This window comes from Semicossyphus pulcher, unplaced genomic scaffold (assembly GCF_022749685.1).
Source record: "Semicossyphus pulcher isolate SPU_LCO1_2020_fin unplaced genomic scaffold, fSemPul1.0.p SCAF_4, whole genome shotgun sequence".
Lineage (NCBI taxonomy): Eukaryota > Metazoa > Chordata > Actinopteri > Labriformes > Labridae > Semicossyphus > Semicossyphus pulcher.
Window position 1 is genome coordinate 3,078,084 of NW_027211715.1, and position 62,610 is coordinate 3,140,693.

At 42.9% G+C, this 62,610-nt stretch overlaps 2 protein-coding genes across 2 annotated transcripts; both read left to right on the plus strand.

The window, feature by feature from the left end:
• The first annotated feature begins 27,296 nt into the window (after window positions 1-27,296).
• Window positions 27,297-29,056, plus strand: LOC138607129 (proproteinase E-like). Its single transcript, XM_069679693.1, has 8 exons — window positions 27,297-27,339; window positions 27,409-27,497; window positions 27,571-27,668; window positions 27,785-27,913; window positions 28,176-28,312; window positions 28,538-28,680; window positions 28,769-28,921; window positions 29,039-29,056. The coding sequence occupies exons 1-8, from the start codon at window positions 27,297-27,299 to the stop codon at window positions 29,054-29,056; spliced, it is 810 nt and encodes a 269-aa protein (XP_069535794.1).
• Window positions 29,057-45,233: 16,177 nt separating this feature from the next.
• Window positions 45,234-50,481, plus strand: LOC138607311 (sodium-dependent phosphate transport protein 2B-like). Its single transcript, XM_069679895.1, has 12 exons — window positions 45,234-45,279; window positions 45,367-45,501; window positions 45,588-45,716; window positions 45,825-45,968; window positions 46,682-46,793; window positions 46,897-47,092; window positions 48,043-48,138; window positions 48,402-48,513; window positions 48,984-49,151; window positions 49,403-49,519; window positions 49,606-49,730; window positions 49,936-50,481. Exons 1-12 carry the CDS (start codon window positions 45,234-45,236, stop codon window positions 50,479-50,481), a joined length of 1,926 nt encoding a protein of 641 aa, XP_069535996.1.
• Window positions 50,482-62,610: the final 12,129 nt, after the last annotated feature.

Below are 62,610 nucleotides of genomic sequence, written 5' to 3' on the forward strand. Positions count from 1 at the left end.
TCATCGATGTGCGGCCATCAAATCTGCAGCGTGATGCTGTCATGTCGATATGATGGGAGAGGAGAGACTCACGTCCCACAGCAAACCTGCCAGACTCTTTCACATGCATACATTACCCAGAAGGCTTTAAGGAGAAGACTCAGCAGGTAAGACAAATAGATCTATGACTACCTGACCAATGAAAACTGTCCCGACTCAGACTGTTTTACGTGCTTGAGGCTTGGTTGACTGCTGGAGGCCGCCCTATCTGGGCTGCTGTTAAAAAGGCGCCGTTAATGTGTTTGTGTGTTGCTTTGTGGATGCTTTATGTATCTGGGCAGAGCCGCTCTGTTAGTGTCAGTTTATGAGCAGCTTTACGAGCTGGTCGCAGCTCTGCTCACACAGAATGATGGAGAGGCCTTGAACAGTGCCATTGAGCGGCCTCGTCTACAGGCGGCTAAAATCAACAGCAGTATTATACGCTTTAGTGAAAGACGGGCCAGTAAAACACTCCCCCGTGTGACTTCCTTCCCCCTGCATCAGCATGACTGTCAGCATCTCCTCTGGAACAATGTGTGTTGAACTGAAAGAATATACCAACAATAATAGGAGAGTTTAGCCAACTCCCCGTTTTAATGACAAATACATCCGACAACCTTCCAACACACGCCAGTTTCTGGTTTGGGAGGAAAATACGGCCTCCTGAACGCGCCTTAAATTCTGACCCACCACAGCGAGGGTGTAAAAAGGCCTCGGCAGAGACAGACGGGGAAGTGTGGTAATATGAGGTGTTTTATGGCGCCGCCAGGGATCGCCTGATAATCGTGAAATATTGTAGCAGCGCCGGGGCCAGAAATGCAGCCTTCAAGATCCCGGGCAGCGTTTCTCTTAACAGGATCATAAATTAGTTTGGCAGGTGGGTTTTAAAGAGCGGGCCACACAGGACAAGGACCGGAGCCGAGACTGACACTTCAAACTTTTAACCATCGTGCAGGACTCACTTTCCATGATGAGTTAGACTCTTAGCTAATATGCCGTAAACACTCAAGTAAGAGTAAAATAAACATGTCCAATGAGAACATTATGTCTTCTTTACAACCAGAGACGTCTAAAATCTCAGAGTAAGGCCGAGGTGTTTGACCTTCCCTGTAGACAGCTAACTAGGCTGTGTGTGTGCGTGTGTGTGTGCGTGTGTGTGTGAGAGTGTGTGTTAGAGGAGGGGACAGCTTCAGTAAACCCGGGGCTCATAAAACGAGCAGGATTTATATGGAGTGAACAGTACACGTCCAAGAACCGCTTGTGAGTTATGTGTCCAACAGAGACTTGTCCTCAGACACAGAGCGGGGAGGGGCAGCAGCGACCTCCAATCATCTGCTCCGTGTTCAGTTTACTCAGTTCACAGTGTGAGCCTCTTATTGTGGCCGTCTGCACGCATCCGCAAAACATTTAAATCATCCATCGCCCATTTTAACTGACAAAAAGATTATACACCAAAAAATCTGTGATGAGTTAATGCAGGAGACACGCACGTAATTAAGCACAGCCCCACTGAGTGACATTTGACCTTCAAGCATGCATGTTGTTGTGCAAATAAGTAATAATAATAATATAATAACTTCATTTATATAGCACCTTTAAAAACAAGAGTTTACAAAGTGCTTTGACAACGAAGCAAAGCAAAACAGGAAAACAAGCAAATCATAAAACCAGCACATCACAAGAACAGGCAAAGCACAGAACCTAACAATAGGAGAACCCATACGACATGGCCAGGCCTGAGACCGAGGGGACCAAGCGAGACGAAGTAGAAACAATAAATATAAATAAAATAGCTAAACGAGATAAAAGAGAGGAAATGAAGCAAAAAGAGACAGAAGAGCTGTAAAAGCAACAAAATAATGATAAAAGAATAAAAGGACATAAAAGAACTAAAAGCAAATAAAAAGATGATAAAGAAAGAATAAAGTGAAATAAACATTTTGAAAAGATAAAAGCCAATAAGAAGACGATACTGATAGTACTGAAGTACTGATATCAGACCAGGTAGCTTCAAATAAACGGGTAATTTCAGCGTTCTTAAACCTTGGACATCTGTATTTATTACATATTTGGGGGTCTGAATGACTGAAAAGTACAAAAAGTTTGGAACTGCTCCATTACAGCTTCAACCAGCAGCCATAAAACAAGCTGCAATGTAATCCTTTGGGGCAATTGCGCCCAATACAAGTAGATCCACGAAAAGTTGCCACCGACAGGCTCAGATTGATATTCTAAGTGTCTGACTACATCACAGAGAGGATCCCAAAAGAGACAGAGCTTCTTGTTAAAGAGTGAGCTGCCTCTTTGAAACCAGAGACAGTCTTTACATTGTTTCCTTAAGCCACCAAACCTCGTTATTTTACCTTGTAGATCATGATCGTCTCTGGTGTGTTATGTTCTTTATTTGAGCAGGGACATGTGCAAAGAACATCAACCTTATATAAGACAAGGAGCAGAAGTAATGCACCAGGTTTTCCGCCCGTCGTCCCCGATCAGGTAAGTAAAAGAACACAATGATAAGAAGACATGGACATTATAAGTTAGGCTAGATATTAAAAGAGTACAAAATACATCCTCCACCCCAAACACACATGAGATGACACACATAACTAGACATTAATAAACACATCAAGCCGCACCACCCCCACCCTGTTTTGACGGACCACTGCAGTGATCAGATGTGTGTTATAACTGTTTCAGATAAAACTGATGGAGGCAGGGACGGGCCTACAGGTGAGACCCAAACTACATTTTAATTATGATTACATGCACACCAGAGTGTGGATATTCTTGTGTATTGATCCATTGACGGATGACATGTTATTGATGTAATGCTACATGAAACATGACACTGCATGCGTATCTTGGCACTCGAGCTTGCAGGCTCACCAGCCGGCTTATTTGGAAGAGTTAAGGTCACAGTGTTAAGCGCTGGTGCAGGACCGTGTCAGCAGGCCCGTGCAGCTGTCAGCTGAACTTTGACTTGAGGTAAAGAAGGAGAGATCATCTCTGTGAACATGAATGGAAACTCTATTAACATGAATGTTTCAGGCTGTGTCCAGTTCACCACATTTAGCTCATCTAAACGGCTTTATTGTTGGAAATGAGATTTACTGGTGCATGTACGTTCAATCAGGTTAAGTGGAGGAATAGTTTAAAAAAAAGTGAATATTAGGATCACTTTTAAACAGGAAGTGAACTTGGCCACCTTGAACCATTTTGATGCCTCAAATTCTGCATTGCTGCTGTCGCCATCTTTGTTTTTTAGGAGGCAGAAGTGATCAGAATTCCCTTCATGGTGGAATAGATTGTTACACCTCTACAACCAGGTACATAATCCTGCTTTATGATCTTTTTGCTCTTAATGGAACCATAGGTGGGTGTTCTCGCCTGTCCAAACGAACCGGAGAGTCTGGTTCAACCAAAGCTGTCAGGTGTGAAAGCACCCAAAGTAGTCTGCTCGTTTTTTCATAGACTTCTATCTGACCTTCTCTGTGCAACCAGTGGAGTCTCCCCCTGCTGGCCATTAAAAATAATGCAGGTTTAAGACACTCCTACATCCCCGGTAATATTGTGCATCTATTAAACAATATAGGCTAAAAAAAATACAGAAAATCCATTTCTTCGTATTCTTATATCAAAATCATTTTTTCTTCCGGTAAAACTAAATTTCACGCGTGCTTACGTAAGTTAGCACCAAACAATTTCAACCAATCAATCTGCAACATTTAGCCGCAGAGCTCCAAGAACGCTCGGTCAGTTAGCTAGCTACTGCGCTGTGGAGAACGTCTGTCTACGCCCACTTCTCAACGATCAAATCAAATCCCTCTAATGATATGTCCCGCCTGCACGTCCTGTTTCACTCGGAAATACGTCACGATACGGAAGCTAGATACTCTCGAAATGCCGTTTCAGCACGACTTTAAGCCGGGGGCTACATCCGCTTTTATATACAGTCGCCTGTGGCGTTTAATTAGTGTCAAAACTCAGGTGTGAAAGTTTCTATTAGATTTATATAACTGTAAACAGACTGTATAAAAAGCTGTGAAGCCACTTCTTCGTTTTTCGATTGCCAACCATTTCTCTGCTTTGAAGCTAAGGTTAGCTTACGTAGCATCCACTGGGAAAAGCAGGACAGTGTTCCACCTCGTAGTTTATCTATTTCACTATCTGTGATAACTAACACGTCAGAGACACTTTACAAAGACATGGAGATCAATACAAAGACAACTGAAGGTGTCTGTCAGGCTCAGAACATTTAAAACAGCACTGCAGCATATTGTAAATAGGAGATGTTGTGGCTTTGACCCGGAAACAGTTTAAAGTGGAGGTGTGACGTCATGCTTTAACAAATAGGTCAAACTTAACAGCCAATCAAGGGTCATAGTCCAATCAAATGAGCGGAGCCATCGGCCTCTGTCTACTCGATCCCCGCCATCAAAGTGTCAAAAGTTTTGTCGAGCGAGTGTAGACTCTGCAGCCAAGCGCACGTGTCGAGCAGTCGCGAGCGCGTAGAGATGGTCGAGCGTGCGTTGAGCTGAAATGCTCCCTCGCGGTGACATTTTCCGCTCATGGCTGCTGTCCTGATACTGTTTTGTGCGCTCGTATCTTGAGCGTGCATGAGCTTTGACACTAATTAAACGCCATAGTAGCCACACACACTTTTCCTATTAACAAGAAAATGAAAATTAGATTATAAGTTACAATATTGTTTTGTGTATTCCTCTAAATACGAACCTAAAACTAGAGACTTTTAGCAACGCTTCGACGCATTTTATCAAAACACACCCCTGAAAGTCCTTCGTAGTCGCATGCTGTGCACGTTTATTTACCATTCAATGTAAGTTTGCACGGTTACATATAACTTATATTGTATTTGTTAATTAAAGGATGTGACATGTTTGCACACTTTTAAACCAGCAGTAAAAACCTACTGAACATGGACAGAGCTCAGTTCGAACATGAAACTCATAGCGTGTATAACGGTCTGCACTGGACAGAGAGGTGGGTGTGTGGTGAGCAGAGTTCATGACAGTGAGGTGGAGCAGGTCACAGGGAGGTCAGCGGCACTCGCTTGGTGGTCTGCAGATGCCGAGAGTGACAGTTAAGAGCTCTGAGGCCGAGCCACGGCGAGGGGTTATCACAGTCACCATCGCACACTTCCCAGGTTGTGGTGACTTGTTATGGCTATCACTGACAGCCGCTTAGAAGCCAGTTACATCAAATAAAGAGCTGCAGCCATGCATGTAAGAGCCCTTTGCTGCAACATATGAGCCGCATTAAATCCCTGCTCGCTTTATTTTCTGCCTGAGAGGCTCCGAGTTGTTTTTGTTCGCATTAGCAAAGGTTAGCAAAAATTATATGGTTTGCAAGAGTTAGCTGATATCTGATCGTGGATTATGTGCCGGCTAAATGAAGGGCATGGTTCTGGGGCTGCATTCTCATTTAAAACCAGCGTACACACATGCAAATGCGCACACACACATACACACACACACACACACACACACACACACACACACACACACACACACATCAGCTGAAGCAAGTCCAAGAGGTTTGTCCCCACTTTGTGAAATCCCTGGGACTTTTTAAAGGCAGTAAGAATGAGTCATTGGCCTCACAATGGGCCACAGTGACAGCCCGTCCTCTGTGCAGCTCTGATAGCAGGAGAATGCCACTCTGGGAGGGTTTTAGTCGCTTTATATTCTCTCCACGCCGAGGTCCTAACCCCCTGTGTCGGCCCCCTCACCCCTCACCTCCTGTCTCCTCTAATGTGGCTTTATTGACTGTGACACAGTGAGCATGGAGACGATGACCAAACAATTAAAAGTGCCCCCAAAGGAAGGGCCATTAGAGTCACAAACCATCCCGCCGCCTTTGTGTGCTTCAGCGTGTGTGTCTGTGTGTGTGCACCGGGTTTGTGCGCGGTCCAAAGTGTGACAATACACGAGCAATAGTGGACAAGTGAGGCGGGTGAAATTCCTCTCACCCACCATCCCCCAGCAGCCCATGAATATGAAACAGATCCTGCTTTCACGAGGTGTCGGAACAATCGGAAAAATTAGTCACGTGTAGGTGACCTAAAGTCAGACAACAAACCGGCACAAATAATATGACTCAATAAAAAATGATCAATTCATCCAGGGTCATTAATTATGAACGTTTAAATGCAAACAAAAAGTTTACAATCAGCAACTTAAATCCAAATCAAGTTAAGACGATCTTCTTCTTCTTCTTCGTCCTCCTTCTCAACCTCATTATCCTCCACGTTTCCATCACGATGTCCTCCATTATGTTAGCAATTAGCATTCTCATTGCTAGAATTAGTCGTCTGTGAATTGATCCAACTGAAAACTTCCACTTTACCTGATTTTTTCCAAGTTAAACTAGATAGCTCCTTCCATTAGACACACAAACTTTCATGTATCAAAACTTGTTGCTTCTGCTTGACTGAAGACGTTTAGATTAACCCTGGGAATCCGGATAATTAGTTTCCGACGGATAATTCACATCAGTGTTCATTTTCGTTAACGAAAATTATGACAAGAAATGTTCATCAACAACCATTTTTCCACGCACGGGCGAAACATCAAGGAGTTAAAAATAGATTGTTGCAAATATTCTCTCGACAATGCACTTTTGTTTTCGTTAACGAGACGAACGAGCTCACAGAAAAAAGGGCGTTTTAAGCGTAATTTGACATTACTTCCACTCAAAAAGGGAAAAAAACTATTCATGTAAGGACGGATAAAAGGACTTTACAGCAGGTTGAACCTGTATCAGGGTAACTGAATTAGTTTAAAAAGAGAAAATGTTATAACTAAAATGTTTTGACTTGTCGTCGACTAAAACTAGACTAAAACTATAAAGGGTAAAAATGTGACTTAAACTAATCAGCATTCTCATCTTAAGACTAAATCTTAAATAGCTGCCAAAATTAACCCTGATTCACATGAACAAACAGAACTCAGAGAGCCGGCTGCTCAGAGTTTATAGATTTAATGTCATATTTCGCAGAAACACGGAGGACCAGGGTAAAAGTTTGCTCGACAGCCAAAGACTTTATATCACTTCACTTTTTGCACATCAACTTTTGGCCCATTTCCCTCAGGATCAATAAGGTGTCCGTCTGTCCGTCCGTCTGTCCAATAAAAGAAACAATAAATTAATAAATAAAACAAGTATTAAAAATAACAAGAAGGCCTTTCGACGTCGTTAAAGAGGTTCCTGCCTGAGGATCTCAAGCTGGCACAACTTCCCAATTTGGAAACTAGGACCCTCCTGGAGCACGTGAACGAGTGAATCCTGATCTTAACACCACGAGCACCGCTAACAGCTCTCTCGTTATGGTTACATTATCAGGATAGATCAAGAGGATCATGTGATCACATGCTGCTATTGTTGGCTGATAACTGTAACTCAACCCCGGACTCTTTAAACAAACCGCCTCAGCGTGTTTTCACTTTCAGATTTCTTCCCGACACATTCAAAGCTCCACAAACTGGGTTATCAGGGAAATCTAGCTCGCTGAAGCTGGAGCAAACATCTCCCAGATCAACTGGATTATGATGAATCGTGTGTATTCAGCTGCCACGGAAAGCTCGCTCTCTGCAGAGATAGATCTCTAATGAAGTGGGGGGAAGAGATAGCGAGTGGCTAATGCTCTTAAAGAGACACACACACATGCATGAATACGAATAGATCCGTGTGTGTAGCTTCGGAGGGGTCCCGACAGCTCTGAGGGGTAATCCTCTGGTTCTGTGTGCAGCATGAAAACGTGAAGAGAAAACCCCATAATGACGCTGCTAATGGTCTGCGTGACCTCTGACCCCGTGTCTCTGTTAGGGTCTTCACAGGGCCACAGGCCAGCCACATAATCGCTTCCATGAACTGCTCACAGCCCTTTCAAACGTGACTTTTAGCCCTGCCAGAGAGCTAAACGTTAATTTGGTGAAACGCAGCTAATGCTCGCCTGTCACTTGTCGTCAGGTTTGATTACGTCGGCGAGCTGTTGTTTGTCCTCCTTTATTAGTTTACGCTGCGATGAAATGATCTGCGTTTCATTACGACCTCCTGGAAACAATCCTGGCCACCATGCACGGGTTAGGGACAAACACACGCACACACACGCGCGCAGTGCAAACAATATTTAAACATCTGAAAGTTAAAAGAGAGAAAAGAATAATATTGAATATTTAAAGGAAACATAATCAGGACATTTGTGTGCATCTTTCTCTGATTTATCCTGCGGTTGGCATTTAGAAAACTTCATCAAAGGCTGTAAAACATTCAGCTGGCAAGAAAATGTACGAATATCGTACCTATTAAAGGCCTTTTCATCAGAGGCCATCTGTTCCATAAACTCTGCGTATGCAGATACTGTCAGTGAATTTCATCTGTGTTAAACTTTTACCATATGCCCCCCACTGAGACAATCTCATTACAGTATGAGATGACATCAGGCCAAAACAACTGGCTCTTTTATCCCACGTTAGCAACAGTATCAATTGGATTTGCTGCCTTTAGAGTAAATTGGAAGAACATGAGGCCGAGCGGAGCGGAGCGTTGAGAGGCTCGGGCACGCTAACAGGTATGAAGAATCCAGCTTTCCTGTGCCAGTGTTTTCGTTCACAGAGGAAATCGTTAACGTCTGAAAGCACTCAGCAGTTCATCTGAACGCTCACAGGTGAGACACGGTGATACAGTCTGAGCCCAGCGAGGAGCAGCTTTCTTTTGTTAAAGGGACAGTTCGGATTTCTGGACCCCAAGTTGTATGAAATAGTTGCTAGCAGTGTCGTGGATGCAAACCTGTTAGCTCACTCACAGAGTCCTGTGGTCGGAGTTCTGGCGAGATGCCAGCTACAGGCTCGACCAATGACGTTGTCTCTACCACGTTGTCAGTGCTCAGCTTTACTTTTAAACCGCTGAGGGTTCGGTGTGCGATGTGGCGACTGTGTGGCTATTTTACTAAAGATGTACCAAACTGGTGAAATGACCGTTTGTTCTGAAAGTCGTAGAAGGCAAGTTATACATTTATGGTAAAGAGTAACCGCCCATACGGGACGCTCTAAAAGTAAAGCTGACACGCTGACAACGTGGTAGAGACAACGTCATTGGTCGAGCCTGTACCTGGTTTCCTATTGGCTGGTGCTTAGAAAATCCAAGAGCAGAAAAACAATCCGAGCGCAAGGGAAGAAAATCCGTGAGCAGAGAACAAATCCGAGAGCGGATGTTTCAGAAGCGAACAGAAGTGGCCTGAGTGAGAGGGGAACGGTTGAATGGTTGAAATTTGTGCAAACACAGTTTATCTGAGCGCGAACATTTTGAGCAGAAGAAGAGCAGAGAACCAAGAACAAAGAGGCCGACTTGAGTGCAAAAGCAGGTTTTGGAAGGAAAGTATAACAAAATCTGAACACAAAGAGAACGGGTCATAAATGAAAGAGATGAAGCCGTTAGGAATGTCAACATTTTCCTCAGACGTGTTACAGAATATTATATAACTCATATGACTGTTAGGTGCCGAAGTGGTGTGTTGTTTGTGTTGTGTCTCTCTCTCCTGTGTGCTCTCTAGGTGCTGCTCTGCCACTCCTTCAGCTAGTGACTGAGCTCACCTGTGCCGACTTTCAATCAAAGAAGAGCAGCAGAGAGGAGGCAGCCAGCGCGAGTGGGCGATTCGGCTGCGTACATCTAGAATCACTGCACTCGTGATTATTACTCTTAACTAATTATTATCACTTGAAATGTCTTTGTTGTTAGTTCTAATGTTGTCTGGATGTTACTCTGTTGTTACTCCCCTCGTCCCCAATGTGGGAGTTTGAACCTCTCGCAAACAATACATGAACTTACAAACCACCAAAAAAACAACTTCCACGGCCTCTGCCTCGTCTGAAAACGAAGACATGTCACAACTCATGAAGCGCTTGTTGTGTGCTCGCGTGTGAAACACAGCAATCCAGGGGAAATGATGTCATCACTGGACTTAAATGTAACTCATGCCACCTTACTGAGAGTTACAGTTATCAGTACGTTTTACAGACATCACCTTCATGTAGAAATAATCTACACTTAATAGGGAAGTTGATTTTTGTTATTTAATTGAGATGCCTGTTTGAGAGAACAGATTTCACAGTGTGCTCCTGTTGTGTATCTGAACCACAGATTAGCCTGATTAATGATTAAACTAATCAAACATCCTCTGCAACACTGCAACCTCACCTAGAGTTACCCACTACTACCATCTACTGGTGCTGTTGTGTTATCTCTGCAGCCCTGCACACACACACACTCGCAGCCACCTGCACTGATGGAGCTCGTATAAAAGCAGGGTGACCTTCTCGGGTTTCAGGCTTCGGAGCCACAATCTGCTCCGAACAAGAAATAGAAACCTTAAAAAACAGAGCAGAAAGTGCTGATGCGAAAGCAAACTCCCAGTGACATCGTCCACACGCTGCTCGGGAGGATTGTTACCCCGGCATCCAAATATGATCTCAGAACACCGAGTGTGAGTTTGAGCAGGTTGAGCCAGAAAAAGGAGAGCAGACGGACAATAAAACAGCAAATATGAGCCACACGGACACAGGAGCTGCTGGCTGCGGTGAGGTCAGGCCGCTTTGGACCTTTTACTTCTGCCAACCATTAAAAACTAAACAAGAAGTGAGCCTTTTCTCAAGCCTCATAAATAAGGAATATATGATTCAGAGCTCGAATGTCGTCTTTATAGGCGCCAAGGATTAGGAGCTGAAAGGTCAGCGTTTGTTTGGGTGCAGAAAGCGGCAAGTTTATCCTGACAGAGACGTTTTTGACTGCAAGTAAGCTGCAAAATATTACAGGAACACACTACTTTACACCCGCAGTAAGTTTCAGTTGTCGTTTAATTGTAGTCTTTTCTCTTAAGTAGACTTTAGAAACCACTTTTGTTGCATGAGATTCATTAAGAGATATATTCTGCACAAGACAGAGCAGTAAAAGTTGCTGCTGTTGTAAATTTGAATGCCCTTTGAGACAGCGCCCCCCTCTGGATGAGCTTAGAGAAATCACCCAAGACCTCCAACTCCTCACAGGTCACACACTCTGCATGTCCTCGTGCACATGTACGTGACGCCCCCCACACATCAGTGCATTAAAACAGGTGCGCATCAGTGACCGCTCTGAACATGAGCAGCTATTAGAGAATGAATGTGTTGCTATCATAATAAATCCAGTGTTTCAGTGGAAGTGGCTGTTCGCACCTCTCCCTCTCTGGTTGTGCAGAAGATTAATACGGCTCGCAGGATAATTTGGAACATCTGCTTAGCGCTAAGGAGGATGTGGATACTGTCATAACATTCCTGCGACCCGACAGCGTGTCATTCACTAATCAGATGACTCCGTGCACATCCACTGGGATTTGGAGAAATTTCCAGACTCCCTTCCTCACACCCAAAGACTTACATAACGGCAGAAGAATCCGCCTGAAAGGGATCTGTGTGGAGACAAATGGGCCGTAGCAGGTCTGATGTGAACGAGCCAGACAAACACCAGAGACAGACAGCAACATCCCCGACTCCAGAGGTCCAACAGGGAGTCTGCACCTGCTCCCAGTTCATGTTTAGGAAAACGAGGAGGACTTATCTCATCGTGCGACGCTCCCAGAGTTATATGAAATACAAGGCGGGATTTACTGAAGCATAAACATGAAGACAAGTGCTCGGTTCATTCAGGGCTGTTGGCATTTTATATTACAATGCATATCAAATGTTCAGCCTGTTACACTGAATATGTGCTACAGTCAGCAGCTGGTAGCTTAGCTCCGAGGCGGCTTAGCTGAGCAGTAATGCAGTCTGAAGGTTTAAAGTCCAACATCAGGACTCTGCAGCTCATTAACAGCAACAAGAGGATGATTTGATTTATGATACAAACATCAAAAGTGTACAAACAATAATCAGCTTTTTTATGGGGTTTATGTGAAGCTATCTGACGCAGTGACTTCCTTGAGTTCAATTTACGTTACCGAGGAAACAACACAGTTGCTTGCCGGTCATTTCTCTGGCTCGTCAGTAGCTATGTAGCGTTTCAAGTTAGCTAACCTGAATGAGTAGAATCACCACAGAGACATGAAACAAAAGCAAACTTAGACAACTTTCTTTCAGTGTTTTCATAAACCCGTTGGTCCTGAAGCTACTGCTGCTGTGGGTGAAAGTGCGAATGTTACGGAAAGTACAGAAGGGGAGCCTGATAGCTGTTGTGAGGCAGATGTTACCGTCGTACCTGGTGAGTGGAAGTCACATATAAGTTATATTAACGTTACTGTAACAGGGGATTGTTTTGTAACAAAAGAACGATACGTAACAAAAAAATTGTCAACCTCTGAAAATGAAGTAAACATTTACTATTAGTTTCACAAGCGTCAAAGAGAAAGTGCTGTTTGTCTGTATAAAAAGATGGACGACTTAAGTGAAGCCAAACCCTCTCTGTCGCCCCCTGCTGACTGGCTGCAGTATAGCTCATAAAGCCCGCCTCCTTCATGTTAACAGATGGGACATGAGTCAAATTATAAAATCAAAATGCACGTCAAATACATTTTTGTCAAACATGGTTTCTGTCATTATAGTTAGTTCTTATCATGCTGATTTATGTCCAAGTGTTCATTTGTCTGACAAGTTTATTTTTAATTAGTTATTTGATGCTGTAAAAAGGGGGTGTTGCCTGATGATTGACAGCTCTGTTGACAAATGGGGCTCCTGCAGCGTTCTGTTCCCGAGTAGCAGAGTAGAGGAGGAACGGCGAGAGGAGCCGTAACTAACACTAACACTACAGTCATTGAACTTTCCATCAGCGTGAATATCTGCTTCAGACCGACACGAGAAGCTGTTCTGCTGCAGACTGAGCCCACCTGAGGGCTCCAACACGGCAAGGACACAAGGGAAAGGTGTGTTTTGAGTAGAAGAAGGGGCGAGAAGATGGCAGCGCCCGCTCCAGGGAGTATTTTAGCTTTACTTTGTACAGAGTGGAGGTGGAAAAGCGTCGTCCAGTCTTTAGTTTGACCCCTCCATCGGCCCTAACTTCCAACCTCAGCTGAGATTCACGCTCTTCATAGTTCGTCACCTGACTTCAATGGAGCACTAAAAAAGCTTGTGAAAGAGATGACGCTAAAGGGGTGCTTGTTATTGCCATACTTTGCTGCGTGGGCCACTGACCAGGCTGCCTTTTTTGGCGGGTTAAGAGTGGGAACGAGCTGGCCGGTCGTAGCCTGATATGTGAGGATACGAGAGTGGGGTCGGCCTTTTCTCTCACAAAGACATTGCAGGATTGTCCTCGGCATAACCTTTTCTGAGTCTGGGGAGAGCATAACACAGTGTTTAGTGTAGTATCAACGCTGCAACGACAACAGCCAATCACCATCCAGCACACTTTATGTTTTTTATAACTGTTTGGGGTCCCTGTTGACAGCGGTGGTGCCTGCACCGGGCCGCCAAGACCTCAGCCCCTGTCAGCCCGGCGTACACAGAGGAGAGCGGTGAAATCACTAGCACATGGGTCCTAACACACACACACACACACACACACACACACACACACACACACACACACACACTCAGAGCGTGTTTGGAAAAATGGCATGCTCAGCGTAACACTGCTGACCCCTGACGCACCCAGACTGTTCTTTAGAAATAATAAAAATAAATCCACCTGAGAAACACGAGATGAGTCTGGAGGCATTTAAACATTCAGAGGAATCAAAGTCTCATATTTACATTATAGAAACAACGATGTCTGCTGTAAAAATTGTTAACGTGGCTACAAATGTTAATAGCAGCAAGATTTCAACACAATCTATGTGTGTGTGTGTGTGTGTGTGTGTGTGTGTGTGTGTGTTGGAGAGCATGTGTGAATGCTTACATGTAACACAGAGAGCTCTTTGTGTGTCGCTCTAAACTTCTGGAGGCACCAGCAGTCAGCGAGCTCCAACTTTATGTCAACGACTCTGTGACAATATTTATATAATGTTTGCATAAAACTCTAAACATACAGGTGTATTTACCTGTAAGAGCGTCTCCTTCCCAGGTCGAGAGCGGGCCCTGTGGAGGCGTGTTGGACACACCGGGGCAGTGATTTGTTTGTTTAAGCCTCGGGTTTCAGGCCGAGCTGAGTACGTGTCACTTTCATTAACACGTTGGAGCTGTGGGCCATGTGACTGCAAGGTCATCTAGAGTTACACACCTTCACTTTGTGGTCACCAACAGGCTTTAATTTAGCAGGCACAGAAACATATACCTGAATGCACGTGTGGAACCACTTGACATTTTCTAAATTGCTCCATATATCATGTCAGGTTTTAGATTTTTCCATCCAAAACATCTGTTTGAATGCACTTCTTTTTTCTGTCATAATAATGTGAATACGTTTAATGTGCTTTTATTTTGAAATCCAGGACTTGTTCTACATAAATAAATTGTTTTTGTGAGTAAAAACTGACCGTGTATCAGTAGAGGCCTTGTCTCCTCAGCCGGCTTAAAGCTGCTATTAGCCAGGTTGCAGGAGATTTATGAAGTCTTCACAGCTCACTATATTAAAACACCACCGCCTGCCAATTTGCAGGGGTGTTGCAGGTGTCAGTGGGGGTGTGAGGTGAGCTCAAGCTGGTCAATGGCCCCATTATGAACCCAACACCTTCAGGAAAGTAAAGAACATATACACATCCTGAGAATTAGCCTCTAGCTGCGTTAAAACGACACACGTTCAAGTGTACAAATATACTGATTAAGCACTCAACATACTGGGGAATGAATGTTGAACATTTACCCTGAAATGCGTCTTTTCAACAGCAGTAATTACATACTTGCACATGCAGCTCACAGTGACAAACATGCTTGTAAAGCAGCAGAGTAAAGGTAAATGCTAAAGTAAGCATGCTAACATGCTCATAATTTACCATGTCCATACTTGTTTTAGCGTGTGAGAACCCTAACATCTTTAAATTAGCACGAAAATAAAGGTAGACTACAACAAAGGCTTAACAGACTGTTGTTGATTACTAACTCTGGTCTCCTCTTCTCTTCTTGGACACAGAAAGTGATACCATTGGGAAGGCAGCAGCAACACTCACCTGGATCACCAAACAAGTGTAGGGAAGTACCAGGCTAACCATGCACTAACCTAACATTTAAGACCAACATGGCAAGACTTGGACACGCTGTGCCAGGCAGGGGAGACGACACACCATGTGAGAAGTCTCTGCTGCATTTTGTGGAAGCCTTCACAGCGAGCAGGGGTTTTGAATGGGGAGAAAAAGAGGACTGAACACATCGGGCCCTCATTTAAAAGAGAGAAGAATACAAGGATAAACAGCCATGGATGCTGCAGGGAGGCCATTGACAAGGCCCATGTACAGGGATAAGAATTAGCCAGCAAGGACACAATGACTCTGCCATCAAACACGATAAATAGACTGGTAAGGGTGCGCTGGCTGCGCCACGGATGCCAGGAGGAGGATGTTAGCAAGCCAAAAGAAATGGGGAACTGGCAACTGGAAGGACAACAGCGTCAGGGCAGCTGTGGCTCAGTGATCAAGTGGGTCGTCACTCAGTTGGAAGGTTGGCGGTTCGATCGCTGACTGCTACAGTCTACATGTCTAAGTGTCCTTGGGCAAGACACTGAACCCCGGATATGAATGTGTGTATAGATCCTGATTGCGTTTACCATTTAACAACTGATGTCTGAGAAACATGAAGGCCCACGTCATCGACACAGAGTCCTCAGATGCTCCTGCAGCTGACTGAACCAAACTGAGGGACACTTCAGGAACAGGATGACCCACACTGATGCAATAGAGACAGGACTTCTTGGGCCCTGTGCGTAGGCACGATCTATGGACGCGTACCAGCCTCTTTCATTCTTCTATCTTCGTGGGCTCTTCTCACCTGAGGCCCTGTGTACTCAGTCCATTTCCCCCCATGTCCGACACCCCTGGTCACTAGAGACACTGTCCCTGAAGGGCAGAGCGCTTGGATGTGACAACCATGGCTGACAGAGGCCTTATGGTTATCAATGTTCCTCTCTTGATCCTAAATGCTTCTGTTGAGATATTTCAGTCTGGCAGACATCCTCGAGCTCCAGCAGCATAACTAAAGGAACCATTTCTCAAAGAAGCTAATATGCATGTTGGGAATCAAGGACTCTGTCTGACACATAACTGCATGTGTTTTTTCCATTTCATCTGAAGTCTAGTAAGAGCATTTCAGATCTGACGAGCACAGAGAGAGCTCCACGATGACAACACATAACTCTGAAATATGGAGGGCTTGTGCGTCCGGAGGCCGTCGTTATTGTCCATCAGTCAGAGACGGGAAACTTTAGCCTCTGCAGGAGAGGAGGCTAAAGAGAAGGGCCGCCCCTCCCAGTCTGGTGTTTCTCCGTATCTATGCTTTGTTGGATTTCTCTCCGGCCTCCCTTTGAACGTTAAACTCAGTAGCATATTTCAGCTCTGGTAGGTTAGTGTTAAGCATCGAGTCGTCTAATCCAACCCGACAGTCAATTTTGGGGTCATTAGCGATCAGAAAGTTAGCGATTACGCCTTATTATGTCGATTTCCTTTTGAAGTCGTAGAGCCTGATTACGGATCTGTTGGGTTCAATTTAATCTCACAATAACCAGGTGGCACTTTGAGAAACCACTGAGAGGTTAGTGCCACAAAGGGTTACTCCTGAACCTCACACATGAAGGGAGCTCATTTTCATCTGTCACTACGGGTTTGGTTGTCGCAGCGTCAGATTGTTTCGTCTGTAACAGAATCAAACCCCTCACAGCGACCCAGATCTGCTCCCCATGTGCCGAGATGTTCTTTCATTAAGAGGAATGGGGCGGGTTTTCACAATAAGCTTCTCGTTTTCACCCTCCCTAATAAAATGCTTCATCATATCCGGGCCTGCAGCTGAACCCGTGTTTGATTTGCGAGTTAAAGGAGCAGAGATAATCACAGGGCCTCTGTCTTACGTGACCAAAGCACTTTGTGTTTATGGGCCTGTGATGCAAACCAGTGCAGCGGGCTAAACTGTTTTTAATTTGACCAACAAGGTTTCAGTTTGGCAGCAGGGGAGTGAGGGGAGGAAGAGGAGGTAAAAACAGGGCGGCAATAAATCAAGCTGCAAAGTATCGCCACAGGAGCCAAGAGGAGCCCGAATGGAGTCGATTAGCAGTAAAAACTCGGTGTGTCTGAAGCGGGCGGCGGGGGGCCGAGGTGTTTAGGCTGGATCATCAGACGGAGAGTGGAATAAAAGATGAGGATGGTAAAAGAGCAACTCACAGGTTGGAGACCCCAGAGAATCAACGTGTAGGACAATGATTTAGAAATATATGAATGAAAACACTGCAGCCGCTTCTGGAGTTTTTTACGTTTTCTTTTCTGCATCAAAACAGACGACGATGTGACGTAACAGAAGGGAGTCCTGCCGATCAATGACGGGTTTAACATTAATACATATGGATCTAAATGCCAGTCTTGTCACTGAAGATGAAGAATTTGTTAATTCATATGAATAAAACGAACCACAGGGTTATAACTATGAGCCTGTTAGGCATCAAAGAGAGCGGGAACAGGCCAGGATGAGGAGGAATAACGGCCACAGGAGAGACAGTGAGCTGCAGCGCGTCGAGAACCAGAGGAGACCTGGGCAGGTGTCGTGATGAGTGACCGGCGTTAGCTAACGCTGCGCTCACATCACAACACTGTAAAGTTTACCACATACCAAAGGCTGTAACAAATCATGAGTAGTAACACATGGGAACATTAATACTTACACATCATAGCTACTAATGGCCGAGTGTCAGCTTCTATCAGTTGTATTTCGTATTGCCTTCTAGAACGGTAAATCTGTACTGCGTTTTACGGTGCCTCAGTGGTGTGAGAGAGAGAGAGGGAGAGAGAGAGCGATGTCAGTTTCTTCTTCTACCCTAATGTGGAGTTAGCAATCTTTAAAAATCAGGACTTACAGTACACAGCTCAGGTTTCTGTGAAGCTGAATCTCTGACGGTGACGATGATTGTTTGTCCCGCCGGGAGCAGATCCAGAGGCTGCAGCTGACGGTGAACCTGATGCTGTGTGTATCGAAGGTACCGCACCAGCCGTCAGTCTCACACAGCCCTGATTCGACGTCCCATCCTGAACTCCATGACATCGCTTGCAACATAATCCTCCTGTCGACAATGAGCGCTGCAGACGACGGCATTTTTCGTGCAGAAACGAAGTCCCGTCTCTTCACCGGCACAAAGCATACCCGAGCACGAAAGCCCGCTCCGTTCCTCTTCCTGTCAGGACAACGGTGGGCTCGATGTCACGTCAAGCAAGAATTTGTGGAATCGGCATAAATGCAAAAATTAAGCATCATAAAAACTGATGAAACGCAATGTCAGACTACTAAATAATATCTACGCAGTATGAGTTGGACACCGTGAGTCGCTCCTGTGATGTAATGTGACGCCATGTTGAAAACGGGCACTTTTTCCTCTAACTTTGTGCCCTCATGTCTGTAAATAATATGAAGCCAAGGATGAACCTTTTTCACCGCCATTTTCAGACAAGATTAATGCAGTAAAAAATGTAACCTCAGATCAGTGACGCTCCAGCTGCTCGGCCCAGAGCTGTTTGAGTTATTTGGGTTTGGGTTTCCTTCATCTATCAAAGCCATCCGTCAGATTTCTTTGTTATGTTTGAATCTCTTCTGTTCTGTTATTTTTTTGTCCGGTTGGCTCCAGGGTCCGAGGCGGACAACAAAGACGTTTACTTTGTAGTGGTTCGTCCGTCTGACAGTGATTTCTGCAATCAGAACAAGACACAAAGGGCAAAACAAGTTTGGCTTCACTTTCAGCCCCGACTTGAACTCACAATGGCTTGTTTAAATATCACTTTACGTTTGCTAACTTCTCCCGCAGAGCCCCGAATGACCTCAACCTGAGAGCTGTGCCCAAATGGGAAGTGACGTCTCAATATATAACAAAAAGGTACCTGCAGTAATGTTTAACATTCTTCCAATTCTCCATGTGTAGTGTAAGAAATGAATTTGAAATGGGACTCTCCTTAGCGTTTAAAGTCTCATTGAGAGGAGCACTTAACCTCCAATGAAGCGGCGTCCGGCAGAGAAAGACGGTGCAGCAAAGTGTGAAATAGGACATTACTGAAAAAAAATGACTCACTCAACTTTCCACGGCTGAATAAATGTTTTACAAAGTAGTCAGAAGTAACATCTGCTGTAATAATTAGATTAAAGCCGTCCCATCTATCCTGACGGAGAGGAGGGGCAGCACAGTCTCAGCACTCGGAGGATTGCATGTTAAAAATCCGGCTGAAGGCTACATTTTTGTGCAAAGCAGCTAGCAGACATAATCGTCTCTGACTGGAGCCTTAAGGCCGACTTCACTCTGCTTCTTCATCACCAGCAACCATCATCTGAAAACACTGGACAAGCAGGGGGACCGGATGGTACCAGAACAGCCAGGAGGAGACAAAGAAAGAACTGGACTGATGGTGTAATCGAAGCAAAGCATGCAGCACTGCTGTGATTTATCATGACACCTATGGAAGTTCATGACATGTGCATGAAAGGAATGGTGTGAGATTTTGGGAAAATCGCGGTCTTGCTTGCACGCCAAGAACTTGATGAGAAGATTGATTCCACACTCATATCTGCAATGTTAATAAAAGTTAAAGCTAGCTGACTTAGCTTAGCTCAAAATGTGTCATTTTATGTACGAGCAGACACAAATAAACAAACTTACTAAATCAGTTTAAAAGTGCTGCTGGATGTTATGTTTTACCTTCAGACCATACATTTAATATCTGAGATGTGGACGTAATCAAATGGCTTCAAGCGTGACTCTGATGCAGAAGTGTTCAGTAAACCTGAATCCTTCTACTGGCCAGCAGGGGGCGACTCCACAGGTTGCTAAAAGCAGTTTGATTACATCAAAGAGCAGGATGAGAAAATGAGCCTATTTTAACTTGAATTATTACCTCAGTCAACATTTTCATGAGTTTGGGGTCTTAATTACGAGTTTCTAGACTTCTTCAACAAAGGGTACAGGGTATGATATATGGCGTCACTACTTTGGCCCATAGCAACTTGTAAACCACAAAGAGCCAAACTCAAGGTCGAAACTGTTGACCTCAAACAATAACTGTATATAAAGATGGACGAGGCGTCTCCATCTGCTCTCACTGTACGAAAGTGATGCCAAAATAGCCCCCGTGACGGGCGCTGCCATCTTGCGATGGTGACGTCATTTGGAGCCGGAGCCTGCGAAGTAGAGATCCGCTGTACTGAAAAAAACAAAAGATCCCGCACGTCGGCGTGTTTAACAGCAGAACAGCGTCTTGTGTTGGTCTGAGGTTAAAGTTCACAGGTATGTGAACCTCAATAAATGTAGTGATTGATTTAGATACGTTTCCTCTCGCCGATCGTCCTCTACTTTGCTAATCCGAAACAGATCGGCTGCAGGAGCCGAATTTGTCAAAAGAGCTGTCAATCATCATTTTTATAGCATCAAATAACTAATTAAAAGTAAACTTGGACATAAATCAGCATGATAAGAACTAACTATAATGACAGAAACCATGTTTGAGAAAAATGTATTTGACGTGTATTTTGATTTTATAGTTTGACTCATGTCCCATCTGTTAACATGGAGGAGGCGGGCTTTATGAGCTATACTGCAGCCAGTCAGCAGGGGGCGATAGAGAGGGTTTGGCTTCACTTTTCGGGAGCTGTCATGTCGGCCATCTTTTTATGCTTCAAACCAATGGGTGACGTCAAACTTCATTTAAACAGCCTCTGCTGAAGAGGCTAAGATAAATGAACTGTTTAAGCTAACAGACGAACATGATATTGGTTTTACTCTATTGATCTTTTGATTATAAACTATTCTTTTGTGGAAATAAGTGCATCTATTCTGTCTCTCTTTCAACTTATTTTGTTCCCAACCGGTTTGTCCTTCTTCTTCGTTATTGTCAGATGATGGTCAGTTTGGTAAATATGAAGCTACGGCTAGCAGCCGGCTTGCTAGCCTAGCTTGGCACAAACTCATTAAACAAACAGCCTGTCTGTCTTTGTCCTAAAAGGTTACAAAAACATCTTTCATCACTTGTAAAACTATTTAACACATTAAATCGAATCTGATTTCTCTGCACAAATATGAGACATTTTAAGATGCTAAGCTAATCAGTTGCTTAGCTACATATTTACCCTGCAGATATGAGTGACCCCTCTAATGTCACTGTCAGCAGACTTTTATTCTGTCCTGGTGAAACTTTGGTCAATCACCGGAAAATTCACTACTGTGTTCACGCATCACATTCTTCCTCTCTTGTGGTGAAAGGTGATCTCATGGACTAACTCGAGAAACTGCATGTGGTATACATTTATTCAACCTACTTTCTGCCTTCTTTTAATGACTGATATTCTTCCTCTCAGTGAGTGGAAACTGAAGATTGGCCACATGATGTGACAGAGCCGTAAAGTGTGATTTATGTTTCAAAGGTCTAATTGGCAGCATTTCCTCTGTCTCCAGGCTGCACTAGTCAGATTTCTGACATATCTGAAAACCTTGGGAGATATATACTTGGCCTTAAACGGCGCTGGCTGGTCTCGGATAATTTATCTCTGTCTTGAGCTCCCGCTGAATAAAGAGCAGGCCTGCTTCTGTGGCTAACTGTATTTCTCTTTGGAAATATCGATTTACGTAGTTCAGCAGAACAATGTCTCGATGGAGAGAAAAAGAAAACAATAAAAGGGTTATAGATGCAGGCGGTTTAGGAACAGCTCATATAATTTTACTCCAAACTGTATTTTTTCCAGCCATTTCATCATAAAATCAAAATATATTATGCTATAAAATGTGAGGCTGTGTAACATGATACAGGCAGCGATCATTTCCTCAGGACACTTTTAATAGTGGAAGTCGACACTAACTGGAGTGGTTTTTATCTTCGCTGTAGCTCTGTGGGTTTTATTCTGGTGGTTCTCAAATATCTCTGTAATGTGGTCCAGATATTCCTCTTTTGTGATCTCTCTTTTTATGCAGCTCCATCAAATTCAAGTTTTTCAAATACCTTGGTTGGAGACTGAATACCTGCAAAAATAAAAAATCTGCTGCACTTTAAGTTTAGTGCTAATATGTTAGCATGCTAACACGCCTATCATTTTAGCATGGCCTACATAAAACTTGCTACATTTTAGCATGCCAGGATTGTTGTTGTTAGCATGTAAGCACATTGACCACAGACTGTATAAAAAGATGGCCGACATGACAGCTCCCTGAAAGGGAAGCCAAACCCTCTCTATCGCCCCCTGCTGACTGGCTGCAGTATAGCTCATAAAGCCCGCCTCCTCCATGTTAACAGATGGGACATGAGTCAAACTATAAAATCAAAATACACGTCAAATACATTTTTCTCAAACATGGTTTCTGTCATTATAGTTAGTTCTTATCATGCTGATTTATGTCCAAGTGTTCATTTTACTGACAAGTTTACTTTTAATTAGTTATTTGATGCTGTAAAAAAGGGGGTGTGGCCTCATGATTGACAGCTCTGTTGACAAATGGGGCTCCTGCAGCGTTCTGTTCCCGAGTAGCAGAGTAGAGGAGGAACGGCGAGAGGAGACGTAACTCACACTAACACTACAGTCATTGAACTTTCCATAAGAGTGAATATCTGCTGCAGACCGACACAAGAAGCTGTTCTGCTGTTAAACACGCCGACTTGCTGGATCTTTGATGTTTTTTTCAGTAAGTTAAATGTGTGTTTTGGTTAGCAGAAGGGGCAGGGCATTGTTACGGCGACTCCACTCGCCAATCTCTGCGCAGTCTCTGGCTCCAAAAAACGTCACCAGCGCAAAATGGCAGCGCCCGTCACGAGGGGTATTTTGGCTTCAATTTTGTACAATGAGAGCAGATGGAGGCGCGTCGTCCTTTATATCCAGTCACTGATTCACACCTGAACTTAGCTGTCTACTCCTGACCTGATCACCCGGGACACTTCGAGGTGTAAACAGGGTCTCTGTTTTCTTCTTCCATTCACTGATGTGTCTTTGTGATTGAAGGTTCTGCCATTAAGATGCTGCACTATAAAATCCACTATTTGCATTTCAGATCCTTCCCTAACAATAAATGATATAAACATTAAAATGATTTAAAGTTGCCATTGACTCTCAGTCATTATAAATGACAGTCCCCTCCTGAGTGACCTCCTGTAAACAGCCTAATTCACTGTGAGCTGTAACTTTTGCGGCCCTAATCCAAATTATTCACAGTTCTGTCACTGCTCTGTTATGCAAACATACAGCACATGTCAGCTCCGTAAATCTTAAAGCGATGTCTGGAGCAGGGAATTATCTGAACACGGCGGGAAAACAAGCAAAGCCTTTTAGCTGCTGAGGCAATATTGATTTGATTTGCTGCCTATTCGGGGAAATTTATAGATGCACGCCGTCCTCTCCAGAGAGCGATATTAGTTTCCCTCAGGAGGAAAGGATCCTGTCTGAGCGAGGCGTGAAGAATTGGCTCCAGATCCAGCAGCAGCGAGGGCCCCTTCGTGAATGTATAACATGTTATTAAGGGAGAGAAAGTTGTTACAGGACTGTTTCTCTTGAAGGTAACCCAAAGCTATCCAGTTCTGTGGTCGCAAGACGAACATTTATTCCTCACATTTCTCCGAGCGCCGAGGCAGCTGACGACACTAAACCCGTCTCAGTTTCTGCTCGCTCGCTGCTTTTCTGCCTGAAAACTCCAAACTGCCTCCTCAGCTTCTCTCATTTAAACAAACCCTTCAGCTTCACTCGAGGAACAGTTTGTTCTGTGTGTTCAAGCTGGAGGGCTTTTCAGTTTTCAAAGATGTAACTTACTGATTAATCTGGGAAGATGTACTTTGTTTGTTTTGGTTATATATTTGTTAATAAACTGGGATCGCTGTGTTTGCACTACACTTCCCAGAGATCACGGAGTAATGTCAGCAGAAATGTGGCATCTCTGCTTTGCTTTAAGTTTGAGTTGTGGATCTAATAAGTGTGTTCTAATAAATGAAGCCAGCAAAAATGAAAAAAAAAGAGATGTAGCATTTTTAAAATAAGAGTTAGTAAGACAGTGAAACCGTCCATCAAGTTTCCTAAGATCATGTTTTTGTTGCTTTTCATTCATGTTGTTATTTCCTGATTTACTTTGAAACTCACCCTTGTCTCTCTCTGGCCCAATCCCAATCTCCACACTCACAGACTCACCGACTTTGAGGCGCGTTCCCGGTAAGTGTGTGAGTGTTTAGTGCTGTCCCACTGTCAGATCACAGAGTGTGTGAGGACTCTGATGCGGACTTTTTAACGCCAAATTACGGACTTCCCATGAGTCTGCACATCTGCAGACTTCACACAGACTTTCCTGTAGTGCTTACCCAGGGTTCATAGCGAACTTGGTGACGTATACAAACGTGATTGTCCAGCCCCGACTAAATATAAACGAATGTTTGTACATTGAAGTAGTATTCAATAAAGTTTGAACAAAAAAAATGTAATTGTTTAATTGTAAACAATGCGAGCGTGGACGGTGACGGGAACCACCAACATGTTTATCTGTAAGTGACAACAATTAAATATTTGCAAATGATGAACATTGATGCCTTTCTGCCTTCTGATCTTAAAATATGTAAACACTGTCAGACACACAGATACATGCTGCAGGTCGGCTTTTTTACTTATTAGATTTAAAGCTGCAGTAGGTAAGATAGAGAAGGCAGAGAGACTTTGCTTCAAAATGTGAAAGATCAGAACCTCCAGGTCCCCCTCTCTCCCCGCAGTGCTCAGTCCTGCCTCCAAAGTCTTCCCCACGGAGGAGGCTATCATGCGCGCGCAGGCTAGTAACCAAGGCAACTGAAGGAGCCAGATGTACAATATCTAAAAACGCGAAATGACAACAACCGCAGCCTTTGTATGTACACCAACACTATTGAAGCAGATACACATCAAACCAGCGGAAATCAGTGTTTTTGCTGTGAACGGTAATCTACAGCTAATTCTATTTGGCAAAACCAGCAGCACTTAGTTTGCTAACAGACACTGTGGTAAAAAAAAACAGTGCCGACTGAGCAGTAACACACTGATGTTGTGAACATTTAGCCGTGAGAGCACAGGCACACAGAACTACCAAGAGAAAGTCCGAAACTGTAACACTGTCTGGGCACTTCACAGAGATATTTTCAGCCACTCAACCATGAAACAACGCTGAACAGCAGCCACATTGAGAACAAGCTAACGTTAGCCCGACTGCAACATCAACGTAACACAGCCTCACAGTAACGGCAGACATTTTAGCAATGTGAAATAAATACAGCAGAAATTAAGCTGGGGTAATTACCTGTCGAGCAGAACAGCATCCTTGTTAATCCATTCAGGTCCCGTAGCTCTCTCCACCTCGGAAATGCAGCTCCAATGTTTACTCTCCTTTTGTTTCTGTCTCGTTACAACTCCTTCTTTTCAGCTTGCTTTTCTTCATTTGTCTTCTTAGTTTTAACGGTCTTGTAGTGTAAAACTAGCTGGCAATAGAGGGACGGGCAGTTCTTTCATTTCCTGTGGTTGTTTTTAAGCCTTTGTGGACACAAACCTGCTGACGCTGCCACACTGAATAAATTGAGCTCGACCGTGTGAGCATGCGCGGAGGAGTGGTGCTGCGCAGCTTGTGATTGACAGCAGCCTGAGAGACTGCTCGGCTCTGATTGGTTGTTGTGTTTCGGGAGCATTGGATTCTTACAAATGCCATAAGGAGCAGTAGGAGGAGCCAGAGGAACATGATTTTTTTTCTCTCTCTCATGTACTACTGCATGTTTAAAGTGACAGTTTGAGGAAATATGACAAAAAGTTTTAATAATGTTACCTGCTATAGCTTTAATGGCCCATCTGGTTTCCATGCAACATGTGATGCTATGATAGGGCATCCCATTCCTCATTTTTATTTATTTTTATGACTGTGGAACTTGCACTCTGCACGCCTGACGCCATTAAAGTCTGTGAGTGTTCAGTGCTCAGGCTTTAGGGTGGAGATTGGGACTGGGCCTTTCTGGTCCCTGCTCCCTTTGTCTCCTGCCTCATGTGTTAACCCCGCCCTGATTGGACTTACCTGTGTCTTGTTTCCCCTTGATTGTGTGTATATACCCTGTGTGTCTTCCCTCTTGTTGCACATTCCATGTGTGTTCCTTCATGTCGCCTCGTTCTCTGGGATAACTTCAAGACACCCGCTCCCATCATCCTGACACAAAACATAATTTTCTGCAGCTTTCCAAGAATTTAGACACAAATGCCCTAATGTCTACTGTTGGCTTACTTTTACTTTTATTGTCTGTATTCAATCTAAATGCAATTGTAATGTTTTCATAATGTTTTGATTTTATGTATTTCTAAGCCCCTGAAAAGCACTTGTGTAAGCACTGTCTGAAAGGTGCTTTATAAATTAACTTGCCTTGTATATTTTATATGTTTTTCTTTAATGTATTCCATTGCAAATTGTTGTTTTGTGAAATGATTCTAACAGACACCCAGCACATACAGCATACATGACCAGTCCAATCCAGATCTGAACCCCATTCAAACAACCTGAATGTGATGGAGAGGAAGACGGACGGTCACAAGCCATCGAACAAAGCCGAGCGGCCTAACGTCACCCAGCAGCTCTGTGACAGACTGGATCAGAGCATGCAGAGATGCACGACAGCTGAGATTAAAAAACCAGGTTATTCCACCAGATATTGATATTGATCTGTGAACTCTTCCTGAGTTAAAACATGAGTATTCTGTTGTTTCGATATGAACATGAACTTGTTTTCTTTGCCTTATTCCAGCTCTGATTTTTTGGTTTCTGAACCAGTCTTCATTTTCTGCAAAAAAAAAACCCCACCTGAATGAGAAAACTTTATTAGGTTGAGATGTTGTTTACAATAAAACTAGAAACACAAACCTATAAATAGAAGAACCAGAGAAAAACACATTTTTGCAGCGGCCTCCTAACTGCTGCATATTAGCACGTTCACTCGTAAGAGGCTCAGTCTGTCTCACTCACAGGTGATATAACCTCTCAGTTTTTACAGACGTGCACAGATCAGCTCTGCGTGCTGGCAGAGTCACTGATGCATCTGTGGAACAGGAAGTTCTTCCCAGCCGCAATCAGACGCTGATAACAAAGTTCAGCGTGTTCAATCAGACAGACCGAGGAGGTATAAGAGCGCCGACCGGAGCTGCGACAGCGTTTCTGTGCGACTACAGACTGACACCATGATGCAGACTCTGCTGCTCCTGCTGCTGCAGCTGGTATACGGTGAGTTCATGGCTTAAAAAAAGACACTTAGATTAAACACTAGTTGTTGAATATATTATGTGTCTGTAGTTTTCGGCTGTGGCAAGCCTGCTGTCCAACCCGATATCAGCAGGGTGGTGAACGGAGAGGATGCTCGCCCTCATAGCTGGCCCTGGCAGGTACTTTAACCCTCACACAGCGACTCGTCTCTTATTTTGAAACATATTCTAAGTATGCACATGTGCCTCTCAGATCTCCATGCAGGTGAAGCACGGCAGCCGTTGGCATCACACCTGTGGGGGGACTCTGATCGGACCTCGCTGGGTGCTGACTGCTGGACACTGCATCTGGTTACTCATAATAAGATACTGTGTGATTTATTGAAGCAAGCACAGAAAGTTAACATGCAATGTGAGACAAAAGAAAAATGTAAATGAAATATAAAATGATACTGTGTGTTTTCCAGGCCAGGTGACGTGTACCGTGTGGTCCTGGGGGAGCACAGCATGAGTCTGCAGGAGGGCACCGAGCAGATCCGAGATGTTCTGCGTATCATCGTGCACCCTCTGTGGGACATCGACTTCGTGGCCGACGGGTGAGTGTGAAGCAAAACACATCTTGCAATCAATAAATAACTTTGTTTTTGTATCACCAATAATTCTTTAATTCAGCCTAAATTATGCTGCTTGTTCGTTCACACCTGTAAACACAGAAGGAAGGAAGAATAAAATGTGATGTTACCTCTTTACAAAGGCCGTAAAAACAGTCTGAATTATTCACCATGGATTATAAAAAGTACATTCACTGACTGCATCAATAATAATCTAACTATAACACTCCCGCTGACCTCCTCTCAGTAACGATATGGCCCTGCTGAAGCTGGATAAGAGCCCCATCATGACCGACAGCGTCAGCGTGGCTTGTCTTCCTCAGGCCGGAGAGATCCCTGCACACGGAGAAGCGTGTTACATCTCCGGCTGGGGAAACCTTTACAGTAAGTCCTCACCTGTCACCTGCTTCTGCACTGACCACTGAGGGCCACTGCAGGGGTCGTTCTGTGTAGAATATGAATTTAGGCTCAGACAGATGGTGTATCGCACAGAATGGGTGACATCACAGTGGCTAAGATCACTTCCGATGAACAGTCTATGGTAACTACTTGTTAAATGAGTAACATGTAAGTTTGTGTGATTGATCACCTCTCTCCGCTCTGACTCAGCTCACGGCCCCATGCCTGATAAGCTGCAGCAGGCCCTGCTGCCCGTGGTCGAGTACAGCGTGTGCAGCCGCAGCGACTGGTGGGGCATCAACGTCAAGAGCACCATGATCTGTGCGGGAGGAGACGACGTGTCTGGATGCAACGTGAGTGAAAAAGAAACGTATGCCTGTCTGATCTGATCCCCCTGCTGTGAGGAAGGTCAGCTGCTTTATACCTGCATGTTTCCTTTAGGGAGACTCCGGCGGCCCTCTGAACTGTCTGGGTAAAGATGGCAGGTGGTACGTTCAGGGTGTGACCAGCTTCGTCTCCTCTCGTGTCTGCAATGAGGTGAAGAAGCCCACCGTCTTCACCCGCATCTCCGCCTTCACAGACTGGCTCAGCCAGGTGAGTTCTCGCTCAATTCGATCTGTACCACCTGCAGAGACACAGAGATGTTCTGCACCGAAACATCTCTGATGAATAAAACATCTCATGTATCAATAAGTCATGTTTTCTCTTCAGGTCATGCTGAAATACTGAGGATCGACAGTCTACAGAGCCAACTGATCAACTCTGGAAAGTAATGAGCTCCCAAGTTTCATTGTTAATTTTGAGTTTCACATCAGAGTCAAACACAGATCAACTTATCTGCCATCACTGCTAAACATCCGCGTATGAAAGGATGCAACATATTTTAATAATTGTCAAACAATAAACCTGCGTGTGTCTTTTATCAGCCTGCTTCTGGTTTTCAATCTTTTAACCAACGTCTGCAGAGGTGGAAGTACGAAGTACAGATACTTCTTTACTGTGTCTGAGAAATGTGTCCAGGTCTCTACTCAAGTATTTGTTATCCTGACAACTATTGTACTTCTTACTTCTTAACTATTGTAACCCTCCTTCATTTTAACACATATCAGTACTTGTTCAAAAAAGACTTGTTTACTTGCTGCCTTCCAACATCAAGACCGATTTCAACCTTACTGGACCGTCCAAAAAGACATAGAAAGCGTTGTTATGTTGCGTATCTATCAGTAGATATCCCCTGGACAAAACAACATTAAATTGATGTGAACTTTTAAATTGAACTTTTAAAGTGATGACATTGTTTACAGTCCAGTCAGCAGCTCGAGAAGCGACCGTGTGTTCAGATCAAAGGTAAATTCTCCCTCCAGATGTGTCTGCTAAATAAACGCTGTCATCTCTCGGTTCGTCCCATCCCCCGGAGGAGCGCCCGTTCATCTGTCTGTGCTGAGTCTCAGTCTCACTGTAAACAGGAAGTTACACAGAGGCTGCACTCTGGCTTACTGCAGCGGGATGAAGCCCAAACAGAAACAGATTTTCTTGTGATCGACTTTAATAAACGGCTCTTCAGTTTGCTGAAAGAACAACATCATGATGCAGATTAGGAACAACACGAAGCTTTGTCAGGTCTGTCCTCAGGAGGAGAAGGAAACTACTTTAACATGAGACGTTTGTTGAGCGGAGGGCGGAGCCATCGTTTATGATGCATTCAAGGAAGTCGGGAAATCTAACCGCTGAACAGCTTTCGTGACACAGCGTCAAGTGAATTTGTCTTGAGTTGAATTTTTGATCTAGAACAGATTGTTAGCTGTTAGCATGCAGACGTCTGTTTACAGAGATGAATAAGAAGCTAAATCGTTGTCACATGACCGCTGATGGAGCTGGGGGGGGGTTGTTACGGTGGAGTACGTTCCGCCTGCTTTTTCTCTCTACACGGCCTGTTTTTCCTGCATGCGCTGCAGCCTGCTGATACATGATTGGTCAATACTACTCGGATGACAAACGTGCCACAAACCAGAACACTTCCTGTACTAAATCCACTGTGAGTAGAGATAAGCTTTGCACACAAACAGCTGGTAGAAATGTCCTTGAGAGGGAAACTTTCTGCTTTTATACTGCGAGGACATTTCAGAGGCTGAACTTTTACTTCAGTTAAGGAGTTGAATCAGCACTTCTACATTTACAAGATCTCTACTTCTACATGAGCTTTAATGCCACCTCTGCTCATCTGCATCACATTTACGTCGCAACAAAACGACTCAATAAATATTAATGACAAAGCAGCAAGCATCAAACTAAATCTGCATTATGTGTTAATAAGACGAGAGAAAGGTGTTCCAGCTCTGTGAAGGAGCACGGTACCTCTTCATATTTCCCCCCCTGGTTGTGCGATAAGAAGAGTGAGGAATGGCTGCCCATCAGCGTGTGCAGACGACTTATGAGTCAGTATTTCCCATCAATCATCACCAAGGTCGGCCAAGTGTCGACACTTGTGTCTGATGGAGGCGGGAGGAGCCGAGCCGGAGGGCAGCAGCTCCTCACATCAGATAAACTGCAGCCGTAGGTTAGCTTGATGCACGACCTCGGCAGACTGCATCAGATTACAGCAGCACTTTGAGTCACTTTAGACAAATACACGTCCAGTTAGTGACAAAGGACTTCACTATTTTTAGCAATATGATTATTCACAGCAGCAGGACTACAACTTTGTTTGAATCAGTCTGAGAGGAGCTAACTTTGTGTTCAGAGTGAGGAAGGCAACAAATACGAACATCACAATGTACTCGTCCGCTTTCTCGCCATATACGAAAGTGGTGGGAATCGCAGGATATCTCACGATACGATACACGATGCACGATACGTGGCCGACATTATGGATAATATCACCATTCTGCGATAATTGACATATTGCAAGACAATCAAAAAATGATACATCACAATAACTGAAGAATACAAAAAGGTTTTAATGTATTTATTCTCTGCAATTTGGCGTCACTTTCACAGAATTTGACACAAACTGAGATGAAACATGTCCGATGAGTTTTCAGTCTGAAAGAAGAACAACTGTAAAAACAAAGTAGGCTCTGGATTTAAAAGCGGCGGGCGCATCGCAGAAGCTCCACCGCGAGCAGTCATGAAGTAGTGACACGGTGAATCAAAATTGCAGGGAAATCTGTTTAGAGTGCCAAACATTTGTAAATTAAAATATGGACATTTGGCGCCGGCCTGGTGATAATTGTATTGCACGAGTCAGGACGGCGATGTATTGCTGTATCGATATTTTGTCCCGCCCCTAACATACAAAGTACTCATGTAGGTGCCTGAAATTTGGGTTTATGTTCAGGGTATATATATATATATGTAGACTCCCAACATTGGCTTTATATTGCTTTTTCTTTTTACATTTTTAACAGATATTCGAGGTCCAAGACGTTTGATGCGCCCACTGTCAAACCTAAATTATTTCACCTTAAAAAGCAAACCAATTGCCTTAAATGAACAATGTCCCCTGTGGGGAATCAATAAAGCCAATCTTCAACCTCATAAAAGTATAAATAATGATAATACATGTACTTTTGGCAGTGAAGGGCAGCCTACCTTAGACACACACAGAAACAAGAGTTTTTAACCCTTTATTTATGACTTCATTTGAAATCTGCATGAGACAAAACTTTGATGCTGTTTGATGGATTAAGTGACATTAGATTAAATGTCTTCAGTCTCCTCTCCACTGAAACTGCAGCAGCTCCAAAACAACAAGTAAGTGAGCTTTTTATTCGTTATGATAAAAGTATTGAGTGAATCCACCAGCATGAAACAAACACAAACCTGTGACTTTTATCTGTCCCCATCTGCTGGCTCATGTGTGAACGTGCTCCATGCTGACATGCTCCATGCAGCATCGCAGCAGCTCCATCCAGTGGACGGAGGGGAAGGGAGAGGGACCAGCCTGCAGCTGTGACCTCTAATACAGGCATGAGACACGTTCTCACCACATATATTGATTAAATAGCTCTTAGTCGGTTCTATTTTCCCGGCCCTATTTTGTTCCTCTCACTTTGTCACTTTCAGTTTGACTTAAAGTCTTCATAAATGTTGTCTCTTGTTTTACCACTCAGGCTGCATCGACTACCCTCTGCCTTTATGTCTGTCTGTCTATCTGTGTTTAATATTCTCCTTAAAAGACGCTGACACAGAACATCAATTAAAGTTACGGTGGTAAAACCAATGACTGTATAAAAAGATGGACGACACGTCTCCTCCTCCTCTCGTTGGATAAAAATGAAACAAAAATAGCCCCGGAGCAGGCGCTGCCATCTTAGTCATTTGTATCCGGAGTGTGTGCAGTAGAGATCGGCTGGTGGAGCCGCAGTATTGACGTCCCGCTTCTTCCTCTACCCAAACACACCTTTACCTTGGGTCCTTGGCGTGTTGGAGCCCTCAGGTGTCCTTGGCGTGTTGGAGCCCTCAGGTGGGCTCAGTCTGCAGCAGAACAGCTTCCTGTGTCGGTCTGAAGCAGATATTCACGCTGATGGAAAGTTCAATGACTGTAGTGTTTGTTGTTAGTTACATCTCCTCTCGCCGTTCCTCCTCTACTCTGCTACTCGGGAACAGAACGCTGCAGGAGCCCCATTTGTCAACAGAGCTGTCAATCATCAGGCCACACCCCCTTTTTACAGCCTCAAATAACTAATTAAAAGTTAACTTTTGAACACTTGGACATAAATCAGCGTGATAAGAAATAACTAAAATGACAGAAACCATGTCTGTGTGGAAAACACTTTGTAAACTGTTTTAAGTGTTGTATGAATAAAGTCATTATGATTTTGTCTTTTGAGCTGCACACAGAGGTGACTCTAGACAAGAGACCCTCCAACGTGTAAAGCCGAAAAGATCAAGACGTGCCAGAAAGCAGAAGCAAACAGATTTATTGGTTCCTGCTTTACCAACTGTTCCATCCATACGTCCTACAAACCTGATCTGATTAGACCCCCTCCCCTTGTAATAATAATAATAACTATCATTATTATTATTATTATTATTATTATTATTGCTTTCTTTCTATTTTTTTATTTTTTTATTTTTTTATTTATTTCTCAAATATATTGTTTTTTATTGTTGTTTTTGCCCATCCAGTCGAGGCAGATGGCTGTTCATCATGCTGGTTCTGCTCGAGGTAAAAGGTCATGGTGGATTCATGTTGGGTCTCTTTCTTAATAACAAAAAAAAATTATTTGATTTGATTTGCTTTGCTTTGTTGGAAAACCAACACAGTGTATACATGTACATGCATGAACTGTACAGGCACATGAAATAAACAGAGATGGTCCAGGTGCAGTTCACAGTTCTAAATAAATAAACATACTGTTTCTATTTAAATGTTATACACGTGCTGTCAGTATTGATCCTCTTATGTTTTGCATATGAATCTGTTCATTAGACTTCACCTCAAGAGAACCACTCAGAACACACACAGCGATGCCAATGCTTGTTTTATGTGTGTTTGTGTTTATAAATAAAACGGAACTAAGTGCATTTTTCTTTGTGCTACTGAATCATTTTAATGATGAAATGTAAATGATTTACCGGTGTTGGTGTAAAAAGGTAGAATTGTAAACATGTTTTAAAACTAAAAATAAAAGATCTCGAACAGATAAGTTGAGGACAGGTTGAACCGTTATTGGTGCGGTCGAGGAACAAGGTGATTCTCATCATGGAGGTGAGTTCACTCTGTTGTTGTCATTTAAAGAAGCGACAAAGTTTAACCTTGCAATAGGCTTAGCATCATTTCTGGTCCTCACTCAACACAGGGCATTCTGCTAGAACATGTGCAGGCTTCTCTCTCAGTGGAAAATCAAGACGCAGAGCTGTTAACCTTTGGAGAGCAGAGATGGGTTTTTGAGTTCAAGCTGATCGTTGCCTGCAGAAGTAGACGTATAGGTCAGCACAAATGTGTCAGATTAAAACTGCAGCCTCCACTTTTGGTCAATTAAATAGGTATCAACGACTTTTCAAGGAGAATAAAAAGTTAAAGCTGTTCAAGATTCAAAAACCAATATGTTGTTCTCCTCTTCTCCAGCAAATCAAAGTGTGGTGTCAGTTTTTATAATCCTTCTCAACAAGTCAGTGTAATGTCGACATTTACCTCTACTCGATACCTCGATTCAGGTACAGGTTTTGGTTACTTTCCACACCTCTGGTAAGCAAAGTAGCTTTTAACCACACTCCAGCTACCAAAGATACGAAACACAGTTACTAAAGAAAGATTTCCTCTAAACAACTCAGCGGTTTACTCGCCAACAAATCATCCAAACCAATTTACAAGAACAAAAATCTCATTCTCAATTACGATTACCTCAGCCTTTATCATTACTCTGCTTCTCTCGCTAATTTATTTATTTATTTATTTTGCTAATCTTCACCCTAGTCTACCACTATTATTGGCATTGTAACCATAAGTATGTGTCTGTTGTTGTTCATGTAACAACAACGTTGTTGCTGCTCTCTTTGCCTGTCTCTATCCTGCATCTCCTTCTATCCCATGTTCGGCCCATCCAGTCGAGGCAGATGGCTGTTCAACATGAGTCTGGTTCTGCTCGAGGTTTCTGCCTGTTAAAAGGAAGTTTTTCTGCCAATGTGCCGAATGTTGCTAAGTGCTACTCATGGTGATTCATGTTGGGCCTCTCTTTAAATAACATGGCCTGCTCTTTTTGTAAAGTGTCTCGAGATAACTCTGGTTATGATTTGGCGCTATATAAATAAAAATAGATTGATTGATAGATTGATGTCATGTCGGATACGACCCAGCAGTGTTAACGTGGCTGACAACACTACACTACCTAGTACTCCTGCTGTCTTTCCTGTTTTACGACTTAGAGTCACACACTCCACTGAAGTCGCTGATCAAAAGCATATTTTAAATAGTCGAGACTTGAGAATCATAAATTAGATGAGCTGCTAAATTGCGACAGGGTAATTTTTTTCATAAAATAAAATTAATTGATTTAACCATGCAGTCGCCTCAGAACGGCTACATAACAACAACATAAGGCTTCTGTCTCAAAATAGAAGAATGCATTTGTTATCAGAGCACTCGTATAAGAACGGAGCACGAGCAGAGCAACAAATATTTTTTGAGTTTATGAACAATTCTTGGAGGGTGCTTAGAAACAGCTGTTGCGGCATGTCGCATGCGGCGCACACACCACAGCGCCGTCCATGGTTCTGAAACAACAGCTAAGCCATAGTCACGTGGCGGCGGGACCGATTTTATCGTTTCTTAAACATCCCCCTCCCTTAAACTTGACATCTATTGCTCAGCCTATATGTTAGAAAAAGCCTGATATTGCGCTGCGTGTGTTGGAGAACAATGGGGCCGGAAAATTGCAAGGGCTGAATTTGGTTCCCAGTCCGACCCTGGCTCCGGGTGCAATTTACTGTTCTGCATCTGTTTTAATTCGTACGATATGCATCCTGTTCACACTGCCTTTTATAAGTCAGTCTTAATATAATAGAGCACAGAATCTGTTAATGACATAGTGTCCAGGTGGAGGCAGCAGGGTCACACTCAGCTCAGCAGAAGCCTTTCAGAAGACACCAGCACCATGAAGCAGAACACAGAGAGGTGTTATGTCACATTCTTTCAGCTAATATCAACCACACGTTTCGGTCATGTGATCTGTCTCCTTATTTCAACCAAAAGGGACTTTCAGAAGATCAAGGTGGATGATTTTCTCTTGGCTTGGTTGTTTACAGCAGGTGCGTAGGATTGTGACACTAAAAAAGACAAAAAATACAACTACATTAAAATGAGATTCAACTATCTCAGGTATAGAACTGAAATATGTCACGATTGTGGTAAAACAAAAGAGGTAGAGGACCCAGGTGCAGAGTAAAAATAAAAAAAATTTAATTAACAAAAGACAAAACCCAAAATGGCTCAACAAGCCAAATACAAACAAAAGACACAAAGGCAAAATCCAATCCAATCCAGAAATAGGTAATGTCCAAAACTCACACGCAAAAACACGGAGAAAGGGTAGACGAGAGATGAATGACAAACGTTGTACAGATAACACGACAATGAACCAGCAATGAGACAGGGGAGCACAAAGACTAAATAAACTAGGAGGTGAGGCTAATCACACACACAGGTGAGACAATCAAGGGGCAGGTGAAAACAATAAGGACAGGGCACATAATCAAACAAGCAGGAAACACAAAGGCAGGAAGTGGACCAACACGAGAGACAAGGTAACAAAGTAAAACAGGAAAAGCCTAAACCATGAAATACAAATGACATGCAGAACTAAAGTAGACTAAATAATGACAAGAACATGGAATACACAAAATACAAAACTAAACAAGAATACATGACAACAAGAGACAAAGTCACCAAGTAAAAACAGGACATAATATCTGAACCTCAAAGTACAGATGAAAAACAAAACTGAACTAGAATAACTCATGACAGAAATAAGACATGAATCATATTAAACACAAGCACAGTCGACTCTGTAATGAACGATCAAATGCATACAAAAGAAACAACAAAACAAGCCACAAAAAAAGATTAAAATCCAAATCCAAAGGTGAAGCAGATTTCTCTAACGTCACTATGGAAGAAGCAACACACAACTCTTGCTCGTTAGCAGCTTGCTGCCAGCTGTAGCTAATGTTAGTCCAAAGCACAGAGCACACAACAGAAGTAGCTTAGCCTACTTTTAGCTAATGAAGCTAACTTGATGCAGTTTCTTCCCACAGTCCCTTTATTCATCTACCTCATTATCCCCATTAACCTCCATGTTTGGACTCAGGACCTACTCCATTTGCATTTAGCATTCTGATCGCTGGAATTAGCATCTATGAATAGTCGCCACCGACAGTATCCACTGTACCTGTCTTTTATCCTGTAAACAATAATGCAGTCCGTAAACAGCTAATGAGATTTAACACACTGTAAGGAAAACCTTTTTTGGATCTATCTGAAACTTGTAGCCATACGGCTAAACTGGAAACTGCTAAGCTAGCTTCTGTAAGTTGAAGCCCCTGGAAGCTAAATAACGATTAGGGATTTATTTACATAAAAGTAAGCATCTAAAAAGTAGCTACTGGAAATAAGTTTCAATCCAAATTTAAAACATTGTCACTGAAGTACATTTTTAAACTTTCCTTATGTTTCGTTTGAATTTACACAAAAAAAATCAAAGCGAAAAAGTCACTGCTAGCTGTAGCTTGTTTACAACCAGCGTAAGCTTCATCCTTGGGCCAGGTATCGTCGGGTGTTCAGTGTCGACCGGGCCACTAAACTATTTTTGTTGACAAGTGTCCTCCTGACAAATTGTTGTCGGGAGGAGTTTAGCTCAGTTAAAGTACAGCACTAGCTATCCCTAAAAGCTAATGTATAGCTTTGAGAACAAATTGGGGTATCTTCGCTAACGTTGCATGCTAACGGCTAACTATGATGGACAGCAAAGCAATTTCAAACTCACCATTAAGTGACCAATTGGAAATAAAAAAATGTACAGATGGCAGGTCTTCTGTTTTCTCCTCTGATATTAGGGCTGCACAGCACCAGTAGGGCGATCACATGTGCCATCCTTGAGTGTGGAGCCAGGCAGATGTCAATCGAAACGTGATCGGCCACACCTTCGTAGCCTTGAGAAATGCTCTAAACAGCAATAAAGGATGTTTTGGACCGGTTTTTGAAAAGTTATGGATGTTTATTGTTTCTAAAATTTCTGTGGATGCTTAATCAGACTCTAAACTTTGATATTATACATTTATTTTTACTATTTCAAGGCAAATTTCTTTTACATGATCCCACATGGTCATTAGAATTCCAATGATAAGAACAAACCAATAAAACTGCACATCAAGCATCAAAGGTCAACAGCCAACATCACTAGCATCACTGGAAGGTCATTACGCTAATATAACATTTTATCCTTCAGTTTCTGATATAAATAAGACAGCTCAATGTTATTTCACATCTGCCACATCTGATTCTTTAACAGGCAAATGAAAATCAGTGTTTGTTGTTTAGATAACAGTCACAGACTTTCCATCATATCCAAGTTGAGCATGTCGCTGCTGTCTGACCGTCCTCAAGGACACAACCAGTTTGGACGAGTTGCAACAGCTGAGTTTTATGGTTTTATGGATTACAGCTCAGCCTACTCACAGCGCAGTGCAACAGGTCGGGCCGGGCTGTAACAAGAGGGCAAACAGTTTGACCTGAAGTGGACTGTGCCAGCATGGCACAGGCTGCTATGAACTCAGTAGCCTTGAAGGCAATCATTGACTCTTATACCATCCTCATAAGAAAAACAAAGCATTTAAGAAGAGTACAAAAGGCAGAGGAGTCTGCAGCTTTGACCAGGGAGGAGAGGAAATAGGTTTAGAAGCAGGGTTTAAGGTAGCAGGTAGAATTAGAAAAGAATGTTGTTTACAAAAATGTCAAATTAAAACGTTAACTCTGCTTGGTTACCGGCATAACTCCAGTATTTTGATTAGCGTGTGGGTGGAGGGGCAATGAAAGCAGAATTCCAAAGGTTAAAGGTAAGCCTCAGCTGATCTTTCCATCATATGTGGGTCTCTGAAGTCACATGTGGAAAAAAACGCTGCATCAAACCAAAGGAGTTGGTCAATAAATAACCAGGTGAATTGTAAAATAAAGCAGCTTGAGATGCTTCTTTATACATCGTGTGTGTCTCCAGTCTCATGATCACACTGTGCAGTGTTAGTTTGAGTAGAAGAAACAACATCACGTAATATTACTGCTCATACGCTCGGCCTCTGGACACAGACAAGCAACTATCAATAACTAATTATATATATTTATAAATCAATAATTAATTATGTGCTATATATTGCTATTATGTTTATGTGCTAAATTAAAGGCTAAAATTAGTCCTTGTGAAATGCAGTTATGCAATATTTGAAGAATAAATTAATGTTTAATGGTGAGTTATAATTTTCAACAGGCAATGTCACACCAAGTGTTTTATTATTCATTTAGAAAAGACATTAAAGATTATTATGAGTAAAGATTCGGAGCAGAATATTAAGTATTAAGAATGAATACCTCATGTATATTTTTTTTTTGATATAAACCGGCAGTTTAAGACCCTCCTGTTAATGTGGAGCTGCTTATCTCTGTGCATTGCTGAATGTATTAAATTGAAGTATATTAATTTTAAATATTAAATAATTACAATCTTTTATATTCAGATGACAGAAAGTGTGTTTTGATGTCATTAAAATTTAAATCCTGATTCAGATTTGTACATTTTTCACATTAACCAGCTTTAATCAGGCTTTACTGTTCATCAATTTAGCAATATTCACCCCTTCAGGGTGACAAAAGGCCCCTCTGCTTTGCGCCTCGGTCCTGCTTACCCTGTCAGGGTTCCATTCCACGATAACAACCTGCTCACTATTATCCCACTTATTACACGGCTATTTACTTACCAAATCAATTATTTGACAGCAATGGTTAACTCTGTAGCCTTCTTAAAATTAGCTGAGCTAGCTGTTATTACTCACATTAAAATGAGCTAAGCTAGCTGTTTATACTCACATTAAAATGAGCTGAGCTAGCTGTTATTACTCACATTAAAATGAGCTAAGCTAGCTGTTATTACTCACATTAAAATGAGCTAAGCTAGCTGTTTATACTCACATTAAAATGAGCTGAGCTAGCTGTTTATACCAACATTAAAATGAGCTAAGCTAGCTGTTATTACTCACATTAAAATGAGCTAAGCTAGCTGTTTATACTCACATTAAAATGAGCTGAGCTAGCTGTTTATACCAACATTAAAATGAGCTAAGCTAGCTGTTATTACTCACATTGAAATGAGCTAAGCTAGCTGTTTATACTAACATTAAAATGAGTTAAGCTAGCTGTTTATTCTCACATTAAAATGAGCTAAGCTAGCCGTTTATACTCACATTAAAATGAGCTGAGCTAGCTGTTTATAGTAACATTAAAATGAGCTACGCTAGCTGTTATTACTCACATTAAAATGAGCTAAGCTAGCTGTTTATACTAACATTAAAATGAGCTGAGCTAGCTGTTATTACTAACATTAAAATGGGCTAAGCTAGCTGTTACTACTCACATTAAATGGAAACATTTCCACTGATGGTGAAGTAAGACACGGTCAATGGGAATGCAGGAATCAGCACCTGAGTGAGGTTTTCTGTCAGAGTCTGTTGACATTTTCTTTTCCATTCCCCGTCTTTAAACACCGCCGTATCCCATACTGTGTTCAGTTTAATGTTCACTTCATGTGCCATCTTCAGTTTTGAAGATCTCTAATCTCTGATTTCTGATTTCCCCCTCTGTAAACCGACCAACGTCAAATTTACCGGACTTCTTTCAGCGGATTGATATGATTACAGTTTGTCCTCCAGATTGTGTGACTAGAGCCGCATCCCTAGCAACGGTCTGTTCTTTATAGCAACAGTCTGTTATCGAGAAATAGCAGACCACGGCATGCTGTAATTAACCGATCAGAATCAAGAATTTAACACAGCTGTGTAATAATGTTATAACAAAAATCCTTAAGAATCGTGTTGTTTTTTCTCATTTGAGCGTACAAGTTATTTTTTCTGACGAATCTAGAAACATGTCGGTTTGTTTCATATATATTATGTAAAGGTGGATCAATTGTGAGGTATTTGGAGCTTTCTTTGTAGGTAGTTGTTTTGCTCAGCACTACCTAATAGTGCCTGAGATGCTGTTATATAATTGGCTGTGTAGTCAAGTAATTCAGTGTAATGATTGTTGGTTATGAGCTGTTGTTTTGGAGCTCGGTGAGACACACTTTAGATCACTCTGGAAGGTTCCTCACCTTAAGGCAAATTCAGATAACAAAGATGTTTTTTATTTAATAGAGATAACTGGAATGTGCTTTTTTGACTTGTAATCTGGGCTCTTAAAGTGATAAAAGGTGTGGAAGCAGAGTGTGACAGGCTGTTCAAAAACGCAGCTAAAAGCCTAAAAAATCTTTTGGAACAGAGAGGGATCAAGCTGCGGGGAGCGTCTCACACATAAAACTAACTCTGGTGACCAAAGTAGATTAAATGCATCACTTGGGACTCTTAAAGCTGCCTTTGGAGTTCATTTTCAGAGGCTGAAGTCGCTAGAGAATTTTTAAAAGAAAACATCATCGCTTAAGTACAGGAAAGGGAGTATGTCTCACTGAAACACTCACGCAAGTCTCACATTTACTGCAAAATCATCCACTGATCTCATGTCTGACACGGGCAAGTGTTCATATCAAAAATGTATCATCGTATTTATGATTGACTTATATAAATACTATGATCTTTTCCGTGAACTCAGTGCACCCTCTTTTATAAGTACAGCATTAAATCTGTAGTGATTCTTTTATGGCAGTTTGGGAGTAACCGAAACATCATCCAAGATTAACCATTAACTCCTCTTCACACCGTTTACTTTAGATGTAATAAGCACTGTTGTTACAGTCATATCTCTGCCATATCTCTCGCTATAAACTAATAAGCAATAAATGTAGCGTGTGCTCAGAGGCGTGTGTGCACATGAAAGTATTATCTAAGGAGCTGTAAACAAGTGTGTGTGTGTGTGTGTGTGTGTGCATGTGTGGTCAGGCCTGTGTGAAAAGAGAGCGTGCATGAGGACAATATTTACAGTGGCAGTTTGAAAGGCAAAAAAAGGTGGAGGATGAATCCTGGTATTTTTAAACTTGGGCCTTATTTTAGCATATTTTGGGTCAAAGTGACTAACAGGTACAAAGAGTTTTGGAACTGCTCCAGGAGCTTCCTCCAGCCGACGGCCTCCAAATAGGCAGAAATTGCTTCAACGTAATCCTTGAGGGCGAATGACTGACTGAAGTACGTAATGCTTGTTGCTCAGATAGATTTTCCAAGTGTGTGAAAACATTACAGAAAAGATGAGATTGACCTTTTTGTTAGAGAGTAAGATGCTTTTATTCCAACCAGAAACTGATACATTTTTCTCTTCAAAGCCACCAGACTCCTTTGTCAAAAAGAGCAATTTTACCTCACAGAACACAAAAGATGCTGGTCTATCCCTGCCTCCATCAGTTAGTTAGTTTGTATTATTCTGTGACTTTTAAATGGTTAGTTAAGATCCAACACAATATTTGTGTAGCTCGCAAATACACACACCAAATGAACCAAATCAGGCAGCGGTACACTTGCAACAACAACTTGTGTTCTGAGGGGTAAATTTACTGTTTTTGTCAATGGAGTCTGGTGGCTTTAAAGAGAGCAATGAAAGAGGCGTTTCTTGTTAAAAAGGAGCATCTCAGTCTTCTCTGTGGATCAGTCACTGAACCTGTCAGTGGCAAAAACAAGAACTTATACTGGATACACTTTGATCGCACCCATTGGCCCCAAAGGATAACGTTGGAGCAGCTGGAGTCGGCTGAAGAAGTCCACTGAGGCAATTTCTAAAACGTTTTTTATCTACTAGTCATTTACACCACCTCCAGTGTTGGAGACAAGTTCATTAAAGTCGAGCTGAAACGGCATTTTGAGAGTATCTAGCTTCCGTATCGTGACGTATTTCCGAGTGAAACAGGACGTGCAGGCGGGACATATCATTAGAGGGATTTGTTTTGATCGAAGTGGGTGTGGACAGACGTTCTCCACAGCGCAGAAGCTAGCTAACTGACCGAGCGTTCTTGGTGCTCTGCGGCTAAATGTTGCAGATTGATTGGTTGAAATTGGTTGGTTCTAGCCTATGTAAGCACACAGGATATTTTTACTATATTTACTGGAAGAAAAAATGATCAGATTTTGATATAAGAATACGAAGAAATAGATTTTCTGTATTTTTTTTGCCCTATATTGTCAAATAGATGCACAATATTACCGGGGATGTGATCTTAAAGGATTAAAGTGACATTTTTCAGTTCACCTCGACTTTAAAGTTGGTGGTCTTTATGCTGACATGAGTCATGAGTAGTTAAATCAAAGACCTCTTTTTCTTCACATGTTCAATTTAAGGGCTTTCAGAGCAAAAAACGATATTAAGTATTTCACAAAAATGATTACAAAATGCAGTAAAATAAGAGACAAAACACACCACAATCCCACACCACCACCACAATGACCGACACTGTGTGGGATTCTGTAGAGCTGACGCTTGGTGTTGCATTTACAGCCACCAGGGGGCAGCTTCTGTGGTGTAATTGTTACATTACACGCTGGATTAGACTAAAACCTGTAAACAGGTGCTTACCCCCGTAGGGGCTTTTTCATACAGTTAAAGTCTATATTTTAGCTTTAACCCAGCGTGTTGACCGACGTGGTAATATTGTAAAATGAAAGAACAGATTGTCCTGTGTGCTTTCAAAACTTTTTCCGTTTCTCAATTCCACGCAGCCCCCTCTTGTAGTTCAGATAATCGTGTCATCGGTGTGTGTGCCCCGCATACAGAAGCACCTTACAGCAACCTGCACTCTGCATGTGTGCACGACCTTTGAACTGAGAGCGGTGTGTGTGTTGTGTGTGTGTGTGTGTGTGTATGTGTGTGTATGTGTGTGTATTGTCTGTATGTGTGAATGTGGCGGTGTGGCTATAAAAGCAGCTCTCAGTCTGGACATGAGCAACAGGTAGCCCAGGTGAAGCCTCACCCACTCACCGCTCAGAGGTCCGCTGCTGCAGGTGTGTATTGCGCCGTCACGCTCGGCTGTCCTCGTGGAGCAGAGTGAGAGAGAGAGAGAGAGAGAGGGAGAGAGAGAGACAGGCCACATGGGCTCAAACACCGCGAGACACTGCTGCAATCGAGGACAATTTGTAAAATAGGGTTATAAGACACGGGGAGCGCGAGAGATGACGTTAAAAGACGCAGTTATTTGGGCAGATTTGTGTCCAAATAGAGCCATGACACCAACAGGTCGTTTCTTTTTCGTACGCGCGCTTTTTACTCTTTCACTTTGGAGATTTAGTTCAACCTGATGAACCATGTGAGCAGTCAGTTTAAGCCTACGTGTCGGTGTATGATTCCTTAAAACACTGTCATAATGTTCAGTTTTTGGAGTTCATTGACAAAGTAAGTAAGTTATTTTGAAAAGGCAACATTATTTCCACTAGTAGCTCGAGGCTTTTGTCCTTCGCTCCTTCAAATTGTGCAAATATTATAATTACATGTATAAAATGTGTTCATCGAACTTGTTCTTATTTTTGGAGATTTCGTTCTATGAAGATGATCAAGTTGTCTCCACAAACTGTTACTATAAAGAACTTGTTTGTGGACAAAACTCGTTGTTAAATCAAACATTTTATTTTGAAAAGTCCGCTCGTGGACATAAACTCCACTCACCGTTGCACTGGTACTAAATCAGCTCATTCTATTCTTGAAAATATTATAATAATTGATGCATCTGAAGTGACACCGTGACAGTGTGACATTGTGCACACTTTTTTTTATATTAAGTTGAACATGATTATCGTAAAGACCGTCAGGCTGAGGCTATAACCAGTTATAAATCTTCTTGATGTAAATATTTCATAGAGACCGTTTGTGCTCTAAAATAATAGAAATCTAAGACATGGACATCATTTCAACAAACATCAAATGTTTCTTCAGCAAGATTTTGTTCTTCCTGATTACTACGGGGTCACGTTAAGGTCAAGTCAAGGCTGTTGTCAGTTCAAAACTTCATCTGAGTTTTATTAACATGTTATACAGATTATTTGTGGACTAAAATCATTGGATTAAAAAAACTTAAACTTTATTTTGAAAAGATAAGACATGAACATAATTTCAATGAACATCAGATGTTACTTCTGCAGTAAACCTGCTCCTTATCATTTTGTAACTATTATAATAAAAGTATATTATTTATTTATCTTATTTATATGTTGTAACTCTTCTGTTCCTCAGACAGTCATGGCTCCCAGACCAGAGTTGGGGACAGTTTCCTCCTCCAGGCTCGGTACGCTCTTCTCTCTTAAACCTCCTCAGACTTGCTGTTTTGTTGCACCTTTCCTAACCTCCTTCCTTCCTGCCTGACCTTCATTAGATGACAACACTCCTCCGTCTAAAGATACGGCCATCCTGCCGGCTTACTCCACCGTGGACCTGGTGAATGAGGATCGAGACTCGGATGATCCCTGGGATCTCCCAGAGCTCACAGACACGGGGGTCAAGTGGTCAGGTGAGGCAGCTCTCCGTTGTCTCTGCGCACAGTGTGGTTATCTTCACAAAACCAGACTCTGATTCAGTGTTTTGTTTTTCTTTCAGAGCTGGACACAAAAGGAAAGATCATGAGGGTTCTGACTGGGATTTTGAAGACGATCACGCTGCTCGGACTTCTCTACCTGTTTATCTGCTCGCTGGATGTTCTCAGCTCGGCGTTCCAGCTGGTTGGAGGTAGAAAATAATCCATAGAATCACATTTATTATCCTGGATCTTTATCACATGGTTTATCTACCTATGTGTGCCGAGTGTTTTTCACCTGACCGTGTTTTTGTGATCAGGCAAAGCTGCTGGTGACATCTTCCAGGACAATGCTGTGTTGTCCAACCCTGTGGCCGGCCTGGTGATCGGGGTGTTAGTCACCGTGCTGGTGCAGAGCTCCAGCACCTCCTCCTCTATTGTGGTCAGCATGGTGTCGTCTGGATGTAAGCACACGCACAAACAAACAATGGCACATGGAAGAAGCATGCATTAACAGTAGACTGAAGAAGTGGACGTTAGCAACTTGGTTTTAAAAGAGAAGCCAACAGGAAGTGCATTAGACCTGCATTCTTCCTGATGGCCAGCAGGGGGCGGTTGCAACAAAAAAAAAAAAGCAGATCCTGCTCAGTTAATTTATTACCCCCGTACACATTTTCCTAACCAGTTTATGGTCCCAATCGACAGTTTCAAGTCTGCATTAATACAGCATGATGTTTATTTTGTAAGCTATAGTTCCAATAAGATTAGAATAGATGATAAAGCAGGGTATGCTTTAGAGCATGGCTACTTTGTGATTGACAATTTACGACCACAGAGGTCTAAAAATGTCTTCTTTGTGTTCAACTTCACTAGAAAAATAAGCATCCCTAGTTATACCACTGTTACCATGAATTATGGAAGGACCTTGCAGGAGCTAGCATAAGCTGCTACCTAAACGTTTGCCAACACCTCCCTCCTTTCCATCACCCACTCATCAAAGTATGGTCACGTCCTGCTCCAAAAAAAACATGAAAAATACCTTCAAACCGGCGGCTGGTGTCATGGTGGTTACGTTCACTTCTTACATGCAGTCTACGGCACACACTAGCATGAATAAAACACACGCATGGAGCTATAGTGTGTTGCACATTAAAGTAATGCCACTCATATTCTACAGTGCTGGATGTGAAGTCTGCAGTGCCGATCATCATGGGTGCCAACATTGGAACATCTGTCACCAACACCATCGTGGCCATGATGCAGGCAGGAGACCGAAACGAGTTCCGCAGGTAAATCAGATCCTGTTACTGTTCAAATAACGTGACACACTGATAATGTTGACTCAAACGACAGTGTGCGCCACAACTTAAAGATGTCTTCCTACATTTTCAGGGCTTTTGCAGGCGCAACCGTCCACGACTTCTTTAACTGGCTGTCTGTGCTGATCCTTCTGCCCCTGGAAGTGGCCACGGGCGTTCTGTACAAAATGACCCACATCTTAATCCAATCCTTCAACATCCAGACCGGAGAGGACGCCCCCGACCTGCTCAACGTCATCACAGACCCCCTCACAGACTCCATCGTCCAGGTAGAGTCAGTGACATTGAAATGATTTGTTAATCGACTTCCATTAATGATAAGATGCGTCAGGGCAGGTGAAGGAGCCACAGGTGGATACTATAGACCTCCTTTCTTCTTTAGGAGAAAAATAAACAACAGCAAAGAAAAATCTGTCAGTAGGAAATGATCAAATAAAAAACCAAAAAGAATGAAATGAAAAATTATGATTTCTTCATATATATATATATATATATATCTATAGATATATATCTATAGATATATATATATCTATATATTTATATATGGAAAAACAAAATATTTGGGCATGTATCTACAAAGGTATACAGGTGTAATAACTGTACAAAACGATATCTGAGTTCTTTGCTGTGTTTGATTTTGTGAAAAGAAAGGTGAAGATGATCGGATGGTGGAGTTTTATATCAATAAATAAAGAGGTATATATGTTATATAGTGAAAGAATGTCATGTTTCCTGAACAGGACAACAAAGGCCACGTTACAGTTACAGAAAGTTCCCACTCTTACAAAACTTTTTTGCAATAGACGATGTTCATAAAGGTTGATGTGGAATTTTTTTGCCAAAACAACATTAGCATAAATCAAATTGGGGTAAAAGAAGGAATTATATAAAGTTAATAAACAAGAGACATTAATATAACGTCCTTGTTTGTTATGATCCTCAGTGTCTTCCTGGTTTTGTTACAAATATAAGCTCATTGAGTTGAAACCATCTTACAAATCCTGCCACATCCTCATATGTATTATTCAGTGTGTGAGTCTGTTTGTGATAAAATCACGTTATCAGCGAACAGAATGGGAAAGAAAAAAAAACAACACTTATTTAAATAAGAAATGATAAGGGTCCTAGAAAAGATCCTTGTGGGACACCACATGTTATAAAATCATGCAGAACTTTGCCACATAAATGTAAAGATGTATTTTTTTTAATCTTCTCTTAGCTGGACAAATCTGTGATCACTGGCATCGCCACGGGCGACGCAGCAGCCAGGAACAAGAGTCTGATCAAAAGATGGTGCAAAACAGAGACAAACACGGTGAGAGCTGCATCACGTGCTTTAATCATTAGTTTGCCTCGCGCTGAAAATAGAACAGCAGCAGTGAAAACATGTGATGAAGCTGTGGTCACCTTTGCTTTTGTCTCTTAATGACTGATATTGTTCTCCTTGTATTGTGACCACAGTGATTCTGCTGTTAGATCATACTTTGCAGGTGTTATTTTATGAAAGGCGGAATGTTACGTACGATCATTAAGAGATCATCACTGCATTGTGCATTTAAAGCTGTTTTTGGCTCTCAGACTTTCTGGAACACAACAGTGCAGAACTGCAGTGCCGGCGCAGTCTGCTGGGACGACGGAAACCTGACCTGGACCCAGATGAACTCGTCGTGGACCGATTACCAGGAGAAATGTAAGTGTGCTTCCATTAGTGAATACCCACGGTGGAGGAAAGAAAAAAACATTTACAAAGCAATTAGGATTACCTGATCCGCTGAAGCTCAGTGAAATATGAGACACAACAGCCTCCTTCATGCAGACCCTCTGATGTCCGGACAATGAATATCTTTGAGTCCTTGAAGTGACTCAGCAAATCCGACCCGCCTACCTGCTCAATAGGTCCATTCATGCTTTGTCGTTGAGGCACCATAAAATGAACCGCTTCGTCAAAGTATTCCGTTAAAAGGAAATGCTCTTATTGTTGTAGGAAAAACATTTTTGCTTCACTGTTTTTGAGTAATATTCAGTTTGCCTTTAGACTACAGGGTGAGACTGTTTTATCAGCTGCATTTATCAAAGACGCTCTGCTGCAAAGTGAGTCATGCTCATGAGGCTGTTTCTCGCCACTCTAATGCCCCTCATCTCTCTGACTGTCGATTGCAGGCAAACACCTCTTTGCCAGTGTTGACCTGCCTGACCTGGCAGTGGGCCTCATCCTCCTGGCTCTGTCTCTGCTCATCCTCTGCACCTGCCTCATCCTCATCGTCAAGCTGCTTAACTCCATGCTGAAGGGGCAGGTGGCTGTGGTCATCAAGAAGGTGCTCAACACAGGTACACAAATTCCCCCGTTCACACACTTGGTCCGGCCTGTTTGATAGTCAGCACATCTTCCTCGGTGGTGATGCTTGATGAGAAGACAGGCACAGCGTCTCCTGCTGCTTTTGGCTCGTCTCCAGGTCGACCCGTCCTGTTCTGGACAGAGAAAGCTCAGGCACAAGCACTGCTTTGATAAAAGTCCAGGTCATTATGTGCTCACTGCATCAGGTTTATTGCTCACCTCTGATGTTTCTGTTTGACGACAGACTTCCCCTTCCCCTTCGCATGGGTCACTGGATACATTGCTATCCTGGTTGGAGCAGGAATGACCTTTATTGTCCAGAGCAGCTCCGTCTTCACCTCAGCTATAACTCCTCTCATTGGTACGTCTTTCTTTACATGATGACTCTGCTTTTTCCAAATGTTTTTGTTTCAATTCCACCAAATCTGAACGATCTCCTCTCACCAGGTATCGGTGTGATTAGCCTGGAGAGAGCTTATCCTCTCACACTGGGGTCAAACATTGGTACCACGACCACAGCTATACTTGCTGCGATGGCGAGCCCAGGAGAAACACTAGCCAACTCTCTGCAGGTAATAAAAAGTTCCCCTAGGTTGCCTGTTTTTAGACACATTTACAGTTTCATGTTAACCTCATGATAGAAGAAAACAGAGGCTAAGGGTGCCTGGAAACAGATGCTAAAGATGACAAGGCTTCCTGTGTGATGACCAGTGACCACAATGTGTTGGACATTCACACAATCACAAACAGCTCATAGTTTTTTCTGGTTTTTCCTAGATTGCACTTTGCCATTTCTTCTTCAACATCATGGGGATCTTACTGTGGTATCCCATCCCCTTCATGCGAGTGCCCATCAGGCTGGCCAGAGGCCTTGGGAACCACACGGCTCAGTACCGCTGGTTCGCCGCCCTCTACCTCTTCCTGTGCTTCCTGGTCATGCCTCTGTCTGTGTTCGGCCTGTCGCTGGCCGGCTGGCAGGTCCTGGTGGGCGTCGGCGTGCCCATTGTGGTGCTGATAATCTTTGTGATCATTGTCAATGTCATGCAGTCCCGCTGCCCGCGCTACCTGCCCAAGGGCCTCCGCAGCTGGGACTGTCTGCCCCGTCCTTTGCACTCCATGGAGCCCTGGGACGCTGTGGTGACCTCGGCGATGGGCACCTGCGGGAAACACTGCTGCTGCTGCTGCCGATGCTGCAACTGCTGCAAAGCGCGGGAGGAGGGCGAGAAGATGACGAGCATCAGCAAGAAGAGTCTGGAGATGTACGATAACCCGGCCCTGACACGAGACGATGATCCAAAGGTTGTTAAAGCAACACAGTTTTAAGATGAGGTGAACACGAGGGATACTCGATGCTAACATGTAGGAACACACTTGTACTTGTTCATCACTTCTCAGGTTGTGCATGTTGATGATGTAAGGGGGGATACTCTAAGCACTGTAGTTAAACACTGTCTCTCACCGTCCTGCTGGAGAACATGAACACCTTATAAACCTGCTGTCTCTGTAATGTAAAGTCTATTATGTTTGTTTTATGATGTGTTATCGCTCAGACTCGTCTGCTCACTGTGGGTGGTTACCAACTCATTTTTATATTTTTATGGCACGTGTGAGAGGGCTTTTATTTTCTTTGAATATCTTCAAACATGTAATATTTCTTATCCTGCAGTATTTAAGACTCTATAATATTTGTAAATAAAGCAATTGGTATTTTTAAAGGCGGTGTTGTCACTTTATTATCACCTTTATACCCGCTAACACAGTCCTGAAGCTCACGGTTAGGGGTCAGACCTACGTGTAGTAACTAAGGCATCATATTAGTCAATGTGTTTGATAATCAGCTCCGATATGGCGGCTCAGGCATGTGGTTAATGGATCAAAAGATTCGCCGGCTCCTTGTAAGTGTGCTGAAAGACATATCAGATTTGCCTTTGAACAGTAAACACGGGGCGAAGTCTAACTCCTGCACAAGTGGAGCAAAATAATCTGGTTGCTTTTCATCTGTGAAGCAGTTTTCAATGTTTTTTAAATTTGCTTGGAGAAAATAACCAAAGAGGTTCTGAAGTGGACAGAAAGTCACGTCCGTACAGAGTTGGAGGATATAAATAAGAGTTTCGGGCCTTCATAGGATCAGGAACAGCATGTCCTGTAGCCCTCTGATCAAAGTCTGTGGTCCTCCCACGCTGCTCTACCTCGCTGTGTTTATGAGGTCCAGGTCGACGAGTGAACAACACAAACAGAAGGTCATTTATTATTTAAAGCTGTATGAGTGTAAGTCGTGTTTTCTGACTAAAAATCTCCTGCTGTCTTTTAATCCGTCAAACGTACCGCTCACTGAATCTTCATGTGAACAAAGGCTGTTTCTGCAGCGTGAGTCTCCTCGTCCAACACAGACCTGAAGGCAGCGCGAACAGACATTAAAAACTATAACTGACAAATAATCAATCTGGTCTCTGATGGGTTTTTTTGTTCAGTCATATGGAGGCAGCAGGATTAGTTTCAATACCAGATAAAACATGTTGCTGTATATGTTATAATAGCCCATGCAGCATTATAAGTTATCATCGTATGTGTAAAGTAAAGTGAAGTCATATTCATGCCTCTATAATAATGCATGCGTCATCATTATATCTCATTGTTGGTGCTCAGTAAAGTGTGATTCATTTGCACTTATTATAATCTATGCTGCAGAATAAGTGATTATTGTACTGCACAGGATATTAGTGCAAACTAAAGCAGTGTCTCCTTCGGGGGCTGCATCCTTTAAAGGAGGATGAGTCATCAGTAGCCTGTGTAGACGCTGAAGCCGAACTGAAATGGGACGGTCTGATGGACTGAGGATTTCCTGTTTGCCTCAACAGCTGTTCCCGCCTTTAACCTTGGGTCACCAAAAGCCGCTCCTGTTGCCTAGTAACAGGAAGCTAGCAGGCTAACTATCTAGCATAATTAATGTCACGTAACTTGACCTATTATTTTAAAGATATTTTGTTTTAAGGCCCCTTTTGTTATTTTTTACATTTGTGTCTCAGCTATTCGAGTGAATTGAAACAAAAAACTTGTAAACGTGTATTCCTCGGCCGCCTGAAGGCCAGTTCAGATCAATGATTCGCAACGAGACTGGAGGCAACTGCCAAAAGAATCCCTGACATCTGATCGTAAACATTCTTAAACTGTCAGTCTGAGGGACCAGAACCGCGGCGCAGACGGAACGTGCTGGACACAGATCCTGTGGGATCGAGGCGTAAGAACTATTTATACTCTGGGAAAAGGAATAATGTAAAAGTAGGCCGGTTGTAACATAATGTTCACTTTGTAATTAAAGGATGAAACTTGTTACTTGTACAGTTTGGGGGCCTGAACATTTTTTTGGCGGCCATTTTTGTTCCGTCATAACCAAATTGTGAATTTAGCCTCATATCTCCAGAACATTACAGACAAGATAAGATGTTTATATTATCATGTGTGATTCATGCAGGTAGGCTCGTGTTTTAAAAGCCTAACAACCTGATAACACTTTATGATGTTGTATATGGTACCATTGTAAAACTTTACAATCAAAACAAAGATTGTATATCACCCTGTCTGTGTTTACATATTTGGTTCAGGAGTCTGAAGCTAAACATGGAATAAGGTCACAGCGGCAAAAAAAAGACGTTTTCGCAATGGCCCCATGTCTAATTCTGTCATGAAACTAAACCTGAACAAGTGCTCCAAGCTTCATGCTTTTATTAAACAGTGAACGTCTCACCTTGATTGACAGGTCTCAGTCATCTTTAATGTGTTTGTAGTTTGATCCATTTCATAAAGCTCCTTTTTGGATCCATGAGTTGCACATGGGAGCGTCAGGTATCAGCATCATTACTGTTACACACTTTAAGGCTTCTGTTGGTCAAATATTTATACAGTATTTCCTGGCACTCACATTCAGTCCTTTATTTATCTTTATGTGTCCCTTTGACCTTCGTTATCTTTCTTCTTACTTTACTGTCTTCGCTCAACTACATTTTTTGTCTGTTCCAGGTTTCTGTCGGTAATCTTGAAGATTTTCATGTAAATAAATGTCTGTTAAGTCTCTAGCTATCGCGGAATGAGCAAACACAATGGTGATTGAGCCTATGGCCCACTGATGAAAGCCTTTGTATTTGCAATATAAAGTATTGTTACAGACTGGGTGTCTGGTGCGACTTTCGTGGAAAAAGTCCCAAGCTGCGCCCAGTTAGTGACGCGTTTTCCATCAGCCAGCTGTGGTTGGTCTGCCAGAGAGGGTAGGCGGAGCTAAGCAGCTGCTTTTCCGGTGTCTGCAAGTGTTGTGAGTAAACAGTAATCTACTATGGCTGAACAAACAAAGAAAAGATGGATGACTACAGATACAACTTCAACAAGAAGTGAAAATCCAAAGAAAAGAAACAAACTCGACGCTCAGATGAAGCAAACAGTCTGAAAAGGAAAGCGACCGTCAGCCAGGAAGATCAAGAGTTACAACCAGAGCCAACCGTGGACGTCACACATGCAGCACTGTCTGGATATCTGGGACGTGTGCTCCTGTAATTACCGTTTATCGCCATAGGTGCCGCCAAACAGAACGAAACTGAGATCTTCGAGATTCCAACTTTAAAGGCTGCTGTATTAATAAAGTTTTTTTTCATCATAGTGCCAGTGTGAGTTATTGTGTGAAGTCCTGCTGGAAAACCACCTTTTGGGATTTAAATACTACGGAAGCCCAAAGCGGACATGCTTCTGTGATACCTTTCTTTGTTAAAAATCACGAGGACACGTGGGTGTAATTCTGAATATAAATTTGATGATTATTTTTCATGGACCATGTTGAAACTTGTTCGGCTGTACACTGAAGCTGATTAGAAGTTTTAATGCTCCATGCCAAACCAGATATTTATTCGATAATAACTTAATCGTTCATATTCACACATTTTCCAGCTTTTATTGGAAGCTTGTGATTTTGTCACGAAGCAATAAAACCGTCTGATATTTCAGGGAGAGCAAATATTAACATTTATAAGAACCTCCTTCCTGAGTCAACAACAAACGTCGTCACTGTTTAACAGGCGTGTTTAAGGACCTGCAGAAAGCTGAGTAATGATGTGAAACAGCCACGATGCGTGTGCAGAGTGTGAACTGTATCTGCTATGAAAATATCAGTTATCAGAGAGTTCATGTTGAGTGTAACCCAGTTTTATCTTCAGTTCTCCTGGCATTGTTACACCCACCACACACACACACGTTTCAGGTGTTTTCACAGCTCAGGAGACAAAGATGGAGAACAGAGGAGCAGAGAGAGGACAGATTAAATATGGAGATAAAACAAATGACTGTAAATATAAAATAGAATATAAATCCTGCCTTCAGTTTCAACATTCATCTTAATCCTTCTTTCACTAAAGCTGTTGGCGCTGTGCCGCAGAGTAACTCTGGATGTTATCAGCAGAGTGAGAGCAGCTGAGTGGGCTCCGGGTTTCCGCTGGCCGACCATAAATAAATAAATCTTCTGGACAAACTTGATACAGAATCTGAGAATACTTTTATTCACACGAGCTGCGAATGCATTAAAAAAGCTACCAAGCTATCATCTGCATGCCGAGCACGAGCATGACTTCAATATTTTTACTGCACAGAATTATAAGATTATTTTACTCCAAAGCAAAGTCACTTATCAGACCAAGCAAGGCTGGGACACGTTCAGGTTTCTAAGCAATGTGAAAAGCAAGAACTCACATGTTTGCCCCGTCAGTGATGGACGAGGCTTTGGAGATGTGGTCTACAGGTGTGGCTTCACTGTCTGATCTGTACTGATGGTCATTTTGTCTCTTTCGAACAGTTAGTGCATACGTTTAAAGTGTGACTGCACCCCCAGGGCTGACCATAACTCCACCACTGCACAATGTAAAAAAAATGCTCAAAGTGGGGAAGGGGCTGAGAGGGGGGAGGACTTCTCCCCTCCAGAGTCCCCTGAAGAGCACTTCAGTGTGGAGGAGGACCGTGGTGGTCCCGAGTCCTACCAGCTCGAGCTGTTGGCTGCGGCCCCACTAACGCCTGAAGCCGGAGCTTTCAGAGTCGAGGCAACGCAAGTGCGCATGTGCCGACTGCGCGTGCAGCCTGTTACAGTTATTCCTGATTGTGAAGAGAGAACGGGCGCAGTCTCTGAGTGGTAACGACTAACAACAACAGTGTAAACTCTCGTGAATGTGTCGATCAGGATATATTTGAAAATGAGCGTGGTTTCACAGACTCCCTCACAACTCCAACTGCTTCCCATCATGCCCTCCTGCTTCAATGATAGACTTCATTTTAAAGTTTAATCCGTCACCAAACAGGCTATAAGAATAATACATGAACTATTAAACAAACACAGTTTGATGCCTTCAGACCATCTTAAATTTAATAATATTCATTTTCTGGATGTCTGGTAATGTATCATGGATATGTGGGTCTGGTATGGGGGTCATACATGTTGATCCTGTAATATAATGTGGGAATAAAAAACAATAACAAAGACCTTGATCAGAAAAAGTATGATTGTGAAAAAAAACAAAAAGCGTTATGATCCGTGTGATCAGGCAAACAAATGTTTCCCTCAGTGATAGAAAACCTTCCTGCACATTCAAGGCCTCTTCAGTCATTACGCTATCAGCTCATTAACATCATCACATGAGGGATCATCCGAGGACAATAAGGCTGAGATCATTTCACTGTAAAATAAAGCGTGAGAGGAGCTTAACTTCAGCTGCCGTGTTCTGTGTTCTGTGCTGTCCAGTCTCAGCACACGTCTGGTTCTGCTCGAGGTGTTTCCTGCTCATGGTGGATTCATGTTTGGAGTCTCGACCTGCTCTTTATGTAACGTGTTATGATTTGATGCTAGTTACATAAAGAGATAGATTGGTTGATTGAATTGAGACGTTTCATATTTCCATGACATAACGCTCGGTCATACTGTAACTTTAATTAGATTTATAGTTACGGCCAATGATTGACTGGATCTGAGATTGGAGGAGTATTATATTTAACTTTCCAACACAGCAACAGATGCAGCTATAAATGCATAAAAGAGTACAATTGGTATTTTTAAACACGGCCCCGTTTTTACAGATATTGGCGTAGACGGTATCTAGCTGTAGGGGCTTGGCTTGGAAACAGGAGGGTTGCCAGTTCAATTCTCAGTATGGACCACAGACTGTTTAAAAAAGATGGCCGACATGACAGCTCCCGAGAAGTGAGTCCAAACCCTCTCTGTCGCCCCCTGCTGACTGGCTGCAGTATAGGTCATAAAGCCTGCCTCCTCCATGTTAACAGATGGGACACGAGTCAAACTATAAAATCAAAATACATGTCAAATACATTTTTCTCAGACATGGTTTCTATCATTACAGTTAGTTCTTATCATGCTGATTTATGTCCAAGTGTTCATTTTTCTGATAAGTTTACTTTTAATTAGTTATTTGATGTTATAAAAAGGGGGTGTGGCCTCATGATTGACAGCTCTGTTGACAAATGGGGCTCCTGCAGCGTTCTGTTCCCGAGTAGCAGAGTAGAGGAGGAACGGCGAGAGGAGACGTAACTAACACTAACACTACAGTCATTGAACTTTCCATAAGCGTGAATATCTGCTTCAGACCGTGCGGGATATTTGCTGTTTTTTCGGTAAGTTAAGTGTGTGTGTTTTGGTTAGCGGAAGTGGCTACGGCGGCGCCAATCTCTACTGCGCAGTCTCTGGCTCCAAATTACTGTATTGCATTTATTCAGTGAGGAGACTGCATCTAAGTTTTTAATACGGGACGGCGCGGATCAGAGACAGCTGATACACAGTGTGATCCAGCAGTGAGCAGTTTATAATCATGCAGCGCCTTGATGACACTGATCTGTGTGTGTTTCTTCTTCATAGCGATTGGTCCCATATTTCCGTGAAAACCCTTCATAAAGCATAAAATACGTCTTCACACGCTGTGATTGAGATGAGCCGGAGATGATCCATGCAGACTTTATCAGAGTTATCACGCCGCGCGCGGAGGAGACAGACGTTAGGAGAGCAGCAGATATGATGCAGACCTGTGTGTGCATTGATGCTCATACCTGAATCACTAACGTTGCGATCCGTCCGTATTTCTGCGCACAGCTAAAGCATAAACGTCGTCTCCACAGGCTGTCACATGCCCATATGCTGTGTAGTTCATATATTTCACTGATAAACGCAAAGCTTTAGAGGAGCATCAGGCTTCATGAGCAAAGTTTCACGGGAATCGAAGCCAGGGTTGCCAGGTCTTTGCTTTTTCCAGCTGAATTGGGCGACTTTTGAAGTGTCTTTGGAGGCGCGAGGCCCTGTGCTGTTGCACACTTCACACAGCCCGCGACGGTCCTGACTCCACGTATGTTTGGAATGTCAAAGACATCTATTGGGTTTCACAGCCCGGTACTAAACGACCTACGGCCCGGGGGTTGGGAACCCCTGTTTTTAGTTGACGTACTTTGGGGTACAGACCCGACAAGAATATGTCATTTAGACCCCAAAGTATGTTAAGATAGGGTAACCCTAACCCCGTCTCCAGAGGGGGACACCTGCCTCTTCAGCTCTAAAAGAAGAAATGTGAGAGAGAAACCAAAACAGAGCTCCTTGGAGCTGTGAGAAGCTTTATAGGTGATAATTATATATGAGGTTCTATAAAAGAGCAACACTATCACATTAGTAATCTGAGCCTTCTTCAAATAAAACATTGATTAGAGCGGCTCTAACTTCTGTCAGCTCACTCTGCTCCGTAGCTTTCTCCTCTCATTAACTGCAGCTCTGTGTCGCTCCGCACCTCAGCAATTACTCTGATTTTAACAGGCTGTTGTGTTTTATAACCACCAAGACTTAACTGTGCTACAAAATGCATACTGATGAACCATAAACCTGTACGCCCACTCAGGTGTTTTCACTAACTCAGTGTGGTTATAAACCTCTGCGGGGGCGAGAGGCGGGTGGAGTTACACGAGGTCACCAAACTTCAGTCAGAGAGATAAAGGTGTGACTTACGCTTTGAGACAGGTGCAATAAAGCAAAGAAGACCGGGGGCGGGTTAAATGAGGTAAAATCAGTCCGAACACTGTTAGAGAAAAGTGTAATTCTTGCAGCAGAGGGCATCTTTCAGCTCCAAATCCAGCAGCATTCACACGTTCGGCTGCTCACAGTGAACTTCAGCAGAAATGTCCGAGAATATAAAAGGATTTGTTACATTTCTGCTTCGGTGTCCTGTGAATGCACAGCTACAGGAGCCTTTAAGTCACACGCTGTGTCCAACATTAACAGCTGCAAAGCCACCAGTGTGTTGGAAGGCCGAGCTAATCTGATTATTCACAGTCGTACTGATGCTTTGACAGCAGCGGGCAGCTAGTGTGTAGCTTCTGCTGATTGCTGCACAATCAGGTCTGAAAAGTCAACGTTCTTGCAGCTGTAATAAAAAGACCAAACGTCTTTACAGCTGATGTCAGCGTCCAGCGTCAGAATAAGATCCCGAGAGTGTTGCTGTGGGTGCGGTGTGCGCCCGTCATCCTGATTGTTTGGTTTAACGGGGTCAGAAAACTCACAACTCTCTTATGTCTCTTTCTCCTCTTGATCTTCCAAGAAAACAAACATGTTTAAAATGATATTACAGCTGAGGTGGTTGGGACATCAGATCAGGAGGCCTCCTGGGCGCCTCCCTTCGGAGGTTTTCCGGGCACGTCCAACTGGAAGGAGACCCTGGGGCAGACCCAGAGCTCACTGAGGGATTATATATCCCGTCTGGCCTGGGAACGCCTCGGGATCCCCCAGGAGGAGCTGGGAAGAGTAGCTGGGGAGAGGGACGTCTGGGTCACCTCGCTGAACCGGCTGTGCCTGATAAGCAGAAGAAAATGGATGGATTAGAAATGAAGTGGACAGTGTTGACACAGCTCTGTAACTTATTTCAGCTGTTTACTGAAACTTCTTAATGCAGTTTGTATTTACTGAATTTGAGAAGATACGTTGAGATAACTTTGTACTGATTAAAAACGTTCCTACTTTCACATTAACTTGTACGGAAGCCCTGAGCGGACATGCATCCATACATTTTATTTACCCCGTTTTCCTGTGATAACGAGTCATTTCGGTTGTTTTCTCGAGAGATGGAGAGGAAGACTTTGTTTTTGTATCAGGCGCCAGTTATTTAACCAGTTTGTGAGGGACACTCACACCTGTCACTCACAGTGGCTGCTTCCCAAGTCTCTTATTTGATAGCTCCTCGCTCCTCGCCCTAACCGGAAGTAGTTCCGGAGCCGCCATATTGAGGACTGTCTCAAAGCTCTTATCGCTGCTCGGAGGAGCGAGGAGCGAGGAGAGAGGAGGGAGTTCCGAGGAGCGATAAGCGAGGATACACGAGAGCAGCCTCTACGGAAGTCTTTTACTGGCCGACACGCCCCCTTATTAGATATCAGTTAGTGATTGGACGCTGCAGCAGATCGGACTGATGTGAAACTTCACAACATCACCGGAGTTTCATATCGCAGAGAGGAAGAAGCGGACCTTAAAACAGACTTTACAGGGCGCCTTGAAACCGACTATAAACAACGCCGGTATAATGAGTTGGTATTTGACAAGCTGTGATCGTTTAGAACAAAATATTGATCATAACTTGTCGTAAAATATATAAAATGCAGTGAATAACTGCAGATTTGATCTGTTTTCTGAGTCAACATCTGAGTAAAAATAAGTTGTCTAAAAATCAAAAGCAGCAAAAACAGATTCATTTGTATTAAATTGAATCTAAAGAAATACCTCTCGTCATGATCAGTTATTTCCCTGCTAACTTTGATTTCAGATGAATGAATGAATTCAGAGGGAGCAGGAGAGTCTCTCTGTCAGCAGGTAACACTACGTGTGAGAGTGATCATTAGTGAGGTCGGGTTTGATCAGCGTGACGTGATTTCTATTTATCCTGAAACTTTGAGCCTAATCAATAATGTTCATAGTTCATGAGCAGACAGTATTTGGGCTTATTAAATAATTCATTCAGATCAGATGATCAGTGATCAAAAATGTAAATAATGAACAAATAATATAAAGACACAGTGCTGTAGGAAATGTCCGTCTGGCTCTGCAGCAGGAACACAGACTGCAGCCTGTTCTTCATGTGCAGGTGTTTGTTACACAGGTAACAGGTTACAGAGAGGAAACACTGTTACTGTGTGTTTTATTAGAATGATTACAGAGCACATGTGTGCAGACACAAACAGCTGTTAAAGCAGACTGACAGCTGATCCAGCGGTGATCAGCTGACGCCATCATCACAAACGGACGTCGCAGCACGTGACGCTTCATCGGAAAGGACGTCTCATGTCTCTTAAAAAACATTCCCTCGTTTCCTCTCTCCTCTCTTGGTTTCCTCGCGTCTCTCCATGCATCTCTGGTGGGAGGGACTAAGACGCAAGTGAAGGACACAAGTGAAGGGAACATGGATGCAATTTAAGAGACTTCGGAAGCAGCCTGAGTGTGGTGAGGCAATCAGCTCAGTGCAGGGTCAGGTGTGTGTGTGTGTGTGTGTGTGTGTGTGTGTATAATTGCCCCTGATGAACACCAGGTGTGGGTAGCCTACATATATGCTTGTGTTGCAGTGCTCTGTGCTGACTCATTATCTCACCCTCAGAGGTAGTGAGAGGTTCTCTTCAGACCATTTACAGACCCTTTCCAGTTTCTCTCCAGTAGTTAGTTGGTGCTGGGTCGGCCTTTTGTGTTTTTCTTTTAAAGCAGCCGTTGTGCTCTGGTTCAGAAGTGTTTCCCTGGTCACTCTGAAAGTTTACTTTCTTCTCAGCTGCTTGGTATTCGTGGTTTAGTTTGCCATTTTTGAAGCGTTATTTTGTGAAGGGAGTTTGTTCTTAACTTGCTCTTATTTTGGTTTTCCCCCTCTCCCATATAATCGCTTGCAATTTTTGTGGTTATGCCTCTGGGATAACTTTAAGACACCCCAGGTCTGCAAATGCATCCCATCCCCCATCACCCTGACAGCTTTCAGAAAGGGCTGTGTTGGCCTGCAGGCACGTTCACGTGCCATCTTGTTCAGTTCCTGCCAGCATGCCTAAAGAGACGCACAGATTGTGTCTTTTGCTTTTAAAGATTTTACAGCAAGAGCAGAGCAACTCGACTTGGACTCAGGCTCAGAGTCTTCTTTGGTGACTCGGACTCAGACATGAACACTGGGGACTGGAGACTCGACTCAGACTTAGGTGACTCGACTACAACACTGTTTCTTGCATTATTGGAGGCAATGTTGGAATATGAAATGATCATGTTCGATATTATTATTATTATTATTATTATTATTATTATTAAAAACACCGAAGTCCAGCAAACATTACTACATAGTATTGTGACATTAATGCTGTATGATAAAGCAGATATTTGAAATGAATGGAGGCTGAAGTGTCGTCCACACGTCGGTCAAAACAAACAAAACTACATCATTTGTGTCTCTTGACACAATTATCCAGAATAGTGAGAGAAAAACACCTGAACATGTACCGGCTCTGCAGCCGTACGACCTGCTGCCAGTAAACAACAAACTCCCACTCGTCCAGAAACAAGTGTTCCTGGCTGCTCCGCTGCCCCCACATCGTTTGGGATTCCAGGTAAAGCTCCTCCTGCTCACACTGCCAGGAAGTGAAGAGCCTTTAACGGACTCGTCAGTGTGTCACAGTGTAGTTGAGTCTCAGCAGTGTGGGTGCTGACACGTTTGACCCTCCAGGCTTCCCGTACTCGTACGGTCTGTCTGTGCTGAGAACGTTCAGTACTTAAATGAGCTGATGTCATCATCAGGCTCTGTGCTGTTCTCAGCGTATCAGATAGAAACTGTTTGTTCTGCACAAAACCACAAACCCTGATAATGTCCCGCACTTGTTTTATACAGTGTCATTATTCATTCACTCACACTCATGTGAAAGAACTGGTGACCTTTGACCTCCAGGGGTCTCATCCTCTATGTAGTCGACACTTGGGGTCTATGGGTGCCTGGTTGCTGGTGCTGCGATAATAAAGGCTTTTTTTTTTGTGATTTAACACAAAATCAATGGATTTATTTCCCGATCTTTATTCAAGTGTTTTTCATTCTGAGAGCATGACTTGTTGTTTTTGCGTTCAGATTTTGTAATACTCGCCTGCTCCTGCACTCAATCAGCCCCTCTCTGTGCTCAGATCTGCTCTTCCTCTGCTAATGTATGTTCACACTTAAATATACTGTGCTCGCACAAATCTCCTGCGCTCAACCATTCAACCGTTCTCCTCTCACTCAGGCCACTTCTGTGTGCTTCTGAAACATCCGCTTTGGATCGTTTAATCTGCCTTCAAGTGAAAAAACGTTTAACCATTTTTGAACGTCTGTTCTGTGGTGAGTTTTCTAAACATCTTTCTGAATGAAAAAATGCGTCTGTATAAAAAATTAAATGCCTTTTAATCACAGT

Excerpts from the sequence above, each read along its gene's own strand:
- LOC138607311 (XM_069679895.1), top strand. The coding sequence starts at position 45,234 with ATGGCTCCCAGACCAGAGTTGGGGACAGTTTCCTCCTCCAGGCTCG. Across the intron at positions 45,502-45,587 it reads CACGGGGGTCAAGTGGTCAG|AGCTGGACACAAAAGGAAAG; the intron begins GTGAGGCAGCTC and ends TTTTTCTTTCAG. Across the intron at positions 46,794-46,896 it reads GACCGAAACGAGTTCCGCAG|GGCTTTTGCAGGCGCAACCG; the intron begins GTAAATCAGATC and ends CTACATTTTCAG.
- LOC138607129 (XM_069679693.1), top strand. The coding sequence starts at position 27,297 with ATGATGCAGACTCTGCTGCTCCTGCTGCTGCAGCTGGTATACG. Across the intron at positions 27,340-27,408 it reads GCTGCTGCAGCTGGTATACG|TTTTCGGCTGTGGCAAGCCT; the intron begins GTGAGTTCATGG and ends ATGTGTCTGTAG. Across the intron at positions 28,313-28,537 it reads CGGCTGGGGAAACCTTTACA|CTCACGGCCCCATGCCTGAT; the intron begins GTAAGTCCTCAC and ends GCTCTGACTCAG.